At 32.8% G+C, this 72,089-nt stretch overlaps 1 long non-coding RNA gene and 1 other non-coding gene across 10 annotated transcripts; one reads left to right on the forward strand and one right to left on the reverse strand.

The window, feature by feature from the left end:
- Positions 1 to 2,449: 2,449 nt before the first annotated feature.
- Trnad-guc (transfer RNA aspartic acid (anticodon GUC)) lies at positions 2,450 to 2,521 on the reverse strand. Its single transcript has one exon. It is a non-coding gene; the product is annotated as a tRNA-Asp (tRNA).
- A 3,115-nt stretch (positions 2,522 to 5,636) lies between these two features.
- Positions 5,637 to 28,566, forward strand: LOC148608615 (uncharacterized). Of its 9 annotated transcripts, none has more exons than XR_015914955.1 (7): positions 5,637 to 6,251; positions 13,253 to 13,384; positions 13,692 to 13,854; positions 14,439 to 14,523; positions 21,844 to 21,938; positions 26,833 to 27,015; positions 28,448 to 28,566. It is a non-coding gene; the product is annotated as an uncharacterized LOC148608615 (long non-coding RNA). The 9 variants fall into 9 exon arrangements; XR_015914962.1 differs by having other exon boundaries at positions 5,642 to 6,251; positions 26,833 to 26,900; XR_015914959.1 differs by lacking the exon at positions 5,637 to 6,251 and adding exons at positions 8,736 to 10,568; positions 11,022 to 11,380 and having other exon boundaries at positions 26,833 to 28,566.
- The last annotated feature ends 43,523 nt before the right edge of the window (positions 28,567 to 72,089 follow it).

Below are 72,089 nucleotides of genomic sequence, written 5' to 3' on the forward strand. Positions count from 1 at the left end.
GTGAGTATGGAAGTTAAATGTTTTGAAGGAGTTCTGGTGGTATATTTTGCAGATATCCAGCCATGAAACGTTGTTTGTATGGAGTCTTGTGGAATATAGGAATCCAGTACATAGACGGTAAATCACAATCATCATTCTTGGTAGAGAGACCAACAGAGGATAGCAAAGATTTATGTTTTTCCACAATCTCTTCTTTTGAGAGCAGTACAGGTCTTATGTTCTACGTCTACCTCTGATAATAAACATTGGATGTAAAACATTTTGCATCAGCAATGTTGTGTTTGGCTTTGTCTGCTGGTACGAGAACATACTTGTCATGTATAGTGGACATTGTTTTTGCTACATCGGGGCCTTTGAAAACCGATGTAGACTTGGCACTCATTGACCTACTTAAAACTTTCATTCGTTTCAAAACTAAACACCTCACGACCTTTTACCACTCTGACAGAGAATCAATGTCTTATTGTTCTCGTTTTATCCATTTTCTTGCATAGCCCTCGACGGAATCCATAAGAACTTGAAAGTTATAATTCCAATTTTTGGAGCGTGGATCACGGTACTTGAGTTTTTACAAGAGCAGTCAGGTGATTTAGCCTTGAATCCTCAATTTTGACGTTTTACAATTTTTTGGCAAAATTTTGGATGCAATGGATGAAGTATAGGAATATGAAATAATTGGTATGGATTTGTCTTTGAAATATGGGGGAATTTTGTTGGTAACGTTTTTGTGATGGAAGATGTTAGCCAAATTAATTGCATCTCTACTTTTCTTGACAAACGGTAGTGGAAGAGATGATCGTTTTTCTTCATCTTGACTTTTCACACAAACTGGTTTAAAGAGTCTGTGGAAATCAATATCCAAAATGATGGCACCAAGTCTGTATAATGATGAGGTGGGGTCAGAGACAGGAGTATCAAGATTTGTTTTGCAAAGGGAGTATAGTAACGTGAGAGGTATAGAATAAAGTTTGGTTCTAATATGATGAGGTACAAGAGGTTTTTGTATAAAAGAAAGGATACCATCTATGGAGACATCATGTGACTTAGGAGACGTATAGTGACGATGGCCTTGACTCCTTTCCTGTCTTGGATTTTTGTCAAATAAATTCATCACATTTATGCTATTGTTTTACTGGCTTGAAATGTTTCCTATACTTTTGGTGTTATCATTGCGTCCGTAAGGTATTGCAATACCTAGTCTGCGTATCCAGTTCTCCTCTCTTTCTCTACGATAGTTTTTACTCAGAACGGGACTGTACGTAGGAAGGTAATTTTATTTTCTAAAATACGAATTTTCATAGAGAGGATTCAATGATCTTGTTCATTAAAGTGTTGATAAACTGTAGGGAATTTTGTAATAAGCTATTAAGAAGAGTTTTTGAAAAACAATTTTTCATTTTCAATCCACTTTTGAAGAGACTGAGAATTTATTAGTGTTTAACATATAATATGTGAGAGATTAATTGTGATATCTCATATTAGTGTGATATAATAATGTTTTTCATTTGTGAACATGGTGATAATTTATTTTAATAAAAAATAAAAAAAGAGCAGAGGACTGTAACTGAATGTTTCGACAAGGCATCCTTAGGTCGGTAGTTCGAATCCGCCTCGCGGGATATTTTTTGTTGATTTTTCCCCACATCCATCGCAATTACCAATCTGTATATATTGACTCTTTCTTTGAATGGTACGACATAGCAATGTAACATGTAATCCTTTTATATATTGTGCACAGATGTCTAGAAATCAATATTATATCAAAAACCCGTCAGGTTTCTTCACTTCATACTAATTAGATTGCTTACTCCGTAAACCTTAAAGAATATTTATTATGCATGTTAAATAGCCCTAAGACGTACACAAGTATTGATGCTCCCAGCTTTTAGTGGAGTCCGAGTTGCTCATTTACTTTTGGTACTTTGTATGTATGATTTTAGTAACTTTATATTCTTTGTTGTGTATGTCTGTTTTTCATGTCTGGTCTTTGTTCCTGGAATACATATTTTTGATTACCGCTATAACCTTGGTTCCCTTGATTACTCTGTCACCTTTGCCAGGTAGAAGGGAACTAGCTCTCATGGTAGAGCGCTCGCTTAGCATGCGCGAGGTACCGAGATCGATGCCTGGTTTCTCCAATTTCTTTTTTGTTCAGATAAAATGAACACATTTCTTTCCACTTTTGGCTCTAAAAATATTCTTTGAGATTTGTTTTTACCATTATCCTAAAACGCTAAACAAAATTCAAAGAAAGCAGGAATTTTTCAATATTCTTTCATCGGAACTTTATAACTTCTTGTTATATATTGCATTGTCGACAACATGGTCATTATGTAAACTATAAAACATATAGATAACCCTAAAAAAACAAACCATTTATTCAGCCATTACAACAGCATGGCTTTGCGGTAAGATTGGAATAATACAAAAAAACAAGAAAAAACAAATCCTTCCCGGCGGGGAATCGAACCCCGGTCTCCCGCATGACAGGCGGGGACACTGACCACTATACTACCGAGGACTTGAAATGTCTTCTCCATTTTAGTAATATAAACCTGCACAGTATCCATGGCGTTGTACGCATATAATTGTTCATCATGTTACACCTCCTGAAACGTGTAACATTCCCGTTTTAGCGTGTTTCGTGTGCGTGTTTCCTGTGCATCTTGTGCGTGTGCCTTTCGTGTGCGCACTTCGTGCTTCGTTCTTCGTGTATCGTGCAACATTCTGTGTGCAACGGTCCTGTATTCTGATTAAATGATAAAAGTAGCTCCTATGGTTTTACGGAATATCGTTGTAATTTCCTTTTTTATGCCAAATCAATGTTCCTTTTAAATTGAAAAGACAATATTTTATCTGGAATCAATAGTTATACGAATAATTTGGTTTTTAACATTCGAACATTATTTGTACATATAGTACAATAATGTTGCTATTTGAATGGCCTTGCGGAATGATCGGGGGAAAATTTCCCAGACAATAATTGTTCATGATTTCATAGCGATCATTCCCTAGTGGTAATAGTTTTGAGAATAAAAAATTGATTATATACTGTCCCAATTTAATGAAATTTCAATATTTTCATACTCCTAGACCAGTGAAAATGTTTTTGCAATGTACCATGTATAATAAAATGGATATATTTCATATCCACAATGTAATGATATTTTTTTAGACTAATAAAATGGTATTGCATAAGTTGAAGTAGCCTAATTATTTTTTTTAAATATTTTTACCGATACTTTATGACGTTTTGGTATTTGTATTCACCTGGAACAAGAAAAATGTGTTCCTTATGATCCATATACAACAAATATGGATATTTTTCACATAGAAATTACTTTTTTTTTCAAATTTAGAGCAATAAGATGATATCGCATCAGAAAAACAAATTATCTTTTATCTTAAAATTGACTATATTTTACCCCAAATTATAAAATTTCAATTTTTTTATACTCCCAGTCCAGTCGAAATGTTTTCACAATGTACCATGTATAACAAAAATGGACACTTTTCATATCAACAATGCTATGTTTTCCTTTTTTATATCAATAAGATGGTATCGCATTAGCTAAAATAGCTAAATTATTTCAAAAAGGGTATTTTTTACCAACACTTCATGAAATTTTGGTATTTTTATTCTACTGGAACAAGAAAAATGTGTTCCCAATGATCCATATAAAAGAAATATTTACATTTTCACATAAAATTACTTTTATTTCATATTTGGAGCAATAAGATGATATCACATAAGCAAAAATATTATTTTACCTTAAAATTGAGTATATTTTACCCCAATTTATTGAAATTTCAAAATTCTAATACTTTAAGACTAGTCAAAATGTTTTCGCAATGTACCATGTATAATAAAATGGATATTTTCCATATGAACAATGCAATATTTTCTTTTTTAGGTAATTAAAATTGTTTCGCATTAGTTGAAATAGATAATTTAAAAAAAGAGTACTTTTTGCCAATACTTTATGAAATTTTGTTATTTTTGGTCCCCTGAAATAAGAAAAATGTGATCCCAATAATCCATATTCAACAAATATAGACCCATAAAAATATTTCTATTTATTTCATATTCAAAGCAACATGATTGTATGTTAAAAATTTTATCAACTATTTTTTTTTAAGAATTTGGTTGTCAATTTATGAAAAAAATTTTCAACATGTTTATATTTCCAGACCAATTACAATGTTTTCGCAATATACGATTTATAACAAAATTAACGTGATTTTATATCAAACCAATTAGAAATTGTGTATTTCGAATGTGTTTAATATAGATAATCGGATAACTAACTTAACGAACGGACGATATGTGAAAAAGTAACAAAAATACATTCGAGTTGTCTTTCTTTTCACAGAAATGTTGTAAAAAAGTTCTACATCTGGATACGAACCTTCTTGACGCAACAAGTCCCAAATTTGCATTCAATTTATTCCTCTTTCGTTAGTTACTTCAAATAAGTTAGTTCGCAGATTGCGTAAATGTATAGTACAATGTAAAACACACAAATGATATGTGATTTGCATGCAATAGTAGGGTTCAAACTTTGGTGAATCATTAGAAAGGATGAAATCTTGATTGAGTTTGATATTTCGCAGACATCTGTGTACGTGGAACAGCTTTTTCAGAAGGGGAGGAGTAAATAAAAAGAAACATCAACTATTTAGGCTTGGATACTGCCTCAATTTTTAATTATATTTTTACAAACCTCACGAATGATTTGCAGCAGTTGGCTTTGGAATTGATTTTAAATGAAATTGGCCAATCGTGTTTAGTGACTTTTGTGCATCGTGTGCTTCGTGTGCGTGTTTTGTGGGATCGTGTTTCGTGTGCTTCATGTGCTTCATGTGCGTGTAATTGGAAACGTTACATGTTTCGGGAGTGTTAACGCACGATAAACGATGCACGAAATAGTTACAAATGTCAAGTAAATTTTAAAAACAAATTATTTCATTTAGCGATATATCAAGGAAACATTTTTTTAAACATAGATAATTTATATTACCATAGCATCCATGTACTAAAATGAATTATTTTAAGACAACAAAAAAACATTCTGTTGGCAAATACAAGAGTATGAGAATCAAAACATTGATACATGAATCGACCTTTTCGTATCGGCCATTGATTTGTTAATAACTTAAAGTATTAGCATACTTCATGTCAACTTGTTTCGATATATTAATGAATTAAACAGTACCATCAGAATAATTTTAAAGAAATATTTGTGTCTTTAAAATCAGAAATAATTTGAGCAAGAAGGTTTTGCATTTTTTTTTAGATCTGTCTACTTTGCACACGCAGCTAATGAAGAATACATTTTCTCTAAAACAATTATGACAATTTAATTCATCTGTGACATTATATATATATATATATATATATATATATATATACATATATATATATATATATATATATATATATATATATATATATATATATATATATATATATATATATATATATAAGCACAATAAGCCCGTAAACTGGCCTTGCTTACAAATGTCCATTAACTGGCCTTTTACGAAAATCGGTATTTTATTGTTATTTTACGCTATATATTGCCTAAATTAACTAGTTTAACATTATTTTGTGTTACTTAACGGTTTAGTATTTGACTGTATTAAATTTGCAATTTTTGAAAGACATAACTATTTTTGGCCAGTAAACTGGCTTCCTCGAGGCCAGCTTACTGCTAAAACCTATATACGATGCCAGCTTACGGCACCTATTTTTTGTTCATGCACAACAAGCCCGTAAGCTGGACTATGTACCCCATGACCTCAGAAAGTTAGTGGGATAAACTGGACTGAGATATAACATTCATTGACGTCATATATAAGGAATGTACGGATTAGCTAGACTTAATTTAAGTTGTTTATTTTAAATTAATCGTGTTGTTGGATCTGATCTCCATGCGCACGTGGTATGTACAGAAGAGAAAGGGGGTAAATCCCAAACCATGTGTTTGAAGTTTAAGATGTTATTATAATTGTGATAAGTCTTATTCGAAGGAAATATCCTGCAGTAAAGAAACGTCTGTTTATTATCATAAGGCGTGTGCCGATCACGTTGGTGCCGATATGGACTTGTAATAGATACATGTATCAGTAATGAACCAAGTGACGGGATCTTGAATTCAGTTTTATCCAGCAAGATTTAACATTTCACCAATATGGTGAAACAAGATTGGAATAGCAGAATGAAAGTTTATTGATAGTCATGCATCAAGGTAAGCAAAAAGGTCAAGATCTAGGACATTCATTGTATGCACAAAAAGTCATTTAAAATGAGATTGAACAAAATCAGATACTGTTTACAATACTTAAACAATAATGATCTCTACCTCTGGGACAGTGGGATTAGCAAACAGAAGGGGTACATTGTACACAGGGCTGTCACTTTAACTGTGGAATGTACTAGTAACATTATTGATCCAAGAAGAAACTGACAATTTAGAAATTATTGAAATAAAAGCATCATATGTAGAATGTGGTATGGAAAAAAATATAATAGGTTGGTACGAGCGTCTTGACATTGAAGCTTAGCCATAGCCATTTGATTTTCCACAGTAATTTGACATGATATTGGTGAAAAATGGACAAAAGTTTCAAAAATCCTCGCACGTTAAATAACCCTACTGTGGTATTCTCCCGGAGTAGGAACCATAGGGCTCCGCCACAGGAGGATAAATTGCCTGACCCTACCCACCTCTCCCTATTTCCAGTGGCAATCAAAATTTGTCGACCCCATTATCCTTGTCTCCCATCCCATGTTTCATTTCATCTTCATTTCATGTTCATTTTATCATCCACTTCATGTTCATCACCTGAATATAGCAGAAATATTGCTGCCTGGGTGTTAAACCCCAACAATCAATCAATCAATCAAAAATCGTAAGTATATACGGTGGTTTATCATACACGTACATGCATGTACATGTACGTGTATGATTTGTGGATCTCACACAACCAAACCTTACAGAAATTTTGTTAGCTGTTCGTCTATAACATATGAATGTTGGTACATTTGTAGCAATTGTGGATAGAGCCGGTCTGACTTCTGGATACATGTACTGTACAAAATGTACCTGACAGACAAACTTGTCTGGGTATGTCCTGCATTGCAAATGGCCCTGACAAAGACCATGAGGCCAACAATTGTAGCCCATATTCTTTATTTTTTTTACATTTTATTGATACATGTATTTTATTCATCTGTAATTCCATTTTACCTTTTAAAAGTGGCTTTTGTTTACTTATACAATATTCTTATTTACAATGTGCATTTAATTTGAGCCACTTCACAACATACATGTATATGTTATTTCGAACCTAAAGTAGGAGGTGCACAATGGGAATATATATGTAATAAAGATTCTGTGAAAATTCATACATATTCTATTCAGTGGTGTAGGAGGATTAATGGATGGGTCCCACCTTCTGTAACAGAAGGAAGGAAGGATAGGCAGAAGGATGGACACCCCTATCATTATGTACATAAACATGTACCCCCACTCTGCAATCCAGGACTTGTTATTGCTAGAACATGTTTAAAATTGGTCCTAGAACCTAGGATTTATAAATAACATTTAAGTAGCACTCCAGATAAGATTCAGTCAATTGTGATTCATTTGTTGGAAAGCCTACATATTTTTTTTTATTTTTGATACAATTGTATTGTTTATTTTAAAATGTTTAAAAGTAAACAGAAATTAATATGTGGCTCTTCATATCACCCTTGTCTTTAGGAAATAAAAATCATAAAGAATGTACTGTAGAATTCAAAATTAAGGGAGATTACTCTGTAAGCAGGTGCGGATCCAAGGACTGGCATGCTGGGCATACGCCCCCCACTAAATTGGTAAGAAAAAAAAAATTCACCACAAGTTTCACCCCACAATATTTTTTGCCTTGCTTTGCATTAAATTCAATTAATGCCCCCACTAAACTCAAATCCTGGATCTGCCCCTGGTAAGTGACACTAAAATACAATAGAAGCTGTTGGATTTTCAATGTGAATTATATCTAAGATCAAACAGATTGGAATGAATGCTTATATATTTTATCATAGACCTATTAAGTAACATAATAACAAAAAAAAATGTGTAGCCTTTTTGTAAGATGTACAATGTATCAGGTTCTACAGAATTTGCATGATTCTTACAAAGACTACTACTTTCTGGAACTTTTTATCTCATAATTTTTGTCTTTATAAGTTGACAGTTAATTACGCCTATTGACAGGTTGCATTATACATGTATTCAGTATTGTAGTTTTCATTGGATATGCACTTTGAAGATATGTGACAAACAACCGGTCAGGTCAGAAAAAAAACGCCTCATCTTTGTATGCCCTAAGCACACCAACTTTCTTTATTATAAATGCAGTGCTTTCATTAAGAGCCGGTACCCGGTACTTTTACCCGGCTACGGTAGCGTATGGTACCGACAGAATAAAATAAAAGCAAAAAAAATCTTGAGGAAAAATCTAGTTAATATATATCTAAGATCGTTCTGTCTGTAGCCCGTGTAGGCAATGTCTCCAAAATTGTTAATTATTGTTTATATTGGTGTCTTCGTCGAGGTCCGCGTCGAAATCTAATCGGTAAAGCGCTTTAACCTACGGGATATAAAGTAGTGTCCATTTGTAGAAAACATGTGGTGACTCAACCACCGATTATTTTGTGCTGAACAAAAAGCTTAACACAGGTAAAGATTCTATAAAACGTGTAAAAAATGTCGTTCGTATTTGGAATTGCCCCATACCCGTCATTTTTCCCGATATTTGTTGTGATTTGTGCAGGCGAGAGCAGGAATTATTAATGTTGACAACGAGTTAACGTCGTGAAACAAACTTGTACAAAATATAATTTAAGGGACGACCATCCGATTCAGCGGGGAGGGGGAGTTTTTGTAAAAATATTCTGGCAACCTTAAGTTTTAAAAGAACATGTCTGGTCTTTGCTCACAAAAATAGAAAAAATCCGAGATTCAACACTGCTATATATATAATATTAGAAAATAGATACATTGTAATGTTTAAAAAATTCTGTCCGTCTTGAAGTCAACCAGACTAAAAACTGCCAGCCTTGTTCTTTTTCAGAAGCAAATAATTTATTATCAGACTATGATTTTTAGACCAACATTTCATAATAAGACACAAGCAATTGCTCTACATGTCACAGTAATAATTATAGGCAATAAACAACAATGAAGTTTTATTATGAAAATGATTAGTCTAGAATTGTATCTGGTGGGAATCAAGGGGAGTTCCTGGATTTCAGGGTTATGAGACTAAATCAGTTATGATTCATCATATATCTTGATTTCAAATTTGTATGCTTTAATGAATCAAATATTGCAGACTTAATCCCATATTTTCAAGCCAAAATTTAAATCTCAGGAGCTTCCAGGCTTTGCCCTTCCCCAACTTCCGGACCCCTTACCAAGGCATTGCCCTTGACCCACTTAAGCGGCCCCCAGACCCCTTGCCGAATTTATTTGCTACCTTCTACTTTCTGTAAAGTACCTCCGGCTTGAAAAATTAATGAAACCCCTGACGGTTATATACATGTACATGTATCTCTATAGACTGAGATATATATGTACATGTACATGGATGAATTGTTTCTTTTACTTTTCAATAACATTTCTTAGAACTGTTAGACTATCAAACTGTCAGACCATCAACCTGTTGGACTAAAGAACTGTCAGACCATTGGTACAGCCCATATTATTTAAGTGTATTGGTTATTATTAACTAAAGATGTGAATTCAAAAAACGTTTTTTAGATAACATCTGTTATCTAAAGATAGAAGACTTTAATTTATGAATATGATTATGCATAACCAAGTTGTTTTATTTGAACAAAAATTTAAACAATTAAGGAAATAGATACTTCATGATTGTGGCACTGGATACAAAATGTATTTTAGCAGGGGCTGCTCTGGTTTCCAAAATTATGTTCCCAGAAAAATCACCAGCTACCATTTTTTGTCGCCATGTTGTCATGACATGTTAACATGTACCCAAGATTCACTCTTGATGCATGTATAAAGCAGGTCTTTTGTTCTAGTCTGTCACTTTCATATGCATAAAATAAAAACGTACTACTCCAGAAACTGGTACTTTACTTCTATCAAAGACTTTATATTACTATTCTCATATATTCAATGATTTTAAAACATGTTCACCTTTGTCATTTATGGGCTAATTTATCTAATACAATATAATTTATTTTTTTTTATTTTTAACAAATTTGATTCTTTTTCTCAAGTGATAAAATTTCTATCAAACTACATTTTGTACCATGGACCATTAACTGTGTCCCTGTTTAATTATCTTGATGTCTGAATAGCATTTCTTTAATTAGATTTTGGGAATCCCCATTCTATTTGTTTACCAATTTTTCCGCCAAAAAAGTCACATGGCAAAAGTGTAAACAAATGTCATCCATTTTCTTTTACCAATTCTTTCATTTCGAAGTATTTAGACACTTCCTGATGGGATAATCATTGTTAATTGGATTTAATTTATTCTGTTATTAGGTAAGTCTGTTTCTGAATGTATTACATTGTTAAACAGGGCTGTGAAACTTGTGTGTAGCCACATGCACATGGCCTTAATTGTGTTTACCTTTGACCAGATGAGAGTTTTTATTGGCTCAATAATATATTTACATTTGATTGACACCTCCCATGAATATATTCGCCTGGTCTAATTACCTTTAATTGCTTTCAGTCGTTAATAGATCATAGTCAATTAACTCTGACCAGGTGTCAACACAAAATTAGAGAGAATATCCGTTGCTGGTAAACTAGCTGTCAATTTTAATATACAAAACCTAGGCGCCAAGAAAATCGCCAACTGGCTATTTTTGTCGCCAGATAAAATAAAAAATCACAAATTGCGACATTGGCGAAGCCCAGCGCGACCCCTGTTTTAGTAATTCATTCATTTACATGTAAGCACTTGTAATCTTGTTTCTTTTTTATTTATAGTTGCAATGTACATGTATTGCTGAAGCTATAAAAGACATTTTGACATTTCCGACTTCTTTAGAATTACATAAATGGCATTGCCTATCCTGATATAGTACATTATGCCAGCATAGTAGTATCAAAATACAACTGTGCATCGACCTTTGAAATGCCAGAGTCTTAGAATATAACTTCAGCAATAAAGCCTAATGAAGGAAACACTCAAACGATATGCACAAGTTTTGAAATTCCTTGACACAACAGATTATGAAAGCAACGTATGAATATATACATGTATGTTGAAGCATAACAATGGGGGATAACTGAAGTCTTACGAGCAGTAGACAAGTGCATGTGCAAATGCAATTATACATGAACATGTAGGTAAACAGTTTGCCTGAACCCATATTATTGTACATTATTACATGCATGAATGTACATAAATAATACATTAATACTCCTTTGTGTACATGTACATCTGGTTTTCATTTTTAAGACAGGAAGAATAAAAATAACGAAGCTATGAAAAAATAGTTTTGATCGTTCTTTAACTCCTTAGACTAGTAAGGGCAATATACAAGGTACAAAGAAATTGTAGTATTTTCATTGATAATTTAAATAGGAGGCGAAAATGATATTCAGTTCTTTATGCAGAAATTTCATTGTAAGAAATACATGTATGTGGCTATGTTTGCTGGATGCAGGCTTTAATTTAAAACATGGAATTGTACATACAGTGTATCAGTACATGTACTGGTATATAATTTTAAGTTATCAATTGAATTATATGTATGGAATGTACATAAGAAATTACTGAAAAACTTAAAAAGGTTAGTATTGTCAGCTATAGGAAAATAAATACTACTGTTTTTCCTATACCTGAATGTAGGGTATGAAACTCATTCAAATTCTAGTCAGTCCTGAATACAATTTTACAATATATGGCTTTATAGATTTTTGTTAAAATTGGTCAGCCCTGTCAAAAAAGTCTCGGGCTGGGGACAGGCTACTATTTCTAACTCTGCTGAATGGTGTTTTTCAATTTTTCAACACATGCAATGCAACATCTTGATACTTGTAGCATGTTTTTGCATAGTAGCATGGATAACTTTCTGCGGACACTGCTTCATGGCGTAAACACACACTTTACACCTACATGACTTGATATGGAAGTTTTCAAAGTAGGTGCACATTGTTTATGTATATTTGAATGTAAGAATCACTCACTGAATGTATTTTTGCTCCTTTCAATTGATATTTTTTCTAGAAATAATGTTTTTATGCAGTTCTTGAGGATTTTGAGAAAAAACAGTTATTTCCCCATACATATGGTCACTTAATATCAGATTCATTCACGTACAACTTTTTTTTTTAAAGGTGCAAATTACTGTTACTATTTAATATGGGGTAGGCATCACCTAAATCAGCGAGCACCATGAGCTTTACCATGTATCGTCTGTGCGAGACTTGTAAAAATAATAAAGGACATTACAAAGGAAGTGGGGGGGGTCGACCCAGATGAAATTTTTGCCTCGCAAGTGCAATATTCTTATTTATATTTAAGCAGCAAGCAAAATCAATATTTCTATTTGAAAAACAAATAAAAATATACAGGTTAAGATTACATTTCAGTAAAAAAAAATCCTCTTTTCTGATAGTTTCAAGTCTTTTTCTAATTTGTTATACTTATTTAAAGAAGTGAATGTTATGTTTATAAAAACTTTGGGAAACATGTGGATGTAAGTGCGTGTATCTCTGCTGCTTAACCTGGAAGCCCTGGTAATATTTTCTTTCCACAAGTTTCTCTCAAATATAACCCTGATTCACCAGTAACGTCTTATATTTTTTTACTGAAATGTAATCTTAACCTATATATTTTTATTTGTTTGATTTATGGAAATGATGAATTTTCTCTGTAAGGACAGTCATTTTTTGTTACTTCAGGGACATGACTTTTCTTTTTCTTAAGTATATTGGGGAATCTTAAGGGAAATTTAGAAAGTACACGTAATAGCGGTAGAGCTCACACTGCTTCGTGGCACTCGCTATAAATATTGTAGTTTACGACAAATCTGGAATAACAATTTTTATCATACTTTAGTCATATTTCTTCTTGTAAACCTGAATTGTCTGTTACTCAGTCCGATTCCTAAATGTCATAGCATAAAACATATGAATTTCATGTTTTTTGGTAATATGGTGGCAAATTGTGAATTTTTCATGTAATAAATACAGTATTCTGTCTTTTATAGGTTTAAGCAATCGAGAATAGATGTCAATTGCCAGGTTTTAGAGGTTTGACTGAACAACTGTGCCCTGCTGTTGCACCACAGCTTTATGTATTTTGACACTTGATTTGAAAATAACCTTCTTGAAAGATTTATGTAAGCATTTTTATTTGTTAGCATATACCACAATATCATATTGTGTAGTTACAATGCTGATTTTATACTTTACCAGAAAAAAAATTGCATTTTAGTTAAAAATATGTGTTTTGCATTGAATAATTTCCTGTCAGAGGCCAATAGCAAGATGTGATTAAAATAAGCAAATTTTACAGTGTTATGTATTGGGGCTATGTTCCTATAGGAAATACACTACTTCATCAAACTAATGATGAAACAAGGGTGTATTTTGTTCAGCTTTCATTATTTATGTAATGAACAGCATTTAATATATTTTTTTTTGCAGGAGGAAAAAAAGCTGTCTTGCATGATGCGCACATTAATTCTAATATGCCCTGGCAAGGATCAAACCAAAGTATGAGAGCTCTGTAACTTCTTATTTGTGTAATAAAATGGATACACTTAGTGAAAAAAACACTTTTCCTGTTGCTTCATTCAGATAAGTGGAGGTAAAGACACTGTTTTTTTTTTTAGCTGAAAAGATCTTTTGAGTATGATATATCCTTTTGTTACTGGGAAAATGTAAGGCAATAATTTAATTTTAAATATAATATGTGTACCATATTTCTTAAGGCTGTAATTCTATACCTACTTATTTTGCCCAACTATACAATTTTGTCGGTGCACATACATGTACATTGTAACATACATGCACATTGCCTTGAGAAAAAGAAAACTAATAAAAATAAGAAAAATTGCATTGCTATTATGGTTATCATTTCATTATTTTTCTGGAAGTACATGTATATATTGTTGCATACATTGTACATATTGGTATCACCTTGTCTCTCTTTCTGTGAGAATATTTTTACTTAAAATTGTTCCGCTCCAAGGGGATGGATTTCAAATTTTATATGAGGATTTATATGTGTACATGTAAAATGTAAGTAAGAAACAAGTTGTTCTCCAATGTCACCTTCCTGTACGAGTTGGGGTATACCTAGCACAACACTGCATACAGCTTCATATTTCTTGAAGATATCTAAAATTTACATATGTACATGGTACATTTATATGTTAAATTTATTTACAGGCATCAAAGTTGAATGGATCTGTACTGCAGTCTGGCTTGTAAACATTAGCTACTAGATTATGCTCTTGATGTAATAAGGATTCAGGTATTTAAAACATGTTCTTATACTTCCTGCAAACAAATTTAGGGAATATATTGGAATCTCTTTGTCTGTCTGTCTGTCTGTCCAACTGGCCACAGTTCTTGTTAGCACAACTCCTAAACTGCTGAAGGGATTTTGATGAAACTTTAAAGGAAAGTTTGAATCTTTTGTAGATGAACATGAAGGAATATAGTTCCTGTTACGGACTCCCAAGGGAGGTAATCCAACTTAAGGGTTTTTATACTGAGCATTGCATGCAAGGCAAATGACAGACTTTCAGTCAAACTGGAATAGGTATCAGATAGGTCCAAAGAAGTTGATCAGGGTAGTGAATTCCAAGAGAAAGTGGTCTTTAAATTGGGTAAAAATTAAGATATATAAATATATATATATATTATTATTTACAGTATTTACGTGAAGGTACAGTACACTGAATTATTTTTTTAAAAAATGGACATCACTGTTTACCTATCCTATCTCCCCCTTTCAGCTGTTGTCCCTTTTTAGCTCACCTGGCCGAAGGCTTTATGAACTGTTGGCATCATTTAGCAGCCCTCTTTGTTAACAGTTTTTTACACTCTTCTCTTTTGACACTACTGGACCAATTAGAACAAAACTTGGTATTAATGTTTCTTGGGGTATTCTGCACCGAACTGTGTGTGGAGTTTTGATTCCTTAAATAACATGGCCACCATTACTAAAAATAGAAAATAGGGATAAGACAGTAGTTTGCACATATCTGCAATACCATTATGTTTGGCTAAATTCTGACAGCAGTTGAAAGTGTTTAGAATAGTGAGATCTATCTCTGGTCAAATTTTCATTTTAATCGTTAAGCCATGTTGAAATAATTACCCTTTTTTAATGCTTTGTCCCTATTTTTAATGTTATTTCTTTCAAAAATCTTTTCCTTTGAAACTACGGGACCAATAAGAACTAAAGTAAGTATGAATATTCATTAACTTGTTCTATGTAGATCTGATGTGGGGATTTTTGACCCATGGAAAATATGACCGCAGTTACTTAAGATAGGACAAAGAGGTCAGTCCAGTTTTTCTCTTACATGTATATATCCAAAATTGAAAGGTTTAGCCAAATTCTTTCATTACCAAAATGATCCCTATCATAAGGCCTACAAATGTCTTTTGGGATCAAGTTGTCAGACAATGCCTTGTTAGAGGTTACAGACCACCAATTCAACCAATGAGCATTTGGAATGTACTTAAAAATAGTCCTACACAGAAATTACCCCTGTTCCTCATAGTGCTGTGAAAAAAGTTCTCATCTTATTTAAAAAATTTAAACAGTTTCTGAAAGGAAAAACATTTCTGCACATTTTATAGGTGCATTTTGCTTCTTGTGATGTGAAGCCTAATCTCCATAATGATTTTTAAATATACCCCTATCTTGTGAAAACACTGGGATTTCCCATGCTATTTATAGACCCTTCACTTCCGGTGACCAGTACTGCACTGCAAGTCTGCTAACCCCACATGCCATTCTGAGGATTGTGAGCTGACATATGTAGAATCATGCTGATATATAGTCCTCTGCAGGTTAAAGTTAAGGTAAAGTCCAGAGAAGTCATTGAATATTGTGAAATTAGCATAGAAGCCTATGGGAAGTGGAATTAGTGGTTTTTAGCCTTAAGCTGAAGCCATGGCAAAATGAAAAGTTTCTTGAAATAGCTTTAAACTACTTGAAGATCTTGTTAACTTTGCCATGAGAGGAATACACTACAAAAATCCTTCAAAATATGCATTTTTTTAAGTTATAGATCCAAATTATGGAAAATTGGTCTTTTTGGCTGATTTTTATGTCCTATCTTGTAAAAAGTGTAGAAAATTTAGTAAAAATATCAAATATTAAACTTTGAGGGCTATATTTACCTAAATATGGTGGTAATAAGCACTTGAAATCAAGTTTTGTGTAGATTTGAGCACAAATTAGGTTAGAAATGAGGAAAAACTCACTTTCATTACTGCGGTTAAGGCCATATAAGCATTCCCCTATGGCAACATGGAAAATCCATTATTGAGTACTTTTTTTTGCTTTAGGTGCCCTTTACTGGTCATGTTTTAATTTGAAAACACTGTATTTACAAATTTAAAGCCAAATATATCACCTTTTGTGAAAATTTAAAGATTTAGGATTTTTGACGTGATCAAGAAAAAGGAGGAGGCATGTCAGAAATAAATTTTTAAAAATAGACCAATTTCTCAGAAAATGATTACTTTTAAATCTCCCTCTTTATTAATATTGTTAAAAAACAAGTTGTGATTGATTTTTTTTATTTGAAAAGTCAGAAAAAGTTCTTTGCAAATATTTAATGCATTTAAGTATGGTAGAATATTGTCACTTTTTTGCATGCGCAACTTGGTTACCCTATATTTAAAAAATCAAATATTTAAAAAAGTGCTTGTCACATTTCACTGAGACTTTGCAAATGCATTCAGTATGTGTGTAGGAAGATACCTGTATAGTTATTTATTTTTTCTAAGACAAAAAAGTGACTCTTTAGGTTACAGACCACCAATTCAACCAATGAGCATTTGGAACGTACGCAAAAATAGTCCTACACAGAAATTACCCCTGTTCCTCATAGTGCTGTGAAAAAAGTTCTCATCTTATTTAAAAAATTTAAACAGTTTCTGAAAGGAAAAACATTTCTGCACATTTTATAGGTGCATTTTGCTTCTTGTGATGTGAAGCCTAATCTCCATAATGATTTTTAAATATACCCCTATCTTGTGAAAACACTGGGATTTCCCATGCTATTTATAGACCCTTCACTTCCGGTGACCAGTACTGCACTGCAAGTCTGCTAACCCCACATGCCATTCTGAGGATTGTGAGCTGACACATGTAGAATCATGCTGATATATAGTCCTCTGCAGGTTAAAGTTAAGGTAAAGTCCAGAGAAGTCATTGAATATTGTGAAATTAGCATAGAAGCCTATGGGAAGTGGAATTAGTGGTTTTTAGCCTTAGAGTTATTGCCCTGGAAAGGCAAAAATAAGGTTTTTAGCAGTTTTTAGCCAGTATCTTGAAAACTATCGTAGAAAGAAACTTTCAATTAATGAAATGATCCTTATGAAAAGTTGTATCAAAGTGTACATGAGTTAAAATTGTTGGATGACTCCTTGTTCGAGTTATTGCCCTTGAAAGGCAAAGATTTAGCTAGGTGAGTAATTCAAATCATGGGAGCCTCTTGTTTTCTAAAGCTTGCTGATAATGAGTTGATTTTTTGTATTTGAGTCTACCATAATGAGTTACAGATCAAGATTAAGTTTTTGTTCCACTTCACTGATTTTTTCAGAAATTATGGTCCTTAGACTTTGCAAATTTTACAAAAATTAAAGTTTTTCAGACACTTGCAATTAATGGGCTGATTGTTGGTGTATTATTCGACTATGATGAGTTACAGATCAAGCATATTTTTTGTACCATACTGCTGATTTTTACCAAAATTACAAAATAACAGTTTTTTGCACTTTTTTTTCTAAACTCTTGCAGATATTGAGCTGATTTTTTGGTATTTGAGAATTCATTTTGCATTTTTGTACCCAGATTAGTTCGGATCAAGTTTTTGCTTCATTGAAATTTACTTTGAATTAAGGCCCTTTAAACTTTCCTTTAAGCTCACATGGACCAAGTTCCCAGTGAGCTCATGCTTTGACTTTGTGTCCGTTTTCTCTCATGTTCATATACATGAATTGGACCAGTTTTAACCTGACTTGGCAGAAACATTGTATGCAAAAGTCTCTACAAAAGATCCACTTATGGTTCCCCTTAATCAAAATGGTCCCCTTAGAGGCCATTTAAGCTTCTGATTGGCCAATTTTCAATGATCAACTTCTGAAATCACAAGTATCAATGTTTTGAAACATGATAGGGTTAATGACTTTGATGCCTTCAACAAATGATTCACCTTTTGTGGGGCTCTTGTAACTCATGGGGTGGCTGCAGCCACTCGAAATTGCCTTTGAAACCTTATGGGAAAACACATTTTGGCCTTTATCTTTGCTTTTGCAAAGCGGTCAAAAGTGACCAAACTTGGCAGAAATAATAAAATGGACAACTTTAACATTTGATTAAATTTTGATTCCACTTGATTAAACAAGATTGCGGCCGGAGGCCATTTAAGCTTCTGATTTTCTGAGTTTTCAATAATCACCTCCTCTGAAACTACAGGTGCCAATAATCTGAAACTGAGTAGGGTTAACTACCAATGTCTTCTGCATGATCCACCTTGTGTGTGGCTCAGGTGGCACAGTGGGTGGCTTTGGCTTATGAAACCCTATGTGGAAACACGTTTTGGCCTATATGTTTACTCTTCTGAAGGCAGTGGTGACCAAACTTGGCAGAAGTAATGAAAGGGACAACCCTAACAATCCATTTTAAAACACGTGCCAAAATTTTGAAACTTGATAGGGATAATGACCTCAATACACCTTACAAATAGTCTGTGTTTTGTATGGCTCTGGGGATGGCAGGAATGATGTAAGTATAGAAAACTCTCTTAATCTTTTATTTAAATGATCTAATGATATGACCACATGATTTCAAAGTTTTAAGGTGAGTGATTCTGGCACTCTAAAGCCTCTGGTTTTTTTTTCAAATACATTTTATTTGAGTTTCCAATATGTGAACACAAGGGTATGTGAGCATTTATAATACCCACCACTTGCAAAGAGGGAGTATTTTTGGGAATGGGGTTGTCTGTCTTATTTTGACTATTTTTGATCCAGAATACACACAAATAATGCACATACAATGCATATTTTTAGGTTCAGTGTGTTTTTGGCTCTACGTGTTGGGGGGGGGGAGTTGCCATTTAGCCCAGAAGTGGTTAGTGAGACCTAAGGAAGTTAGATGGACAGCATTTTCAGTCAGAAACAAAAAGTTCTGCACTTTGATTGATTCACAACCTGTATATTCTTCAAAGGAGAAGGGGTGAATACTTACCGTGATAACGGGTCTTATTGGCCTCAAATTCAACTGAAAATTAATCATAAAGTGTTCAGTAATTTCAGTTGTGAATTTTGAGACTTGAATCAATCACAAATGAGAAAACATAAAGACTTCTAATAATTCTTGAATTCAACGGAAAGACAAATTGCTTGAAGTTTACCAATACACTGTAATAAAATATTATATTGTACTTTTTGATCACTCTGTGGTCATATTTTTGGCAAGAAACAACTTCATATTTAGTAAATACATTCATTATTACATAAATTATCATATATATGTAAAAATATAAAGTTGTTTTTTAGGTTTTGACATAGTTTTCTGGATGTATATAATAATTCTTGAATTCAACGGAAAGACAAATTGCTTGAAGTTTACCAATAATAAAATATTATATTGTACTTTTTGGTCACTCTGTGGTCATATTTTTGGCAAGAAACAACTTCATATTTAGTAAATACATTCATTATTACATAAATTATCATATATATGTAAAAATATAAAGTTGTTTCTTAGGTTTTGACATAGTTTTCTGGATGTATATGTAAATATGTCTGAAAAAAAACAAATTTATTGTATAACAAAATTTAAAATTCTCAGCAGTTTTTTGCTAAATTATGTAAAAGTATGGCACCATTATGACTCCTTTACAATGAACTAATGCCATAAATGATTAGTTTTCTTATATTTTTATATTTTACTATGTTTTGAACAACTTATACAACAAAGTTGATATTTTTAGGCAATATTCATAGCTTAATGCCCTTTCACCTTTAGAATTTGGACCTTTTATTTAATTTGGTTTTCATTGGGGTTAAAAGGGATGAAGTTTAACTTTATTTTGATTTTTAAAAAAAATAGTTCTTTTGTAATTATCAACATACTAAATGTATCTGTAAATCCCACTTTTCACTGAATTTTTTAACAGTTAAATATCTGATTATAATTCTATATTCTATGATCACATTCAGCATTAAGAAAGTTGAAAGTTTTTCAAAGTTAAGCCCTAAGATGTACACAAACATGTTTGATATTGTATTTAATTTAAACTATTGACTGTACAAATACCTGCTCTCAATATTCAGTTTAACACCAGTAAATTGAATCAACTGGCGCACTGAGATAAATTAAATTATACCCCCACTTGAAAAGCAGGAGGTATATAGTGATGATGTGTCCATCCGTTTATCTGTTCCCAGTTCTAATCTGCAACTCCTCTGAAACTGCTGAATGAAATTTGATGAAACTTAACAGATTCTTTGATATTGTGAAAGTATTTTGATTTGTGTATTCCAATTTCTATGGAGCAGGGATGAAACATAAGTTTGTGGATTATCGAATTTGTGGTTTTGAAGTTTTATCAATGGGAACCTACTTTTCATTGGGGCCTCAAAATTTGGAATTGTTCAAAATAAAGCTTTTTATCCTTTTTGTACACATAAGTGTTTAAACCAGCTAGTTTGATAAGATTTAGGCCAAAACAGAAAAGCATCTCATCATTGTAGCACAAACAAAATTGCCTGAATGATGAAAAATCCATAAAATCTTAATAATTCAGCATATATTTGATGGTTTTTGTGAAAAATCAATTTGGTCACATTCGTGATCATTCTTTATCTTTATATATATTGTGTAGTTTATAAGATACAACATTTATGTCAATATTTGGATAAACACGGATATCAATCACCACTCCCTTTTTAGGCAAAAACCATAGAGAAATATGCACAAAAATGCAACAAAATTGAAGATTTCACTACTACGTGTTAATTTTGACTGCTATTAGGTCAAATACATTCATGATGTCATCAAAATCGGCTGAGATGTATTTACTTCAACCATTATCTAGTAAAGACCAAAACTAATCTTTCAAAAATGTTGAATACTGGGGCCAAAATAGGACCTTACCAAACCTATTCCTTTCATGGTTTGGCCTACCCACTAAGACCATGAAAAATGGTACCCCAGGAACAATTGTACTTTTACTGTACATGATTCCATACTGCATCTCCTATTTTGTTTTCCCATCTGATTGACTTTTGGGGTTTCCTGATGCAAAATATGTACTTAGTCATATGTAGACCAAAAGGGTACCCTCTGCAAATCGTCTACTTCTCTGAAAATGCTGAATGGACTTTGTTGAAATTTTCACAGATTCTTTATTACATTAGACCTTTGTGTACCTCCAATTTTATTACCATCTGAATGCTAAAATCACTTATGGGGTATCATATATGGTTTCTGGGGAGGGAAATAACTTGTGAGGGTATCACCATGTAGGCTTTGCTCACAGTTTCCTTAACTTAACAGGTCAAAATTTTATTGCTAAAATAATCTTTTTTCTTTCAGCAGATCATTTGAAGCCTCCTGATGTACCAGTTATATGGTCTGTAATCTAGCAGTCATGACTCTAGTAGAAAAAGCTTTTTGACATAATAGAATATGTAAGTCAAAGTATTAGCAATATTTTTACGGTTATAGTACTGCTGTAAGTTCTGAAGTTAATGAGATTTTGTCTGTGATTATATATTTTCTATATTTTCATCTTCAGTAATACCAACAAGTTATTACTACTACTTCTAATAGTTGTGATTACACCCAGTCACAGTTTTATAACACCACTAAAAAAATTGATATGGTATAATGGAATCACCCTGTCATCCTAGTCATTGGTGTCTCTTCACTTTGGTCTTTTTATGATAACACAAGTAAAACTAATTCAATTCTTTGAAAGCATTGTTCCTAGGGACAGACATGGTGGAGGACTCCATAGTTTTGGGTGGTTTTTTGCCCCAACTCCTTTGAAAATATGTAACTAAAAAGAGGAAAAAAAGGTGAAATCATTTGAATTGATAGAAAAAATTTATTTTAATTCTATTTTTTAAGGAATTAAGTGTCAATTTGTTCCTCTTAAATTTTTTTTTCAGATTTCTTTAGAAGCATATTAGGGGTATACTGAAAAAATATTATCTTGCCTTGGGAAAATGAGCTAACTCCCTTTTAAAAGCGTTTAATTTCACACCATTATCTAGGCTTCTTGTGGAAGAAATAGTTTCCTTTTGAAAATAGTGTCTTGTTTGTGCAATCTAGATAGTATTGTTGGTCATTGTTATAAAAAAAACATATACCTCGGTGACCCTTAATTGCTACCCTATGTAAAAACTAAGTCATTTTTAGCTCACCTGGCTGAAGGCCATGTAAGCTATTCCCATCACTGGGTGTCCATCGTCGTCCATCGTCGTTGTTAACAATTTTACAAAACTCTTCTCCTCTGAAACTACTTGACCAAATGGAACTTAACTTGGTATGAATGTTTCTTGGGGTATCCTGCATAGAACTGTTGTGGGGATTTTTGATCCATCGAAAAACATGGCCGCTGTTACTAACAATAGAACATAGGGGTCAGACAGTAGTTTTTTGCATATATCTCCTTACCGGGATAAAAGTGTTCAGCATGATGAGATCTATCTGTGGTCAAATATTCATTTTCATCTATTAAGCCATATTGGAGTTATTGCCCTTTTTCAAATTTTTTTGCTATTTTTAATGTTATTTCTTTCAAAAATATTCTCCTCTGACACTATTTCACTTTTTTCACTTACTACTTAAACTTGGTATAAGTGTTCCTGCATAGACTTGAAGTGGTGTTTTTTGATCCGTTGAAAAAAACATTGTCACTGTTACTGAAAATAGAACATAGGGGTCAAACAGTAGTTTATCGCATATATCCAAAACCATTCAGTTCAGCCAAATTCTTTCATAGCTGAAATGATCCTTATTTTTAGGACTACAAAAGTCTTCAGGCATAAAATTTGTCAGACGGCTTCTTAGAAGAGTTATTGCCCTTCATAGGAAAATGACAGGGTTTTTTTTACAGTTTTCAGCCAGTGTCTTGAAAACTATGATATATTTAGACTTTCATTTACTGAAATGATGCTTATGATAAGTCCTATCAAAGTTATCTTGAGTCAAAATTGTTGGACAACTTCTTGTTTAATTTATTGCCCTTGAAAGGGAAAATTCAACAGGTGAGCAATTCAGGCTCCTGGGAGCCTCTTGTTTTAGTACAGCACTACTTCAAATCTTATCTAATTAAGTACTTAATGTTACTACTCGAAATCCAGTCTACATTTTTTATAAAGTTTATACAATGGTGCATTTATTGGTTTTAGCATTTCTTTTCCTTTTTCGATTAATTTGAATCAGTGCTTTTACAATAAATATACTGTATAAGCTTTCTTAAAGGTTCACCATTTTAAGTACTAGTTGTCACTTAGTTATCTGACAAGTAAACCTATTTATCATACTAGAATACTTTAATTATCTGACTAGTTAACTTACAAGAAATAAATTGTCTTGGTCATATAATCACCCCGTCCTCTTAGTTATGTTAACTTGGGTTAAACTTGTCTGGTCTTTTTTGAAATTTCAACACACTGTTCCTAGGGACATGGTGGAAAGCCATATTGTTTTTTTGTGGTTTTTACCCCATCACTTTTAAAAAGAGGGAAGATGAGTGTTATAATTGGAATAAAAAAGAATGTTCTAAATCTGATTTTTATGTTTCAAAAGTCAATGTGTTTCTTTTAAAATTTTGTTTTAAAAATATTTACAGGGTAGTCTTTGGAGTAAAGGGGATACAAAATTGGGTCATGCAAAATTTTTTGTTCAATTTTTGGTCAGATTTAAAAAAAAATATATTTTGTATTGGATCCCTGCATGTGTTTTTTCATCAGATTTCTGTTTCTCTTAAGGTTTTCAAGTCATTAAAGGTCAAAGAGGCCACACCCTAAAAAATGTGCTTTAATTTCAACGATATTTGATGTATATAGTTAGTATTGTCTCCTTAGTTGAATGGTAATGATGCAAATGTTGCATATCATGATTTAACTTCATTCTATGTTTTTTTGCAGCAAATGCATAGCGGCCTAATGGCCCCACCCACCCTTGACCAAATGGGATAACAAGGCATAGAGCAACCCCATCCTAAATTTTGTTGAGGGATTCTAAAATTTCCTACATTTCAGATACTCTTTTTCTGCAATATTTTGGTTAAACATGGTAACAAAGCGTGAAACCTTTATTTATTTGCTTAATTAGGCTGGGTTTACTATGTGAGTGGCCCTTTGCAAGTCCGGGTGTCAAAAGAATAGGCCTGCAGCAGCGCTAAGCTTGTCATAAAAGGTGATTAAATAGTGCTCAGAAACCTAGCCGTGGGCTAGGCGCTCTGCTCACAGAGCAACTGGGTTGTGTGCCCCAGGAGGTGGAATGGGGTACCCCTGGTATGTTACATGTTGGGGTTGTCAGGAAAACCTGGCCGCAAACCATAGTGGTGCACCATGTTGGGAAAGATGCCACAGTCCTCACACTTTAGAGAACCCTGCTGTGGTGTTCGATAGGAGTGGGAACCTTTGTGCTCCGCCACAGGAGGCTAAACTGCCCTACCCTACCCATCTCTCCCTTTTAACTTGTGACAATCAAAATTTATCGACTTATTATCCTTGTGTCTCATCCTTTTTCATTTCATCATCATTTCATGTTCATTTTATCATCCCTTTCATGTTCATCGCATGAATATAGCTGAAATATTGCTGTTTGGGCATTAAACCCCAACAATCAATCAATCAATCAAGTAGGTGAGTGATTCAGGCTTGTCAAGGGCCTTTTGTTCTTTTAAATTGTTTCTTATTTTTTGTTTAATATATTCCTCATATGTCACGAAAGTTTTGCGACATTTGAGGAATCTAATAAAAAAAAATTAAGATACAATTTTTAAGGTATTACTTGTTTGCGTCATTTTTAAGATTTTCGATTAGATCACTTGATTATGAAGCACTAAATTTGCTACATTTAAGTTAATCATATCTGGTATGTAGTTGGATTAGCATTACTACATCACAATTCAGTTTCATTTTTTGCATATGCGTTTGCAGTCATGTTTTATTGACTTTATTGATTTTGAAACTTCAGATTTAAATGTTAAGTTTTCTTTTTAGGTCAGTTTAGTATGAACCACTTGTGGTAGATCACTGAATCAAAATTATATATAAGTTTATGCATATGCCCCGGCATTCACGATCTAGAGACTTTGAAATTTTAAACTCTTGTAAGGTTGTAATTTGCTGTAGTTTTGCCTCTAATTGGTAGAAAGTAGATCTTGGGATTTTTTTTATTATTAATCAATTTTGTGATTTTGTTCAGTAGAAGGTAATTTATTGTTAAGGACTTTTAACTCAGTTCATTTGTCATGTTTACTCCATTGCTGGGGCTTATGAATTAATTACAGAAAATGATAATAATTTTTTCTGAAATTTATGTATATAATTCGGCTTGTAAGTATCTTTAGGCCAGAGAAGTTTTATATAGTTTGCACTTGTGAATTCTTTTTAATCTGCTCAAATGTGTATATTGACATGCACATGAAAATTTATTGTGGTCTAGTGCCTAATAGGGGGGTATCAGAAATGTTATTTGCTAGTGTTTGGGGGGGGAGGGGGTAAGTTGATGTTTATTTTCAAGAATTCTGTAAATCTACATGAAAGAGTAATCAAGGGAACCAAGGTTATAGCAGTAAATCAAAAGAATGTAATCCAGAATCAAAGGCCAGACATGGAAAACAGACATACATCCTCAAAAGCATCCTCAGCTTTTCTAGAAACACCAGCCGAGTTGCTCATAAAAAGTCAAGTCCGGGGTAGCTGAAAGAGGAAAGGAAAAATTTGACACGTTGAACAAATAAGTTTTCATGGCGCAGATGGATACACAGTAGCGATCCATGAGTTCATGATGACGATTATAAAACTTCTGTTGTGATGACTTCAATCTTGTAGCAACAAAATACTGTTCCAGAAGCCTATTTGTTAGAGTTCTAGTGCAATACAAAAAGTCTGCGTAGTTTCGGCAAGTTCTGGCATTATGTATTAGTTGTGATATAAACACTTCATACGCAGGAGCTGAAGGAACTTGCCACAGATGAAAGGAAAGTTGACAATTCTGAATGAAAAGTTATCACGTTTATCGTAGTTTGGTGAATAGTTTTTAAGTGTAGGTCAAGATATGAGGCTGACTTTGCAGTGGCATTAGTATCCTTTATCTCAAGTTCTGTGGGGTAGATGTGATTTATCAAATTCCCGAAATTAGGATTGTTTATAGATAATACGTCATCTATATAGTGGAAACTGAGATTAAAAGATCTAGCCAAACGATGTATAATGTTTTTAAGTCGGGATTTTAACTGAGTATGGGAAATAGAAGTATACAGTGTTAAAAAAGCATAGGTTTTAATGCTATTAAAGTCTTGAACTGATTGTCTCCAAAAGATCTTTTCAAATTTTTCAGGTTCCACAGTAATACCACTATGGGAGTAATAAGTGTTGTGGTAGGACTGCAGACCCTCTTTGACAGTTGTGAGTATAGAAGTTAAAAGTATTGAAAGAGGTTTGGTGGTACATTTTGCAGATCCAGCTATGAAACGTTGTTTGTATGGATTCGTGTGGAGTTTAGGAATCCAGTACATAAATGGTAAATCACAATCATTGTCCTTGGTAGAGAGACCAAAAGAAATGTACTCTGATTTTCCATTGAAACTGCACTTTACTTTTGCTAGGGCTGCTAGGTGTGAAATATAAACCAGTGAGCAAAACATTGCTCAGCTTTGAGATTTTCTGGACTAACTATACACTAGGAACATTAAAACAACCACAAAATTATCTGTGAACAAGGTTTAGACTGAAATCTGACAATTTAGTTCATTTTTATGAACCCAATTAATTCAATATGTCAAGATCAGGGGTTTTCACAGCCTTGTCTTAGGGTCTATAAAAACACAGAGTTGTGTTTTTTAATTGTTTTGAAATTTTTGTATTTGCTAGAGAAAAAACATTTATAATGTGAAAGAAGACCTCATAGTTTCATTCCATTGACATTAATACATCTAGTCTATACATGTATATTCATGTACCTTATGAGGTCTCAGAAATACTTTATTTAGAGTAAGTCATACAAGGTAAGGTTTCAAAACAGACAAATTTTGTAGAAACACACACAAAATATAGCTGACTGTTGGCTTATGTATCTTATAAGCTTAGAACCTTACATTATTTCACATTTTTTCAGCTTTTTGTTCAAAGCCAAAATAAAGGCTAGCATAAGATAAAGGTCAAAATCGCACTTCAGCAAGCTATGTAAAGGTCTGGTTTAAAATGATCTGAAGTGACACTGTTAGCTTTGAAACCATTTCATATTATTTCTAATGTACATTTTAATATATATAGGCCACTTCAAGTTTTAAGTTGATCCTTTTAAGTCACTGTCAGAATCACAAAATGAGTTTTCATACCTACCGCTTTACGTGGTCTTAAAAAACACAATGTTTTGCCTCAAACCAACTCTAGCTCTTGTAAATTAAAATACACGTGATGATGCAACTGATGTAAAACAAGTTACCAAAAATATTGCATTTAAAAAAAAACGGACTTTTTAAAGGGCTCTTATTTATTTTGACCACAAGACATGTGAGTCATGGAATGAACCACTGATGGTTCCCCATCTCCAGGTCATATGAATTTATTCCAGAAAATTTGTTACTTTTTCTAATATTTATATATAAAATCAGGCTTGTAGGTATCTTAAGGCCAGAGAAGCTTTATTTAGTTTGTGGTGGTGGAGTTTTAAAAATCTGCTCAAATGTGTATATTGAAATACACTTGAAAATTTATTGTGGTCTCTTGCCTACAATACAATATCATATCTGTTTCATCCATATGCTCTGCAAGTACTATCAAGTATTGAACAAAAATGACCATTCACAACAGGCAAGACATACATGTATCTCTGTGATAACAGTGTTTATTTTTTTTGTAAAACAAGGATATTTTTGTTTTACATTAGGAAATGTATGAATATTTGTCATAATTTGTTTTTATATAATTCCTAGAAGTATTTTAACTTTTAGTTAAATGGTATGGTTTACAACAGCCATAGGGATCACAGCAAGCTGGAACCAGTGGAATGTATTAAAAAGACAGAACAAACTGTACCATTATAGAAATAAAAAAATATAAAATTCTAAAATATGTATATTTTTTTAACAAGTCACCCATGAAGACTTACAAGGTTAGGAATGCAAGTCCACTTGAGCCACAGGCTATCCTGTTAGTGTGTCTGCTATCTTGTCTATAATTACTCATACATGTATCTTACTAATAATGTGATGTTAGAATTTTAGTGTGCAAGATACATGAAGGTTAATAATAGAGCTATATTTAAATACGGCCAAGTATTAATCTGTTTATCACATATTTTCATACAAGTTTTGAATTATTTACTGATTTGTATTTCCAAACAAAAATCATGAAAGGCTAGTGGATAGAATTGGTGGTCTATTCTGTTAATTCTTAATGTTTCTGTTGCAAATGACTTTCATTGGTGCTTATAGCAGTACTACTTTCTGTTATGTCTATTGTTGCTTCAATGTTCTTACTGCCTGCCTGGGAAAAAGTTTGTTTTGTGCAGGTGTGTTTACCTGGTTATGTATTCCATTGACATACAATTCACAAATCTAGCGTTCTTGGTCAGTAATGTTATTCATTAGAGTGGGGACTACATTTCAATCACCATCTCCATCAGTCCATCCATCCGTTACACCCTTTGTAACAGATGTCTCTGCTCCTACTGGAGGGACTGCTTAGATATTTGGTATACTGCTTTCTCTTGATAACCTGTACCATGTTTTCCCTTTTCAGGTTCGTTGCTCATCTATTTCCTGTGTACTGGTCGACTTAGTATATTTTTAGTAGCTGCATGATGGTAGGCTTCGTAACAGATTACTCGGCTTCTACTGGAGGGGGTGCATAGATATTTGGTATATTGCATTCTCGTGATGACTTGAATTGGGTTTCCCTTTTCCCAGCTTTTAATGAAATGAGTCATTGGGGGTATTCTTAGTAAGACATAGCGTGAAACCTCTGGACATTTAACCCCATATTTCCTATATTTCTTAAACAACAAGGCAAATGTAAAGGATATATAATTTTCGAGACCAGCTTACTGTAGTTTGCGGATTTCTGACACATTAGCTGGCATTGGAAGGCCAGTTTATGGTACGAATGTTCTTCACATATACATTGTTACAAGTGACTTGAATATTGCATATGGACACAGCCCCTGCCAACAGATAGTGATAGTTTATTTTTACAAAAAATAGGGATACTACAAGGCAGTTCTTATGCTGATTGTTATCAAATTAGTTGATATTTTTATTTATTTAAATGTATGTTTACATATGACTTCTGGAAACGGGATGTAAAATATTCCTTTGTTACATGGCACAGAAAATTTAAAAATAACTATTTTATTAACAGGTTTTTCACGGAAAATATGTGCTTAAATCTACAAAAAGTTCTGTTTTCTCTGATAACATGACATGTAACACCTTACTTCCTATATTTCCTCAACAACAAGGTAAATATAAAGGATATATAATTTTGGAGGCCAGCTTACGGTAGTTTGCGGATTTCTGTACATTAGCTGGCATCGGAAGGCCAGTTTATGGTACGAATTTTCTTCACATATACACTTGAATATTGAATATGGACACAGGTACTACTATGCAGTTCTTATGCTGATGTTTATCGAATTGGTTGATGTTTTTATTGATTTGAATGTTTGATTACATATTATCACCGAAAACCGGATGTAAAATATTCCTTTGTTATGTGGCAAAGAAAATTTAAAACCGAACTACTTTATTAAAAAGTTTTTCACGGAAAATATGAGCTTAACTCTACGAAAACTTCTCTTTTCTCTGATAACATGACATGTAACACCTTATTTCCTATATTTCTTAAACAACAAGGTAAATATAAAGGATATATAATTTTGGAGGCCAGCTCACTGTAGTTTGCGGATTTCTGTACATTAGCTGGCATCGGAAGGCCAGTTATGGTACGAATGTTCTTCACATATACATTGTAACAAGTAACTTGAATATTGCATATGGACACAGTCCCTGCCAAACAATAGTGAAAATAATTTACTTTTACAAAAATTAGGGATACTACAAGGCAGCTTTTATAATATTTTTTTTTATTTCAATGTATGTTTACATATGATCTCAGGAAACCGGATGTAAAAATATTCCTTTGTTACGGGGCAAAGAAAATTAAAAAATAACTATATTATTAAAACGTTTTTCTTACGGAAAATATGAGCTTAGTTCTCAGAAAACTTCTCTCTTTTCTCTGATAACATGACATTTAACACCATATTTCCTATATTTCTTAAGCAACAAGGTAAATATATAGGATATATAATTTTGGATGCCAGCTTACTGCAGTTTGCGGATTTCTGTACATTAGCTGGCATCGGAAGGCCAGTTTATGGTACGAATGTTCTTCACATATATATTTTAACAAGTAACTTGAATATTGCATATGAACATAGCACCTGCCAACAGATAGTGAAATAATTGAATTTACAAAAAATAGGGGTACTACAAGGCAGTTCTTATGCTGATTGTCATCAAATTAGTTGATATATTTTTTTCTTATTTAAATGTTTGTTTACATATGATCTCAGGAAACCGGATGTAAAATATTCCTTTGTTACGTGGCAAAGAAAATTTAAAAATAACTATATTATTTAAACGTTTTTCACGGAAAATACGAGCTTAACTCTAAGAAAACTTCTCTTTTCTCTGATAACATGACATTTAACACCTTATTTCCTATATTTCTTAAACAACAAGGTAAATATAAAGGATATATAATTTTGGAGGCCAGCTTACTGTAGTTTGCGGATTTCTGTACATTAGCTGGCATCGGAAGGCCAGTTTATGGTACGAATGTTCTTCACATATATATTTTAACAAGTAACTTGAATATTGCATATGAACACAGCACCTGCCAACAGATAGTGAAAATAATTTATTTTTACAAAAATTAGGGATACTACAAGGCAGTTCTTATAATATTTTTTTTATTATTTAAATGTATGTTTACATATGACCTCTGGAAACCGGATGTAAAATATTCCTTTGTTACGGGGCAAAGAAAATTTAAAAATAACTATATTATTAAAAAGTTTTTCACAGAAAATATGAGCTTAACTCTACGAAAACTTCTCTTTTCTCTGATAACATGACATTTAACACCTTATTTCCTATATTTCTTAAACAACAAGGTAAATGTAAAGGATATATAATTTTGGAGGCCAGCTTACTGTAGTTTGCGGATTTCTGTACATTAGCTGGCATCGGAAGGCCAGTTTATGGTACGAATGTTCTTCACATATATATTGTAATAAGTAACTTGAATATTGCATATGAACATAGCATCTGCCAACAGATAGTGAAATAATTGATTTTTGCAAAAATGAGGGGTACTACAAGGCAGTTCTTGTGCTGATTGTCATCAAATTAGTTGATATATTTTTTCTTATTTAAATGTTTGTTTACATATGATCTCAGGAAACCGGATGTAAAATATTCCTTTGTTACGTGGCAAAGAAAATTTAAAAATAACTATATTATTAAAACGTTTTTCACGGAAAATACGAGCTTAACTCTAAGAAAACTTCTCTTTTCTCTGATAACATGACATTTAACACCTTATTTCTTATATTTCTTAAACAACAAGGTAAATATAAAGGATATGTAATTTTTGAGGTCAGCTTACTGTAGTTTGCGGATTTCTGTACATTAGCTGGCATCGGAAGGCCAGTTTATGGTACGAATGTTCTTCACATATATATTTTAACAAGTAACTTGAATATTGCATATGAACACAGCACCTGCCAACAGATAGTGAAAATAATTTATTTTTACAAAAATTAGGGACACTACAAGGCAGTTCTTATAATATTTTTTTTTATTATTTAAATGTATGTTTACATATGACCTCTGGAAACCGGATGTAAAATATTCCTTTGTTACGAGGCAAAGAAAATTTAAAAATAACTCTATTATTAAAAAGTGTTTCACAGAAAATATGAGCTTAACTCTACGAAAACTTCTCTTTTCTCTGATAACATGACATGTAACACCTTATTTCCTATATTTCTTAAACAACAAGGTAAATACAAAGGATATATAATTTTGGAGGCCAGCTTACTGCAGTTTGCAGATGTCTGTACATTAGCTGGCATCGGAAGGCCAGTTTATGGTACGAATGTTCTTCACATATACATTGTAACAAGTAAATTGAATATTGCATATGGACACAGCCTCTGCCAAACGATAGCGAAAATGATTGATTTTTGCAAAAATGAGGGGTACTACAATGCAGTTCTTATGGAGTTTGTTTTTAAATTTGTTGATATTTGTTTTTATTTAAATGTTTGTTTACATAGGATCTCAGGAAACCGGATGTAAAATATTCCTTTGCTATGTGGCAAAGAAAATTTGCAACTGAACTACGTTATTAAAATGTTTTTAACGGAAAATATGGGGTGAAATCTAGAAAAGCCTCTGTTTTCTCTGATAACATGACATTAAACCTCTTATCTCCTATATTTCTTAAACAACAAGGTAAATATAAAGGATATATAATTTTTGAGGCCAGCTTACGGTAGTTTGCGGATTTCTGTACATAAGCTGGCATCGGAAGGCCAGTTTATGGTACGAATGTTGTTCACATAGACACTTGAATATTGAATATGGACACAGCCTCTACCAAAAGGTAGTGAATATAAGTTTTACAAAAAATAGGGGTACTACTATGCAGTTTTTATGGTGATTGTTATCAAATTGTTTGATGTTTTTATTGATTTAAATGTATGATTACATATGATCACCGGAAAGCGGATGTAAAATATTCCTTTATTATGTGGCAAAGAAAATTTGAAACTGAACTACTTCATTAAAATGTTTTTCACTGAAAATATGTGCTGATATCTAGAAAGGCCTCTGTTTTCTCCGATGACATGACATTTAACATCTTATCTCCTATATTTCTCTAATAACAGCTTACTGTTTACAGCCCCTGCCAAAAGATAATGAAAACAATTTATTTGTTACAAAAATTAGCGGTACTACTATGCAGTTCGTATGGTGATTGTTGTCAAATTAGTTGATATTTTTTATTTATTTAAATATATGTTTAAATACGATTTCAGGAATCCGAATAAAAAATATTCCTGTGTTACATGGCAAAGAAAATTTAAAAATGAACTACTTAATTAAAAAGTTTTTCACGGAAAATATGTGCTTAAATCTACAAAAACTTTTCTCTGATAACATGACATTTAACGTCTTACTTTCTATATTTCTTAAACAACAATATAAATGATTTTCTATGTCAGCTTACGGTAGTTTGCGGATTTCTGTACATTAGCTTTTTTTATTATTTAAATGTATGATTACATATGATGTAAAATATTCATTTGTTACGCGGCAAAGAAAATTAAAAGTAAACTATTTTATTAAAAATTTTTGTGACGGAAAAGAAAATATTTGCTGAAAACTACCAAAACTTCTCTTTTCTCTGATAACATGACCTTAATATCCTATATTTCTTAAACAAGAAGGTAGATTTAAGGATGTATATAATTTTCGAGGCCAGCTTTCTGTAGTTTGCGGAATTTGTACATAATCTGGCATCGAAAGGCCAGTTTATGGTACGAATGTTGTTTACATATGTATTGTAAAAATAACTTAAATATAGAGTATGGATACATAGATAGTAAATACAATTCATTTTTACAATGATCAGGGGTATTTTGATTCAGTCTGCATGGTGATTGTTATTAAATTAGTATATATTTTTATTGACTTTATATATTTACATGTGATCATCGGAAATCAAAATAAGTATTCCAGTGTTACGAGGCAAAAAGAATTTTAAAAAATTCTATTTTATTAAATATGTACAGTTTCTATGCTCTAGTTTCTCCGATAACATAACATTTAACCTCTTATTTTCTATATTTCTTAAAAGTTTAATATATAATTTTCGAGGCCTTATGATAGGACTTATCATAAAAATCATTTCAGTAAATGAAAGTCTAAATCTATCATAGTTTTCAAGATATTGGGTGAAAACTGTAAAAAAAACCTGTAATTTTCCCCTGTCAAGGGCAATAACTCTTATAAGAAGGCGTCTGACAAATTTTATGCCTGAAGACATCTGTAGTCCTAAAAATAAGGATCATTTCAGCTATTGAAAGAATTTGACTAAACTGAACGGTTTTGGAGATATATGCGAAAAACTACTGTTTGATCCCTATGTTCCGTTTTTAGTAACAGTGGCCATTTTTTTCGACTGATAAAAAAACCCCACTAAATACCGAGTTTGTTTAAATTGGTAAAATAGTGTCAGATGAGAAGATTTTTGAAAGAAATAACATTAAAAATGGCAAAAAAAATTTGAAAAGGGGCAATTACTCCAACATGGCTTAATGGATGAAAATGAAAATTTGACCGCAGATAGATCTCATCATGCTGAACACTTTTACTCCTTGTAGAATGGGCTAAACCTAACTGTTTTGAAGATATATGCAAAAAACTATTTTCTGACCCCTATGTTCTATTTTTAGTAACGACGGCCATGCTTTTCGACGGATCAAAAATCCCCAGATCTGTTCTATGCATGATACTCCAATGAACATTCATACCAAGTTTGGTTCCCATTGGTCAAGTAGTGTCAGAGCTAAAGATTTTTGAAAGAAATAACATAAAAAATAAAAAAGTTTGTACATAATCTGGCATTTGAATAATTACTTATAACAAATAAATTGAATATAAAATTGGCGAAAGGTAGAGAATATAATTTATTTTTACAGTAATTAGGAGAATTTGATACAGTTCGAAAGGTAGAGAATATTATTTATTTCTTCAGTTATAGGGGTACTTGATACAGTTCGAAAGGTAGAGAACATTATTTATTTATACAGTTATAGGGGTACTTGATACAATACGTTTGGTTTTTGTTTTTGAATTTGTTGACATAATTATTGATAAATCGCATATTTACATATACAAAATCGGAAATTCGATGTTTAGATTTCCTGTATTGCTTAGCGATGAATATTTTCAAAAAAAATGTTTTGTTAAATAGTAGTACATGATTTATATGTGCTAAAATCTAAGAGAAAACTTCTCCTTTTGTCTGACACACCATGAATTTCCCATGATAATTTAACAAAAAGGTAGAAATAAAAGTTATGTAAGTTATCAGGCCTTCTTATTGTAGTTTGTTTGCATGTTAATTAGCATCGGATGGCCAGTTCATTTATAGTACAAATGTTTACATGTAACAAATAATTTACATCCACTGACCTCGAAGTTTGTACATGAGCAGCAGATATGGAAATTCCGAATATTTTTGGCAAGTGATAGTCTTCCATCAAACCTCATCCAAGTCCCAAGATGGACCTTGGTCCCATCCATCGACACCAACATTGGTACATAGGTAGTTAGGGGGCCCCCTTATATAAAAAATTCTTAACGACAGAGAAAGATATGGAAATTCCCAATATATTAGGAATTAATAGTCTTCAAGTAAGCCTTAAATCTCATCCCAGTTTCAAGATGGTCCCAGTCACCCTGGTCCCAGTCACCGTCCTCGAACTTGGTACATAAGTAGTAAGGGGTGCCCCTTTTAAAAATTTTCTGTACGGCAGAAGATATAGAAATTCCCACAATGTTGGGAATTGATAGTTCTTAAGAAGGCCTAAAATCTCATCCCAGTCCTAAGATGGCCCACCTCGAATTTGGTACATAAGTGGTGAGATTGGCCTCCTTTTTGTAATGTTCTTCAAATAGGCCTAAGATATCCTTCTCTAAAAAAGGGACTATTGGACCTTGGTCCCAGACACCCACTTCGGATTTGGTTCATCAGTGGTACAGTACCTGAACCGATCCGTGCAACAAAAATTGCGATCGGTCAGAGATCACCGATCAGTTTCCGGTCAGTCATCGAGCCGTTAAATCGATCCATTAAAGTGGTGATTGCATCATATGACCACAGTGCTAGCGCGGTCAATGTAATTTACAGTTTTTTTTGTTGTTGTTGTTTTTGTAATTTTTGTCCATTTTACATATATTTACATTATGTTATAGATTTAATCATCAATTTATACTATTATTTTACATTTCTTTCATTCTAAACAGATCTTACGTCATTTTACATAACAAAACTGCGATCAGATCAATCTCCGTCAAATCGTTCCGCCATTCGGTTTAAGGACTGTAAGGGGGAATCGCTGTTTAATTTTTTTTCCTCAACAACAGAAAAAGATATGGATATTCCAAATATTTAGGGAATTGTTAGTCTTCAAGTAGGCCAAATCTTATCTCTGTCCCAAGATTGATTAATTGACCTTGGTCCCAGACACCCACCTTGAAGTTGGAACATCAGTATTGAGGTGGGTCCTTGTTTAAAATTTTGTTGCCAACGACAGAAAAAGGTATGGAATTTTCCAATATTTTGGGAATTGATAGTCCTTAAGTAACCTTAAATCTCATCCCAGTCAAAAGATGGACTAATGGACCTTGGTTGCAGTAACCCACCTCAAAATTGGTACATTAGTTGTTAGGGAGAAGGCTTTTTAAGAGGAAGATATTAAAATTTCCAATATTTCGGGAATTGATAGTCCTTAAGTAGTCCCATCCACAAACACCAAAATTGGTACATCAGTGGAAAGGGGGTCCCGTTTTTAAAATTTTAATAACGACAGAGTAAGATATGGAAATTCCTAATATTTTTGGAATTGAGAGTCCTTAAGTAGGACTAAAATCTAACCCCAGTCCCAAGATGCACTCATGGACCTTGGTCCCAGTCACCTAACTCGAAGTTGGTGCATAAGTAGTAAGGAGCCCCCATTTTAAAATTTTCTCGGTGACAGAGGTTATTGAAAAACCCAAAATTTAAGGAATTGATGGTCCTCAAGTAGACCTTAAATCTCACTCAAGTCAAAAAATGGACTAATGGATCATGGTCCCTGTCACCCACCTCTAAATTGGTACATAAGTGGTAAGGGGGAAGCTTTTTTAAAATTTTCTCAACTATAAGGGAAGGTATGGACATTCCCCTTATTTTGGGAATTGATAGTCCTTAAATAGGCCTAAAATCCTATCCCAATCCCAAGGCAGACTAAAATATGTTGATCACAGTCACTGGCCTCTAATTGTGTACATAAGCGGTAAGGAAGGGCCCCTTCTTAATATTTTTCTCAATGATAGAAGATATGGAAACTTCCCAATATTTTGGGAATGGATAGTCCTCAAAATAACTTAAAATTCTTATCATAGTCCAAAGATGGACTTAAACTCCTTCGTTCTATCCGTCGACCTTGAATTTGGTAGATTAGCGGCCTAAAATCTCATCCCATTCCTAAGATGGACTAATGGACCTTGGTCCCAGCCACTGACCTCGTAGTTGGTACCTAAGCGGTAAGGGGGTGGCCTTTAATACCCGTAATTTTGGAATTGAAAGTCCTCAAATAGGCCTAAAATTTCATTCTACTCCCAAGATGGACTAATGCACCGTGGTCCCAGTCTCCGACCTCGAACTTGGTACAAAAGCGGTAGTGAGGACCTGTTTTTAAGGTTTTCTCAACGGCAGAGGAAGATATAGAAATTTCTAATATATTAGGAATTGATACCCCTCAAGTAGGCCTACAATCTAATCCCAGTCCCAAAATGGACTAATGGACCTTGGTTTTTAAGGTTTTCTCAACGACAGAGAAAGATATGGAAATTCCCAATATCTTAGAAATTGATAGTCAAGTAGGTCTAAAGTCCTATCCTAATCCCAAGGTGGACTAATGGACATTGATCCCAGTCACTGACCTCAAATTTGGTACACAAGCAGTAAGGAATGGCCCCCTTTTAATATTCTTCTCAACAACAGAGGTGGATATAGAAAATTTCCCAATATTTTGAGAATTAATAGTACTCAAGAAGGCCCAAAATTCTCATCATAGTCCCAAGATGGAATGATAGTCCTTGGTCCCATCAACCGTCCTTGAATTTGGTAGACAAGTGGTTAGTGGGAGGCTTTTTCTCAGTTTTATGTGTGGTATAGCTGTATTTTATATACAAATATAATGTTGTTCATACAGCAATATTGCAATTGCACGTCATACAACTGTTACCTCTTCAACATTTATCTTAAAATGATATAAATAAATCATTACTATACTTTCCTAAAACTGCTGCATTCTTACATGTATGCCTGCTGTTTCCTGAAAACAAAAAAGTTGTGAGATAATTCCCGCTAATGGCATTCTCTTAAGATGCTGCTGATGTTAATCATGTCATGTAAACTAGTCACTATAAAGTACTATGATAAAATAAACACAGCACATGGATAGTAACAAGATAACTGACAACGTCAATCTTCATTCAGACTTCAAGCAAGGATCTGCAAAAATGAAGAGTTATACAATATGTCACAAATAAACTATTGTTAAATGTACTGCATATTCTTTATTGAAGGCTACTTAATTATGCTCAGAGCTTTGAAATTATTTCAAACATAACCAACTGTTCTGCGTACATGCTAATGTTTACAGCCAATTAAAAAACTAAAAACTAATTTATACCTCCTGAAATGTGCAATGTTCCCAATCCCACGCACACGAAGCACATGAAACACTATCCCGGGAAACACAAAACACGATCACATGAAACACACACACAAAGCACACGATACACGAAAGCCACACGAAACACTTTGCACGAAGCACAATAAACAAATGATCGTGTCCACCGGAAGTATTCTTCTCAGTAATAGGTATATTTCGAAATCTTACTTGCAAAATGAAAGTAATAATAATTTATTATACAGTGTAGTGTTCGTCGTATTTTGTTGATTGATAAAATCTTACATGAACTTTTACATTAATGTGAATTATGCTTTTGTAAATACATTCGATATACACAATTTTTAAATGTCTATAAATGTTTTGATATAAAATCACTTTAATTTCCGTTATACATCATACATTGTGAAAACATTGTCATTGGTCTGGAAGAATGAAAATGTTGATTTTTTATTTATTAAATTGAAGGAAAATTCTAAAAAAAAATATGTTGATGAAGTGTTTTTACCATACAATCATGTTGCTTTGAATATGAAATAAATAAAACTATGTTTAAGTGTAAAAAAATGTCCATATTTGTTGTATATGGATCGTTGGGAACATATTTTTCTTGTTCCAGGAGAACAAAAATGCCAAAATTTCATGAAAGAGTAATCAAAGGAACCAAGGTTACAGCAGTAATCAAAAGAACGCAATCCAGGGACAAAGACCAGACATGGGAAACAGACATATAAAACAAAGATAACAACGACCATTAAACTTTCTTTAGTGATGACTTCAATCTTGTAGCAACAAAACCCTGTTTCAGAAGCCTATTTGTTAGAGTTCTATCGGGATACAAAAATTCTCAGTTTCGGCATTCTCTGAAATAACGTATGAGTTGTGATATGAACACTCGATACGAAGGTGTTAAAGGGATGTTGTCTCAGATGAAAGGAAAGTTGACAATTCTAAATGAAAAGTCATCATGTTTGTCGTAAAGTTTGGTCAATAGTTTTCCTTTACCATCGATTTCTAAGTGTAAGTCAAGATATGAGGTTGACCTTACGGTGTCTGTAGTATCCTTTATCTCAAGTTCTTTGGGGTAGATGCGATGTATCAAATCCCCGAAATTAGGATTGTTTAAAGATAATACATCATCTATATAGCGGAAACAGAGATTAAAGGATCTAGCCAAACGATATTCTTTCTTTCGGATGAAATCAGCTATTAAGTCAGCCTCATAAGAAGTAATGGTAAAAAGAACTCTTTTTTAAAAATAGTTTTCTCATACATGATACATTGCAAAAACATTTTGATTAGTCTCTGAGTATAAAAATATTGAAATTTCATAAAATTTGGGTAAAATATACTCAATTTTAAGATAATAGAGTATATTTTGCTTATGTGATACCATGTTATTGCTCTAAATATGAAAAAAAAATAATAATATGAAAAATGTCCATATTTGTTGTATATTGATCATTGGGAACACATTTTCCTTGTTCCAGGAGAACTAAAATACAAAAATTTCATGAAGTAATGGTAAAAAGTACTCATTTTTTTAATTTAGCTATTTTAACTAATGCAAATCATTTTATTTATCTAAAAAAGAAAATATGGCATTGTTGATATGAAAAATGTCCATTTTATTATACAATGTACATTGAGAAAACATTTGCATTAGTCTCTGAGTATGAAAATATTGAAATTTCATAAAATTAGGGTAATATATACTCATTTTTTAGACAATATGGTGTTTTTGACTGATGCAATACCATCATATTACTCTGGATATTAAAACAATGTAATTTTCATCAGAAATATGTCTATATCTGTTGTATAAGAATCATTTTCTTTGTTCGTGGAGAAGAAAAATACCAAAATTTCATAAAGTATTGGTAAAAAGTACTCTATTACGAAATAATTTAGCTATGTAAACTAATGCAATACCATCTTATTTGTCTAAAAAAAAGAAAATATTGCATTTTTAATATGAAAAGTGTCTCTTTTCATTATACATGATACATTGTGAAAACATTTTGACGGGTCTTGGAATCAGAAAATATTAAAATTTCATAAAATTGGGGTAAAATATACTCAATTTTTAGAAAATGCAGTACTTCTGACTTATGCAATACCATCTAATTGCTCTGAATATAAAAACAAAGTATCTTTTATGTAAAAAATGTCCATATTTGGTGTATATAGATCATTGTGAACACATTTTCCTTGTTCGAGGAGAATAAAAACACCAAAATTTCATAGAATATTTGTAAAAAGCACTCTTTTTTTTTTTTTTTTTAAATAATTTATCTATTTTAGATACTGCGATACCATCTTAGTTATCTAAAAAAAAATATTGCATTGAAAATATGAAAAGTGTTCATTTTTATTATACACAGTACACTGCGAAAACATTTTGACTAAACTGAGAGTATGAAAATATTGAAATTTCATAAAATTGGGGTAAAATATACTCAATTTTTTTTTAGATAATAGAGTATTTTTTTTTTTGCTTATAACAAAACATCTTATTGCTCTAAATATGAAAAGAATGTAATTTTTATGTGAAAAATGTCCATATTTGATGTATACAGATTATTGGGAATACATTTTCCTTGTTCCAAGAAAATTAGATTATCAAAATTTCATAAGATATTGGTAAAAAAGAACTCTTTTTTATATAATTTAGCTCTTATTAACTAATGCAATACCACCTTACTTGTCTAAAAAGGAACATACTGCATTGTTGATATGAAAAATGTCAATTTGTATTATACATGGTACATTGTGAGGACATTTTTACTGGTATCCGAGTATGAAAATATTGAAATTTCATAAAATAAGGGTAAGATATACTCAATCTTTAGATACTGAGTATTTTGACTTATGCAATACCATCTTATCGCTCTAAAAAGAAAAAAAGTAATTTTTATATGAAAAATGTCCATATTTGGTGTATATAGATCATTGTGAACACATCTTCCTTGTTCCAAAAGAATTAAAATATCAAAGTTTCATAGGATATTTGTAAAAAGCACTCTTTTTTAAAATAATTTATCTATTTTAGATACTGCAATACCATCTTATTTTTCTAAACAATAGGCTCCCAGGAGTCTGAATCGCTCACCTGCAACCCGTCATTTTCCCCTGTCAAGGGCAATAACTCTTATAAGAAGGTGTCTGACAAATTTTATGCCTGAAGACTTTTGTAATCCTAAAAATAAGGATCATTTCAGCTATGAAAGAATTTGGCTAAACTGAACGGTTTTGGATATATGCGATAAACTACTGTCTGACCCCTATGTTGACCATGTTTTTTCAACAGATCAAAAAAACACACTTCAATGCTATACAGGATACCCAAGAGAACACTTATAACTAGTTTGCTTCAATTGGTAAAATAGTGTCAGAGGAAAAGATTTTTGAAAGAAATAACATTAAAAATAGCAAAAAACTTTGAAAAAGGGTAGTAACTCCAGCATGGCTTAATAGATAAAAATGAAAATTTAACCACGGATAGATCTCATCATGATGAACACTTTTACTCCATTCAGAATGGGGTAAACCTAAACTGTTTTGAAGATATATGCGAAAAACTATTGCCTGACCGCTATATTCTATTTTTAGTAACAGCGGCCATGTTTTTTGAGGGATCAAAAATCCACACATCAGTTCTATGCAGAATACCAAGGTTGGTTCAAATTGGCCAAGTAGTGTCAGAGAAGAAGACTTTTGAAAGAAATAACATAAAAACTAGCAAAACACGTCCAAAAAGGGCAATAACTCCAACATGGCTTCATAGATTAAAATGAAAATAAAAGCAGATAGATCTCATCATGCTAAACATTTTTACCTTGTCAGAATTTGCGAAAAAGTACTGTCCATCCCCTACGTTCTATTTTTATTAACAATGGCCATGTTTTTCTACGGATCAAAAATCCCCAACTCAGTTCTATTCAGGATACACCAAAGAACATTCATACCAAGTTTGGTTCCAACTGGTTAAGTAGTTTCAGAGGAGAAGAGTTTTGAAAAAATATTAACAACGACGGACAATGACGGGTAATAGCTCACATGGCCTTCGGCAAAACATTTTGACTAAACCAAGAGTATGAAAATATTAAAATTTTATCAAATTGGGATAATATACACTCAATTTTTATTCTCAAGAGACTAACTATTACTATTTAGGGAATGATCGCCATGAAATCATAAACAGATATAGTTCGGAAAACATTTTAATAAATCTTGTAAAAATCAACAAACCAAAGTTCAAGCTATTGAACCAAAACAGAATGTCTATGAATGACAGAGACAATGAAGACATTGACAATGGCAACAAAGCTTCAAACCATTATACAACCACAAAATTTTTGCACTTGATTAAAACCATTTATTATACCATCATAAGTGTGATATGGTTAACAGCACATTTCTTACGGTTGACACTCAATTTATTTGATTTCATATTCTAATTTGATATTCAGTTCTCCAAATTAGTCAACTGTGAACTAACAAACCATCAAGAACATTAATATCACCCAAGAATAGCTCTACATTAATCAACAATGAAATGCTTTGCAGGACATAGCTTGATACGAACACAGAGGTCAAATCTGGAACAGCTAGGGAAAATATGGACACACTTATTCAAACTTGATACAACTTTGAACTTAGATTACTATTAGATATTAAACACAGGATAAGTATATGACCAGAATCTTAGTTCTTACTTTTTGGCCTTTATTCTTAATGGCTTTCAGTTAAAACCTCAAAGGGCACCTTGTAGTTTCGGGCACCTTTGTGCTCCCATATTCACACTTTGCTCTACTTACAACCCAAAATACTATTCCAAGTCTTCCTTTCATCATATGGCAACTTGTAGTAAAATTTGTATCAGATCCATTCACTTTTTCTCAAGTAATTGTCTGGACATAAGGAAAATGCTTGTTCCAGACATCTTTTTGGCCTCTAATTCAAAAATACTTCAAGTCTTAATACACAAAATCAATCCAAGTCTTCTTTTGGTGATGAAGCACCTTGTAATACAGTCATATTCAAAGAGATCACTTTATTAATACATGTAATAGTCAAATTATTGTCTGGACTTCAGGAAAATGCATGCTTCTGGCCCCATTTTGGCCCCTAACTTCTAAAATGTTCATATCTTAACTCCCAAAATCAATACCAGTCTGAGTATTATCATGTAGAATATTGTGGAATACTGTCATAGTCATTCATATTCTTTAACTGGAGTTATACATTTAAATTTGATAAAATGCTTGTTTTTGGCCTTTTTCAGGTTCATAATTCTAAACTGGTTAGAACCATAAGCCACAAAATCAATATCAACCTTCCTTTTGCAGTTTGTAGCCTTGTTAATAAATCTTGTAAAAATCAACAAACCAAAGTTCAAGTTATTGAGCCAAAACAGAATGTCCATGGATGACCGAGACAATGAAGACATTGACAATGGCAACAAAGCATCATACCATTATACAACCACAAAATTTTTGCACTTGATTAAAACCATTTATTATACCATAAGTGATATCTGCAGTCCATTTTTCAGAATTTTGTCAAAAACATCAGATAAAATATTCAGGATATTAAACTCACAGATACACATTGGTCAGCAGACAGTGGTTCCGCTCCACACTAGCTTTATTTCACCAATTAATCAGGGAATATTTCTCCTTGCTGAAAAAAAAGTTTTAGATGCATGAATCCAGTAACAATCAGGTACTTTTTGATAAAAAAAATTTTTGATCTTTATATAATGTAAGCACTTGTCTTAAGAAATTTAATCAACTTCAGTCAGGTCTCCAACTTATAAAGTTTGTGATGGTGAACAAATATAGTTTAAATTTCTTTACACTACATACTGGTAGTTCTCCTTTAGGACTTAAGCATTCATAAATACTGTTAACAACAGTATACCATTCTGACTATGGTTGTATTTCTACATAGAATCACATATTTTGATGTCATTACATTAGTATCACATGTCACTTTACTCATGGTTGTTGTAGTACAGAATTCAAAACAGAGCAGTATTCAATATGTTGCATCCAGTTTTAGGCCAATAAAAAATCACACATCAATTCATTATCAATTTTACTATTCAAAGATGCTTGTCTTAAAATAACATTCCCATTTCCAAGATGTAGCCAAGATTAAGAAAGCAGGGAAAAACTGAAGCTTGCAAGTGCGATAGGGTTAACAGCACATTTCTTATGGTTGACACTCAATTTATTCGATTTCATATTCTAATTTGATATTCAGTTCTCCAGTTTAGTCAACTGTAAACTAACAAACCATCGAGAACATTAATATCGCCCACGAATAGTTCTACTTTAATCAACAATGAAATGCTTTGCAGGACACAGCTTGATGCGAACACAGAGGTCAAATCTGGAACAGCTAGGGAAAATATGGACACACTTATTCAAACTTGATACAACTTTGAACTTAAGATTACTATTAGATATTTAACACAGGATAAGTATATGACCAGAATCTTAGTTCCTACTTTTTGGCCCTTATTCTTAATCGGTTTCAGTTAAAACCTCAAAGGGCACCTTGTAGTTTCGGGCACCTTTGTGCTCCCATATTCTTACTTTGCTCTATTAACAACCCAAAATACTATTCCCGGTCTTCCTTTCAACATATGGCAACTTTTAGTAAAATTTATATCAGATCCATTCACTTTTTCTCAAGTAATTGTCCGGACATAAGGAAAATCCTTGTTCCAGACATCTTTTTGGTCTATAATTCAAAAATACTTCAAGTCTTAATACACAAAATCAATCCAAGTCTTCTTTTGGTGATAAAGCAACTTGTAATACAGTCATATTCAAAGAGATCACTTTATTAATACATGTAATAGTCAAATTATTGTCTGGACTTCAGGAAAATGCATGCTTCTGGCCCCCTTTTGGCCCCTAACTTCTAAAATGTTCATATCTCAACTCCCAAAATCAATAACAGTCTGAGTATTGTCATGTAGAATATTGTGGAATACTGTCATAGTCATTCATATTCTTTAACTGGAGTTATACATTTAAATTTGAAAAAATGCTTGTTTTTGGCCTTTTTCAGGTTCATAATTCTAAACTGGTTAGAACCATAAGCCACAAAATCAATATCAACCTTCCTTTTGCAGTTTGTAGCCTTGTTAATAAATCTTGTAAAAATCAACAAACCAAAGTTCAAGTTATTGAGCCAAAACAGAATGTCTATAGATGACCGAAACAATGAAGACATTGACAATGGCAACAAAGCATCATACCATTATACAACCACAAAATTTTTGCACTTGATAAAAACCATTTATTATACCATAAGTGATATCTGCAGTCCATTTTTCAGAATTTTGTCAAAAACATCAGATAAAATATTCAGGATATTAAACTCACAGATACACATTGGTCAGCAGACAGTGGTTCCGCTCCACACTGTGGCTTTATTTCACCAATCAATCATCAAATACTTCTCCTTGCAGAAAAAAAGTTTTAGTTGCATGAATCCAGTAACAATCAGGTACTATTTGATAAAAAAAAATATTTGATCTTTATATAATGTAAGCACTTGTCTTAAGAAATTTAATCAACTTCAGTCAGGTCTCCAACTTATAAAGTTTGTGATGGTGAACAGATATAGTTTAAATTTCTTTACACTACATACTGGTAGTTCTCCTTTAGGACTTAAGCATTCATAAATACTGTTAACAACAGTATACCATTCTGACTATGGTTGTATTTCTACATAGAATCACATATTTTGATGTCATTACATTAGTATCACAAGTCACTTTACTCATGGTTGTTGTAGTACAGAATTCAAAACAGAGCAGTATTCAATATGTTGCATCCAGTTTTCTCCAGTTTAGTCAACTGTGAAATAACAAACCATCAAGAACACTAATATCGCCCAGGAATAGCTCTTCTTTAATCAACAATGAAATGCTTTGCAGGACACAGCTTGATACGAACACAGAGGTCAAATCTGGAACAGCTAGGAAAAATATGGACACACTTATTCAAACTTGATACAACTTTGAACTGAAGATTACTATTAGATATTTAACACAGGATAAGTATATGACCAGAATCTTAGTTCCTACTCTTTGGTCCTTATTCTTAATCGGTTTCAGTAAAACCTCAAAGGGCACTTTGTAGTTTCGGGCACCTTTGTGCTCCCATATTCTTACTTTGCTCTATTAACAACCCAAAATACTATTCCCGGTCTTCCTTTCAACAAATGGCAACTTTTAGTAAAATTTATATCAGATCCATTCACTTTTTCTCAAGTAATTGTCCGGACATAAGGAAAATGCTTGTTCCAGACATCTTTTTGGTCTATAATACAAAAATACTTCAAGTCTTAATCCACAAAATCAATCCAAGTCTTCTTTTGGTGATGAAACACCTTGTTATACAGTCATATTCAAAGAGATCACTTTATTAATACATGTGATAGTCAAATTATTGTCTGGACTTCAGGAAAATGCATGCTTCTGGCCCCCTTTTGGCCCCTAACTTCTAAAATGTTCATATCTCAACTCCCAAAATCAATAACAGTTTGAGTATTGTCAAGTAGAATATTGTGGAATACTGTCATAGTCATTCATATTCTTTAACTGGAGTTATACATATAAATTTGATAAAATGCTTGTTTTTTGGCCTTTTTCAGGTTCATAATTCTAAACTGGTTAGAACCATAAGCCACAAAATCAATATCAACCTTCCTTTTGCAGTTTGTAGCCTTGTTAATAAATCTTGTAAAAATCAACAAACCAAAGTTCAAGTTATTGAGCCAAAACAGAACGTCTATAGATGACCGAGACAATGAAGACATTGACAATGGCAACAAAGCATCATACCATTATACAACCACAAAATATTTGCACTTGATTAAAACCATTTATTATACAATAAGTGATATCTGCAGTCCATTTTTCAGAAATTTGTCAAAAACATCAGATAAAATATTCAGGATATTAAACTCACAGATACACATTGGTCAGCAGACACTGGTTCCGCTCCACACTGTGGCTTTATTTCACCAATTAATCAGGGAATACTTCTCTTTGCTGAAAAAAAGTTTTAGTTGCATGAATCCAGTAACAATCAGGTACTATTTGTTAAAAAAAATATTTGATCTTTATATAATGCAAGCACTTGTCTTAAGAAATTTAATCAACTTCAGTCAGGTCTCCAACTTATAAAGTTTGTAATGGTGAACAGATAAAGTTGAAATTTCTTTACACTACATACTGGTAGTTCTCCTTTAGGACTTAAGCATTCATAAATACTGTTAACAACAGAATACCATTCTGACTATGGTTGTACTTCTACATAGAATCACATATTTTGATGTCATTACATTAGTATCACATGTCACTTTACTCATGGTTGTTGTAGTACACAATTCAAAACAGAGCAGTATTCAATATGTTGCATCCAGTTTTAGGCCAATAAAAAATCACACATCAATTCATTATCAATTTTACTATTCAAAGATCCTTGTCTTAAAATAACATTCCCATTTCCAAGATGTAGCCAAGATTAAGAAAGCAGGGAAAAACTGAAGCTTGCAAGTGTGATAGGGTTAACAGCACATTTCTTATGGTTGACACTCAATTTATTCGATTTCATATTCTAATTTGATATTCAGTTCTCCAGTTTAGTCAACTGTGAAATAACAAACCATCAAGAACATTAATATCGCCCACGAATAGTTCTACTTTAATCAACAATGAAATGCTTTGCAGGACACAGCTTGATACGAACACAGAGGTCAAATCTGGAACAGCTAGGGAAAATATGGACACACTTATTCAAACTTGATACAACTTTGAACTTAAGATTACTATAAGATATTTAACACAGGATAAGTATATGACCAGAATCTTAGTTCCTACTTTTCGGCCTTTTTCTTAATCGGTTTCAGTTAAAACCTCAAAGGGCACCTTGTAGTTTCGGGCACCTTTCTGCTCCCATATTCTTACTTTGCTCTATTAACAACCCAAAATACTATTCCCGGTCTTCCTTTCATCATATGGCAACTTGTAGTAAACTTTATATCAGATCCATTCACTTTTTCTCAAGTAATTGTCCGGACATAAGGAAAATGCTTGTTCCAGACATCTTTTTGGCCTCTAATTCAAAAATACTTCAAGTCTTAATCCATAAAATCAATCCAAGTCTTCTTTTGGTGATGAAACACCTTGTAATACAGTCATATTCAAAGAGATCACTTTATTAATACATGTAATAGTCAAATTATTGTCTGGACTTCAGGAAAATGCATGTTTCTGGCCCCATTTTGGCCCCTAACTTCTAAAATGTTCATATCTCAACTCCCAAAATCAATAACAGTTTGAGTATTGTCAAGTAGAATATTGTGGAATACTGTCATAGTCATTCATATTCTTTAACTGGAGTTATACATATAAATTTGATAAAATGCTTGTTTTTTGGCCTTTTTCAGGTTCATAATTCTAAACTGGTTAGAACCATAAGCCACAAAATCAATATCAACCTTCCTTTTGCAGTTTGTAGCCTTGTTAATAAATCTTGTAAAAATCAACAAACCAAAGTTCAAGTTATTGAGCCAAAACAGAACGTCTATAGATGACCGAGACAATGAAGACATTGACAATGGCAACAAAGCATCATACCATTATACAACCACAAAATATTTGCACTTGATTAAAACCATTTATTATACCATAAGTGATATCTGCAGTCCATTTTTCAGAAATTTGTCAAAAACATCAGATAAAATATTCAGGATATTAAACTCACAGATACACATTGGTCAGCAGACACTGGTTCCGCTCCACACTGTGGCTTTATTTCACCAATTAATCAGGGAATACTTCTCTTTGCTGAAAAAAAGTTTTAGTTGCATGAATCCAGTAACAATCAGGTACTATTTGTTAAAAAAAATATTTGATCTTTATATAATGCAAGCACTTGTCTTAAGAAATTTAATCAACTTCAGTCAGGTCTCCAACTTATAAAGTTTGTAATGGTGAACAGATAAAGTTGAAATTTCTTTACACTACATACTGGTAGTTCTCCTTTAGGACTTAAGCATTCATAAATACTGTTAACAACAGAATACCATTCTGACTATGGTTGTACTTCTACATAGAATCACATATTTTGATGTCATTACATTAGTATCACATGTCACTTTACTCATGGTTGTTGTAGTACACAATTCAAAACAGAGCAGTATTCAATATGTTGCATCCAGTTTTAGGCCAATAAAAAATCACACATCAATTCATTATCAATTTTACTATTCAAAGATCCTTGTCTTAAAATAACATTCCCATTTCCAAGATGTAGCCAAGATTAAGAAAGCAGGGAAAAACTGAAGCTTGCAAGTGTGATAGGGTTAACAGCACATTTCTTATGGTTGACACTCAATTTATTCGATTTCATATTCTAATTTGATATTCAGTTCTCCAGTTTAGTCAACTGTGAAATAACAAACCATCAAGAACATTAATATCGCCCACGAATAGTTCTACTTTAATCAACAATGAAATGCTTTGCAGGACACAGCTTGATACGAACACAGAGGTCAAATCTGGAACAGCTAGGGAAAATATGGACACACTTATTCAAACTTGATACAACTTTGAACTTAAGATTACTATAAGATATTTAACACAGGATAAGTATATGACCAGAATCTTAGTTCCTACTTTTCGGCCTTTTTCTTAATCGGTTTCAGTTAAAACCTCAAAGGGCACCTTGTAGTTTCGGGCACCTTTCTGCTCCCATATTCTTACTTTGCTCTATTAACAACCCAAAATACTATTCCCGGTCTTCCTTTCATCATATGGCAACTTGTAGTAAACTTTATATCAGATCCATTCACTTTTTCTCAAGTAATTGTCCGGACATAAGGAAAATGCTTGTTCCAGACATCTTTTTGGCCTCTAATTCAAAAATACTTCAAGTCTTAATCCATAAAATCAATCCAAGTCTTCTTTTGGTGATGAAACACCTTGTAATACAGTCATATTCAAAGAGATCACTTTATTAATACATGTAATAGTCAAATTATTGTCTGGACTTCAGGAAAATGCATGTTTCTGGCCCCATTTTGGCCCCTAACTTCTAAAATGTTCATATCTCAACTCCCAAAATCAATAACAGTTTGAGTATTGTCAAGTAGAATATTGTGGAATACTGTCATAGTCATTCATATTCTTTAACTGGAGTTATACATATAAATTTGATAAAATGCTTGTTTTTTGGCCTTTTTCAGGTTCATAATTCTAAACTGGTTAGAACCATAAGCCACAAAATCAATATCAACCTTCCTTTTGCAGTTTGTAGCCTTGTTAATAAATCTTGTAAAAATCAACAAACCAAAGTTCAAGTTATTGAGCCAAAACAGAACGTCTATAGATGACCGAGACAATGAAGACATTGACAATGGCAACAAAGCATCATACCATTATACAACCACAAAATATTTGCACTTGATTAAAACCATTTATTATACCATAAGTGATATCTGCAGTCCATTTTTCAGAAATTTGTCAAAAACATCAGATAAAATATTCAGGATATTAAACTCACAGATACACATTGGTCAGCAGACAGTGGTTCCGCTCCACACTGTGGCTTTATTTCACCAATTAATCAGGGAATACTTCTCTTTGCTGAAAAAAAGTTTTAGTTGCATGAATCCAGTAACAATCAGGTACTATTTGTTAAAAAAAAATATTTGATCTTTATATAATGCAAGCACTTGTCTTAAGAAATTTAATCAACTTCAGTCAGGTCTCCAACTTATAAAGTTTGTAATGGTGAACAGATAAAGTTGAAATTTCTTTACACTACATACTGGTAGTTCTCCTTTAGGACTTAAGCATTCATAAATACTGTTAACAACAGAATACCATTCTGACTATGGTTGTACTTCTACATAGAATCACATATTTTGATGTCATTACATTAGTATCACATGTCACTTTACTCATGGTTGTTGTAGTACACAATTCAAAACAGAGCAGTATTCAATATGTTGCATCCAGTTTTAGGCCAATAAAAAATCACACATCAATTCATTATCAATTTTACTATTCAAAGATCCTTGTCTTAAAATAACATTCCCATTTCCAAGATGTAGCCAAGATTAAGAAAGCAGGGAAAAACTGAAGCTTGCAAGTGTGATAGGGTTAACAGCACATTTCTTATGGTTGACACTCAATTTATTCGATTTCATATTCTAATTTGATATTCAGTTCTCCAGTTTAGTCAACTGTGAAATAACAAACCATCAAGAACATTAATATCGCCCACGAATAGTTCTACTTTAATCAACAATGAAATGCTTTGCAGGACACAGCTTGATACGAACACAGAGGTCAAATCTGGAACAGCTAGGGAAAATATGGACACACTTATTCAAACTTGATACAACTTTGAACTTAAGATTACTATAAGATATTTAACACAGGATAAGTATATGACCAGAATCTTAGTTCCTACTTTTCGGCCTTTTTCTTAATCGGTTTCAGTTAAAACCTCAAAGGGCACCTTGTAGTTTCGGGCACCTTTCTGCTCCCATATTCTTACTTTGCTCTATTAACAACCCAAAATACTATTCCCGGTCTTCCTTTCATCATATGGCAACTTGTAGTAAACTTTATATCAGATCCATTCACTTTTTCTCAAGTAATTGTCCGGACATAAGGAAAATGCTTGTTCCAGACATCTTTTTGGCCTCTAATTCAAAAATACTTCAAGTCTTAATCCATAAAATCAATCCAAGTCTTCTTTTGGTGATGAAACACCTTGTAATACAGTCATATTCAAAGAGATCACTTTATTAATACATGTAATAGTCAAATTATTGTCTGGACTTCAGGAAAATGCATGTTTCTGGCCCCATTTTGGCCCCTAACTTCTAAAATGTTCATATCTCAACTCCCAAAATCAATAACAGTTTGAGTATTGTCAAGTAGAATATTGTGGAATACTGTCATAGTCATTCATATTCTTTAACTGGAGTTATACATATAAATTTGATAAAATGCTTGTTTTTTGGCCTTTTTCAGGTTCATAATTCTAAACTGGTTAGAACCATAAGCCACAAAATCAATATCAACCTTCCTTTTGCAGTTTGTAGCCTTGTTAATAAATCTTGTAAAAATCAACAAACCAAAGTTCAAGTTATTGAGCCAAAACAGAACGTCTATAGATGACCGAGACAATGAAGACATTGACAATGGCAACAAAGCATCATACCATTATACAACCACAAAATATTTGCACTTGATTAAAACCATTTATTATACCATAAGTGATATCTGCAGTCCATTTTTCAGAAATTTGTCAAAAACATCAGATAAAATATTCAGGATATTAAACTCACAGATACACATTGGTCAGCAGACAGTGGTTCCGCTCCACACTGTGGCTTTATTTCACCAATTAATCAGGGAATACTTCTCTTTGCTGAAAAAAAGTTTTAGTTGCATGAATCCAGTAACAATCAGGTACTATTTGTTAAAAAAAAATATTTGATCTTTATATAATGCAAGCACTTGTCTTAAGAAATTTAATCAACTTCAGTCAGGTCTCCAACTTATAAAGTTTGTAATGGTGAACAGATAAAGTTGAAATTTCTTTACACTACATACTGGTAGTTCTCCTTTAGGACTTAAGCATTCATAAATACTGTTAACAACAGAATACCATTCTGACTATGGTTGTACTTCTACATAGAATCACATATTTTGATGTCATTACATTAGTATCACATGTCACTTTACTCATGGTTGTTGTAGTACAGAATTCAAAACAGAGCAGTATTCAATATGTTGCATCCAGTTTTAGGCCAATAAAAAATCACACATCAATTCATTATCAATTTTACTATTCAAAGATCCTTGTCTTAAAATAACATTCCCATTTCCAAGATGTAGCCAAGATTAAGAAAGCAGGGAAAAACTGAAGCTTGCAAGTGTGATAGGGTTAACAGCACATTTCTTATGGTTGACACTCAATTTATTCGATTTCATATTCTAATTTGATATTCAGTTCTCCAGTTTAGTCAACTGTGAAATAACAAACCATCAAGAACATTAATATCGCCCACGAATAGTTCTACTTTAATCAACAATGAAATGCTTTGCAGGACACAGCTTGATACGAACACAGAGGTCAAATCTGGAACAGCTAGGGAAAATATGGACACACTTATTCAAACTTGATACAACTTTGAACTTAAGATTACTATAAGATATTTAACACAGGATAAGTATATGACCAGAATCTTAGTTCCTACTTTTCGGCCTTTTTCTTAATCGGTTTCAGTTAAAACCTCAAAGGGCACTTTGTAGTTTCGGGCACCTTTCTGCTCCCATATTCTTACTTTGCTCTATTAACAACCCAAAATACTATTCCCGGTCTTCCTTTCATCATATGGCAACTTGTAGTAAAATTTATATCAGATCCATTCACTTTTTCTCAAGTAATTGTCCGGACATAAGGAAAATGCTTGTTCCAGACATCTTTTTGGCCTCTAATTCAAAAATACTTCAAGTCTTAATCCATAAAATCAATCCAAGTCTTCTTTTGGTGATGAAACACCTTGTAATACAGTCATATTCAAAGAGATCACTTTATTAATACATGTAATAGTCAAATTATTGTCTGGACTTCAGGAAAATGCATGTTTCTGGCCCCATTTTGGCCCCTAACTTCTAAAATGTTCATATCTCAACTCCCAAAATCAATAACAGTTTGAGTATTGTCAAGTAGAATATTGTGGAATACTGTCATAGTCATTCATATTCTTTAACTGGAGTTATACATATAAATTTGATAAAATGCTTGTTTTTTGGCCTTTTTCAGGTTCATAATTCTAAACTGGTTAGAACCATAAGCCACAAAATCAATATCAACCTTCCTTTTGCAGTTTGTAGCCTTGTTAATAAATCTTGTAAAAATCAACAAACCAAAGTTCAAGTTATTGAGCCAAAACAGAACGTCTATAGATGACCGAGACAATGAAGACATTGACAATGGCAACAAAGCATCATACCATTATACAACCACAAAATATTTGCACTTGATTAAAACCATTTATTATACAATAAGTGATATCTGCAGTCCATTTTTCAGAAATTTGTCAAAAACATCAGATAAAATATTCAGGATATTAAACTCACAGATACACATTGGTCAGCAGACAGTGGTTCCGCTCCACACTGTGGCCTATTTCACCAATTAATCAGGGAATACTTCTCTTTGCTGAAAGAAAGTTTTAGTTGCATGAATCCAGTAACAATCAGGCACTATTTGTTAAAAAAAAATATTTGATCTTTATATAATGCAAGCACTTGTCTTAAGAAATTTAATCAACTTCAGTCAGGTCTCCAACTTATAAAGTTTGTAATGGTGAACAGATAAAGTTGAAATTTCTTTACACTACATACTGGTAGTTCTCCTTTAGGACTTAAGCATTCATAAATACTGTTAACAACAGAATACCATTCTGACTATGGTTGTACTTCTACATAGAATCACATATTTTGATGTCATTACATTAGTATCACATGTCACTTTACTCATGGTTGTTGTAGTACAGAATTCAAAACAGAGCAGTATTCAATATGTTGCATCCAGTTTTAGGCCAATAAAAAATCACACATCAATTCATTATCAATTTTACTATTCAAAGATCCTTGTCTTAAAATAACATTCCCATTTCCAAGATGTAGCCAAGATTAAGAAAGCAGGGAAAAACTGAAGCTTGCAAGTGTGATAGGGTTAACAGCACATTTCTTATGGTTGACACTCAATTTATTCGATTTCATATTCTAATTTGATATTCAGTTCTCCAGTTTAGTCAACTGTGAAATAACAAACCATCAAGAACATTAATATCGCCCACGAATAGTTCTACTTTAATCAACAATGAAATGCTTTGCAGGACACAGCTCGATACGAACACAGAGGTCAAATCTGGAACAGCTAGGGAAAATATGGACACATTTATTCAAACTTGATACAACTTTGAACTTAAGATTACTATAAGATATTTAACACAGGATAAGTATATGACCAGAATCTTAGTTCCTACTTTTCGGCCTTTTTCTTAATCGGTTTCAGTTAAAACCTCAAAGGGCACCTTGTAGTTTCGGGCACCTTTCTGCTCCCATATTCTTACTTTGCTCTATTAACAACCCAAAATACTATTCCCGGTCTTCCTTTCATCATATGGCAACTTGTAGTAAAATTTATATCAGATCCATTCACTTTTTCTCAAGTAATTGTCCGGACATAAGGAAAATGCTTGTTCCAGACATCTTTTTGGCCTCTAATTCAAAAATACTTCAAGTCTTAATCCATAAAATCAATCCAAGTCTTCTTTTGGTGATGAAACACCTTGTAATACAGTCATATTCAAAGAGATCACTTTATTAATACATGTAATAGTCAAATTATTGTCTGGACTTCAGGAAAATGCATGTTTCTGGCCCCATTTTGGCCCCTAACTTCTAAAATGTTCATATCTCAACTCCCAAAATCAATAACAGTTTGAGTATTGTCAAGTAGAATATTGTGGAATACTGTCATAGTCATTCATATTCTTTAACTGGAGTTATACATATAAATTTGATAAAATGCTTGTTTTTTGGCCTTTTTCAGGTTCATAATTCTAAACTGGTTAGAACCATAAGCCACAAAATCAATATCAACCTTCCTTTTGCAGTTTGTAGCCTTGTTAATAAATCTTGTAAAAATCAACAAACCAAAGTTCAAGTTATTGAGCCAAAACAGAACGTCTATAGATGACCGAGACAATGAAGACATTGACAATGGCAACAAAGCATCATACCATTATACAACCACAAAATATTTGCACTTGATTAAAACCATTTATTATACAATAAGTGATATCTGCAGTCCATTTTTCAGAAATTTGTCAAAAACATCAGATAAAATATTCAGGATATTAAACTCACAGATACACATTGGTCAGCAGACACTGGTTCCGCTCCACACTGTGGCTTTATTTCACCAATTAATCAGGGAATACTTCTCTTTGCTGAAAAAAAGTTTTAGTTGCATGAATCCAGTAACAATCAGGTACTATTTGTTAAAAAAAATATTTGATCTTTATATAATGCAAGCACTTGTCTTAAGAAATTTAATCAACTTCAGTCAGGTCTCCAACTTATAAAGTTTGTAATGGTGAACAGATAAAGTTGAAATTTCTTTACACTACATACTGGTAGTTCTCCTTTAGGACTTAAGCATTCATAAATACTGTTAACAACAGAATACCATTCTGACTATGGTTGTACTTCTACATAGAATCACATATTTTGATGTCATTACATTAGTATCACATGTCACTTTACTCATGGTTGTTGTAGTACACAATTCAAAACAGAGCAGTATTCAATATGTTGCATCCAGTTTTAGGCCAATAAAAAATCACACATCAATTCATTATCAATTTTACTATTCAAAGATCCTTGTCTTAAAATAACATTCCCATTTCCAAGATGTAGCTAAGATTAAGAAAGCAGTGAAAAACTGAAGCTTGCAAGTGTGATAGGGTTAACAGCACATTTCTTATGGTTGACACTCAATTTATTCGATTTCATATTCTAATTTGATATTCAGTTCTCCAGTTTAGTCAACTGTGAAATAACAAACCATCAAGAACATTAATATCGCCCACGAATAGTTCTACTTTAATCAACAATGAAATGCTTTGCAGGACATAGCTTGATACGAACACAGAGGTCAAATCTGGAACAGCTAGGGAAAATATGGACACACTTATTCAAACTTGATACAACTTTGAACTTAAGATTACTATAAGATATTTAACACAGGGTAAGTAAATGACCAGAATCTCAGTTCCTACTTTTCGGCCTTTTTCTTAATCGGTTTCAGTTAAAACCTCAAAGGGCACCTTGTAGTTTCGGGCACCTTTCTGCTCCCATATTCTTACTTTGCTCTATTAACAACCCAAAATACTATTCCCGGTCTTCCTTTCATCATATGGCAACTTGTAGTAAAATTTATATCAGATCCATTCACTTTTTCTCAAGTAATTGTCCGGACATAAGGAAAATGCTTGTTCCAGACATCTTTTTGGCCTCTAATTCAAAAATACTTCAAGTCTTAATCCATAAAATCAATCCAAGTCTTCTTTTGGTGATGAAACACCTTGTAATACAGTCATATTCAAAGAGATCACTTTATTAATACATGTAATAGTCAAATTATTGTCTGGACTTCAGGAAAATGCATGTTTCTGGCCCCATTTTGGCCCCTAAATTCTAAAATGTTCATATCTTAACTCCCAAAATCAATACCAGTCTGAGTATTGTCATGTAGAATATTGTGGAATACTGTCATAGTCATTCATATTCTTTAACTGGAGTTATACATTTAAATTTGATAAAATGCTTGTTTTTGGCCTTTTTCAGGTTCATAATTCTAAACTGGTTAGAACCATAAGCCACAAAATCAATATCAACCTTCCTTTTGCAGTTTGTAGCCTTGTTAGTAAATCTTGTAAAAATCAACAAACCAAAGTTCAAGTTATTGAGCCAAAACAGAATGTCTATGGATGACCCAGACAATGAAGACATTGACAATGGCAACAAAGCATCATACCATTATACAACCACAAAAGTTTTGCACTTGATTAAAACCATTTATTATACCATAAGTGATATCTGCAGTCCATTTTTCAGAAATTTGTCAAAAACATCAGATAAAATATTCAGGATATTAAACTCACAGATACACATTGGTCAGCAGACACTGGTTATGCTCCACACTGTGGCTTTATTTCACCAATTAATCAGGGAATACTTCTCTTTGCTGAAAAAAAGTTTTAGTTGCATGAATCCAGCAACAATCGGGTACTATTTGTTAAAAAAAAATATTTGATCTTTATATAATGCAAGCACTTGTCTTAAAAAATTTAATCAACTTCAGTCAGGTCTCCAACTTATAAAGTTTGTAATGGTGAACAGATAAAGTTGAAATTTCTTTACACTACATACTGGTAGTTCTCCTTTAGGACTTAAGCATTCATAAATACTGTTGACAACAGAATACCATTCTGACTATGGTTGTACTTCTACATAGAATCACATATTTTGATGTCATTACATTAGTATCACATGTCACTTTACTCATGGTTGTTGTAGTACACAATTCAAAACAGAGCAGTATTCAATATGTTGCATCCAGTTTTAGGCCAATAAAAAATCACACATCAATTCATTATCAATTTTACTATTCAAAGATCCTTGTCTTAAAATAACATTCCCATTTCCAAGATGTAGCCAAGATTAAGAAAGCAGGGAAAAACTGAAGCTTGCAAGTGTGATAGGGTTAACAGCACATTTCTTATGGTTGACACTCAATTTATTCGATTTCATATTCTAATTTGATATTCAGTTCTCCAGTTTAGTCAACTGTGAAATAACAAACCATCAAGAACATTAATATCGCCCATGAATAGTTTTACTTTAATCAACAATGAAATGCTTTGCAGGACATAGCTTGATACGAACACAGAGGTCAAATCTGGAACAGCTAGGGAAAATATGGACACACTTGTTCAAACTTGATACAACTTTGAACTTAAGATTACTATTAGATATTTAACACAGGATAAGTATATGACCAGAATCTCAGTTCCTACTTTTTGGCCCTTATTCTTAATCGGTTTCAGTTAAAACCTCAAAGGGCACCTTGTAGTTTCGGGCACCTTTGTGCTCCCATATTCTTACTTTGCTCTATTAACAACCCAAATACTATTCCCGGTCTTCCTTTCATCATATGGCAACTTGTAGTAAAATTTATATCAGATCCATTCACTTTTTCTCAAGTAATTGTCCAGACATAAGGAAAATGCTTGTTCCAGACATCTTTTTGGCCTCTAATTCAAAAATACTTCAAGTCTTAATCCACAAAATCAATCCAAGTCTTCTTTTGGTGATGAAGCACCTTGTAATACAGTCATATTCAAAGAGATCACTTTATTAATACATGTAATAGTCAAATTATTGTCTGGACTTCAGGAAAATGCATGTTTCTGGCCCACTTTTGGCCCCTAACTTCTAAAGTGTTCATATCTTAACTCCCAAAATCAATACCAGTCTGAGTATTGTCATGTAGAATATTGTGGAATACTGTCATAGTCATTCATATTCTTTAACTGGAGTTATACATTTAAATTTGATAAAATGCTTGTTTTTGGCCTTTTTCAGGTTCATAATTCTAAACTGGTTAGAACCATAAGCCACAAAATCAATATCAACCTTCCTTTTGCAGTTTGTAGCCTTGTTAGTAAATCTTGTAAAAATCAACAAACCAAAGTTCAAGTTATTGAGCCAAAACAGAATGTCTATGGATGACCCAGACAATGAAGACATTGACAATGGCAACAAAGCATCATACCATTATACAACCACAAAATTTTTGCACTTGATTAAAACCATTTATTATACCATAAGTGATATCTGCAGTCCATTTTTCAGAAATTTGTCAAAAACATCAGATAAAATATTCAGGATATTAAACTCACAGATACACATTGGTCAGCAGACACTGGTTATGCTCCACACTGTGGCTTTATTTCACCAATTAATCAGGGAATACTTCTCTTTGCTGAAAAAAAGTTTTAGTTGCATGAATCCAGCAACAATCGGGTACTATTTGTTAAAAAAAAATATTTGATCTTTATATAATGCAAGCACTTGTCTTAAGAAATTTAATCAACTTCAGTCAGGTCTCCAACTTATAAAGTTTGTAATGGTGAACAGATAAAGTTGAAATTTCTTTACACTACATACTGGTAGTTCTCCTTTAGGACTTAAGCATTCATAAATACTGTTGACAACAGAATACCATTCTGACTATGGTTGTACTTCTACATAGAATCACATATTTTGATGTCATTACATTAGTATCACATGTCACTTTACTCATGGTTGTTGTAGTACAGAATTCAAAACAGAGCAGTATTCAATATGTTGCATCCAGTTTTAGGCCAATAAAAAATCACACATCAATTCATTATCAATTTTACTATTCAAAGATGCTTGTCTTAAAATAACATTCCCATTTCCAAGATGTAGCCAAGATTAAGAAAGCAGGGAAAAACTGAAGCTTGCAAGTGTGATAGGGTTAACAGCACATTTCTTATGGTTGACACTCAATTTATTCGATTTCATATTCTAATTTGATATTCAGTTCTCCAGTTTAGTCAACTGTGAAATAACAAACCATCAAGAACATTAATATCGCCCATGAATAGTTTTACTTTAATCAACAATGAAATGCTTTGCAGGACATAGCTTGATACGAACACAGAGGTCAAATCTGGAACAGCTAGGGAAAATATGGACACACTTGTTCAAACTTGATACAACTTTGAACTTAAGATTACTATTAGATATTTAACACAGGATAAGTATATGACCAGAATCTCAGTTCCTACTTTTTGGCCCTTATTCTTAATCGGTTTCAGTTAAAACCTCAAAGGGCACTTTGTAGTTTCGGGCACCTTTGTGCTCCCATATTCTTACTTTGCTCTATTAACAACCCAAATACTATTCCCGGTCTTCCTTTCATCATATGGCAACTTGTAGTAAAATTTATATCAGATCCATTCACTTTTTCTCAAGTAATTGTCCAGACATAAGGAAAATGCTTGTTCCAGACATCTTTTTGGCCTCTAATTCAAAAATACTTCAAGTCTTAATCCACAAAATCAATCCAAGTCTTCTTTTGGTGATGAAGCACCTTGTAATACAGTCATATTCAAAGAGATCACTTTATTAATACATGTAATAGTCAAATTATTGTCTGGACTTCAGGAAAATGCATGTTTCTGGCCCACTTTTGGCCCCTAACTTCTAAAGTGTTCATATCTTAACTCCCAAAATCAATACCAGTCTGAGTATTGTCATGTAGAATATTGTGGAATACTGTCATAGTCATTCATATTCTTTAACTGGAGTTATACATTTAAATTTGATAAAATGCTTGTTTTTGGCCTTTTTCAGGTTCATAATTCTAAACTGGTTAGAACCATAAGCCACAAAATCAATATCAACCTTCCTTTTGCAGTTTGTAGCCTTGTTAGTAAATCTTGTAAAAATCAACAAACCAAAGTTCAAGTTATTGAGCCAAAACAGAATGTCTATGGATGACTGAGACAATGAAGACATTGACAATGGCAACAAAGCATCATACCATTATACAACCACAAAATTTTTGAACTTGATTAAAACCATTTATTATACCATAAGTGATATCTGCAATCCACTTTTCAGAATTTTGTCAAAAACATCAGATAAAATATTCAGGATATTAAACTCACAGATACACATTGGTCAGCAGACATTGGTTCCGCTCCACACTGTGGCTTTATTTCACCAATTAATCAGGGAATACTTATCCTTGCTGAAAAAAAGTTTTAGTTGCATGAATCCAGTAACAATCAGGTACTATTTGTTAAAACAAATATTTGATCTTTATATAATGCAAGCACTTGTCTTAAGAAATTTAATCAACTTCAGTCAGGTCTCCAACTTATAAAGTTTGTAATGGTGAACAGATAAAGTTGAAATTTCTTTACACTACATACTGGTAGTTCTCCTTTAGGACTTAAGCATTCATAAATACTGTTGACAACAGAATACCATTCTGACTATGGTTGTACTTCTACATAGAATCACATATTTTGATGTCATTACATTAGTATCACATGTCACTTTACTCATGGTTGTTGTAGTACAGAATTCAAAACAGAGCAGTATTCAATATGTTGCATCCAGTTTTAGGCCAATAAAAAATCACACATCAATTCATTATCAATTTTACTATTCAAAGATGCTTGTCTTAAAATAACATTCCCATTTCCAAGATGTAGCCAAGATTAAGAAAGCAGGGAAAAACTGAAGCTTGCAAGTGTGATAGGGTTAACAGCACATTTCTTATGGTTGACACTCAATTTATTCGATTTCATATTCTAATTTGATATTCAGTTCTCCAGTTTAGTCAACTGTGAAATAACAAACCATCAAGAACATTAATATCGCCCATGAATAGTTTTACTTTAATCAACAATGAAATGCTTTGCAGGACATAGCTTGATACGAACACAGAGGTCAAATCTGGAACAGCTAGGGAAAATATGGACACACTTGTTCAAACTTGATACAACTTTGAACTTAAGATTACTATTAGATATTTAACACAGGATAAGTATATGACCAGAATCTCAGTTCCTACTTTTTGGCCCTTATTCTTAATCGGTTTCAGTTAAAACCTCAAAGGGCACTTTGTAGTTTCGGGCACCTTTGTGCTCCCATATTCTTACTTTGCTCTATTAACAACCCAAATACTATTCCCGGTCTTCCTTTCATCATATGGCAACTTGTAGTAAAATTTATATCAGATCCATTCACTTTTTCTCAAGTAATTGTCCAGACATAAGGAAAATGCTTGTTCCAGACATCTTTTTGGCCTCTAATTCAAAAATACTTCAAGTCTTAATCCACAAAATCAATCCAAGTCTTCTTTTGGTGATGAAGCACCTTGTAATACAGTCATATTCAAAGAGATCACTTTATTAATACATGTAATAGTCAAATTATTGTCTGGACTTCAGGAAAATGCATGTTTCTGGCCCACTTTTGGCCCCTAACTTCTAAAGTGTTCATATCTTAACTCCCAAAATCAATACCAGTCTGAGTATTGTCATGTAGAATATTGTGGAATACTGTCATAGTCATTCATATTCTTTAACTGGAGTTATACATTTAAATTTGATAAAATGCTTGTTTTTGGCCTTTTTCAGGTTCATAATTCTAAACTGGTTAGAACCATAAGCCACAAAATCAATATCAACCTTCCTTTTGCAGTTTGTAGCCTTGTTAGTAAATCTTGTAAAAATCAACAAACCAAAGTTCAAGTTATTGAGCCAAAACAGAATGTCTATGGATGACTGAGACAATGAAGACATTGACAATGGCAACAAAGCATCATACCATTATACAACCACAAAATTTTTGAACTTGATTAAAACCATTTATTATACCATAAGTGATATCTGCAATCCACTTTTCAGAATTTTGTCAAAAACATCAGATAAAATATTCAGGATATTAAACTCACAGATACACATTGGTCAGCAGACATTGGTTCCGCTCCACACTGTGGCTTTATTTCACCAATTAATCAGGGAATACTTATCCTTGCTGAAAAAAAGTTTTAGTTGCATGAATCCAGTAACAATCAGGTACTATTTGTTAAAACAAATATTTGATCTTTATATAATGCAAGCACTTGTCTTAAGAAATTTAATCAACTTCAGTCAGGTCTCCAACTTATAAAGTTGGTAATGATGAACAGATAAAGTTTAAATTTCTTTACACTACATACTGGTAGTTCTCCTTTAGGACTTAAGCATTCATAAATACTGTTAACAACAGTATACCATTCTGACTATGGTTGTACTTCTACATAGAATCACATATTTTGATGTCATTACATTAGTATCACATGTCACTTTACTCATGGTTGTTGTAGTACACAATTCAAAACAGAGCAGTATTCAATATGTTGCATCCAGTTTTAGGCCAATAAAAAATCACACATCAATTCATTATCAATTTTACTATTCAAAGATGCTTGTCTTAAAATAACATTCCCATTTCCAAGATGTAGCCAAGATTAAGAAAGCAGGGAAAAACTGAAGCTTGCAAGTGTGATAGGGTTAACAGCACATTTCTTATGGTTGACACTCAATTTATTCGATTTCATATTCTAATTTGATATTCAGTTCTCCAGTTTAGTCAACTGTGAACTAACAAACCATCAAGAACATTAATATCGCCCAGGAATAGTTCTACTTTAATCAACAATGAAATGCTTTGCAGGACATAGCTTGATACGAACACAGAGGTCAAATCTGGAACAGCTAGGGAAAATATGGACACACTTGTTCAAACTTGATACAACTTTGAACTTAAGATTACGATTAGATATTTAACACAGGATAAGTATATGACCAGAATCTTATTTCCTACTTTTTGGCCCTTATTCTTAATCGGTTTCAGTTAAAACCTCAAAGGGTACCTTGTAGTTTCGGGCACCTTTGTGCTCCCATATTCTTACTTTGCTCTACTAACAATCCAAATACTATTCCCGGTCTTCCTTTCATCATATGGCAACTTGTAGTAAAATTTATATCAGATCCATTCACTTTTTCTCAAGTAATTGTCCGGACATACGGAAAATGCGTGTTCCAGACATCTTTTTGGCCTCTAATTCAAAAATACTTCAAGTCTTAATCCACAAAATCAATCCAAGTCTTCTTTTGGTGATGAAGCACCTTGTAATAGTCATATTCAAAGAGATCACTTTATTAATACATGTAATAGTCAAATTATTGTCTGGACTTCAGGAAAATGCATGTTTCTGGCCCCATTTTGGCCCCTAACTTCTAAAATGTTCATATCTTAACTCCCAAAATCAATACCAGTCTGAGTATTGTCATGTAGAATATTGTGGAATACTGTCATAGTCATTCATATTCTTTAACTGGAGTTATACATTTAAATTTGATAAAATGCTTGTTTTTGGCCTTTTTCAGGTTCATAATTCTAAACTGGTTAGAACCATAAGCCACAAAATCAATATCAACCTTCCTTTTGCAGTTTGTAGCCTTGTTAGTAAATCTTGTAAAAATCAACAAACCAAAGTTCAAGTTATTGAGCCAAAACAGAATGTCTATGGATGACCCAGACAATGAAGACATTGACAATGGCAACAAAGCATCATACCATTATACAACCACAAAATTTTTGCACTTGATTAAAACCATTTATTATACCATAAGTGATATCTGCAGTCCATTTTTCAGAAATTTGTCAAAAACATCAGATAAAATATTCAGGATATTAAACTCACAGATACACATTGGTCAGCAGACACTGGTTATGCTCCACACTGTGGCTTTATTTCACCAATTAATCAGGGAATACTTCTCTTTGCTGAAAAAAAGTTTTAGTTGCATGAATCCAGCAACAATCGGGTACTATTTGTTAAAAAAAAATATTTGATCTTTATATAATGCAAGCACTTGTCTTAAGAAATTTAATCAACTTCAGTCAGGTCTCCAACTTATAAAGTTTGTAATGGTGAACAGATAAAGTTGAAATTTCTTTACACTACATACTGGTAGTTCTCCTTTAGGACTTAAGCATTCATACATACTGTTAACAACAGTATACCATTCTGACTATGGTTGTACTTCTACATAGAATCACATATTTTGATGTCATTACATTAGTATCACATGTCACTTTACTCATGGTTGTTGTAGTACAGAATTCAAAACAGAGCAGTATTCAATATGTTGCATCCAGTTTTAGGCCAATAAAAAATCACACATCAATTCATTATCAATTTTACTATTCAAAGATGCTTGTCTTAAAATAACATTCCCATTTCCAAGATGTAGCCAAGATTAAGAAAGCAGGGAAAAACTGAAGCTTGCAAGTGTGATAGGGTTAACAGCACATTTCTTATGGTTGACACTCAATTTATTCGATTTCATATTCTAATTTGATATTCAGTTCTCCAGTTTAGTCAACTGTGAACTAACAAACCATCAAGAACATTAATATCGCCCATGAATAGTTCTACTTTAATCAACAATGAAATGCTTTGCAGGACATAGCTTGATACGAACACAGAGGTCAAATCTGGAACAGCTAGGGAAAATATGGACACACTTGTTCAAACTTGATACAACTTTGAACTTAAGATTACTATTAGATATTTAACACAGGATAAGTATATGACCAGAATCTCAGTTCCTACTTTTTGGCCTTTATTCTTAATCGGTTTCAGTTAAAACCTCAAAGGGCACCTTGTAGTTTCGGGCACCTTTGTGCTCCCATATTCTGACTTTGCTCTACTAACAACCCAATTACTATTCCCAGTCTTCCTTTCATCATATGGCAACTTGTAGTAAAGTTTATATCAGATCCATTCACTTTTCCTCAAGTAATTGTCCGGACATAAGGAAAATGCTTGTTCCAGACATCTTTTTGGCCTCTAATTCAAAAATACTTTCAAGTCTTAATCCACAAAATCAATCCAAGTTTTCTTTTGGTGATGAAGCACCTTGTAATACAGTCATATTCAAAGAGATCACTTTATTAATACATGTAATAGTCAAATTATTGTCTGGACTTCAGGAAAATGCATGTTTCTGGCCCCCTTTTGGCCCCTAACTTCTAAAATGTTCATATCTTAACTCCCAAAATCAATACCAGTCTGAGTATTGTCATGTAGAATATTGTGGAATACTGTCATAGTCATTCATATTCTTTAACTGGAGTTATACATTTAAATTTGATAAAATGCTTGTTTTTGGCCTTTTTCAGGTTCATAATTCAAAACCGGTTAGAACCATTAGCCACAGAATCAATATCAACCTTCCTTTTGCAGTTTGTAGCCTTGTTAGTAAATCTTGTAAAAATCAACAAACCAAAGTTCAAGTTATTGAGCCAAAACAGAATGTCTATGGATGACCCAGACAATGAAGACATTGACAATGGCAACAAAGCATCATACCATTATACAACCACAAAATTTTTGCACTTGATTAAAACCATTTATTATACCATAAGTGATATCTGCAGTCCATTTTTCAGAATTTTGTCAAAAACATCAGATAAAATATTCAGGATATTAAACTCACAGATACACATTGGTCAGCAGACACTGGTTCCGCTCCACACTGTGGCTTTATTTCACCAATTAATCAGGGAATACTTCTCCTTGCTGAAAAAAAGTTTTAGTTGCATGAATCCAGTAACAATCAGGTACTATTTGTTAAAACAAATATTTGATCTTTACATAATGCAAGCACTTGTCTTAAGAAATTTAATCAACTTCAGTCAGGTCTCCAACTTATAAAGTTTGTAATGGTGAACAGATATAGTTTAAATTTCTTTACACTACAAACTGGTAGTTCTCCTTTAGGACTTAAGCATTCATAAATACTGTTAACAACAGTATACCATTCTGACTATCGTTGTACTTCTACATAGAATCACATATTTTGATGTCATTACATTAGTATCACATGTCACTTTACTCATGGTTGTTGTAGTACAGAATTCAAAACAGAGCAGTATTCAATATGTTGCATCCAGTTTTAGGCCAATAAAAAATCACACAACAATTCATTATCAATTTTACTATTCAAAGATGCTTGTCTTAAAATAACATTCCCATTTCCAAGATGTAGCCAAGATTAAGAAAGCAGGGAAAAACTGAAGCTTGCAAGTGTGATAGGGTTAACAGCACATTTCTTATGGTTGACACTCAATTTATTCGATTTCATATTCTAATTTGATATTCAGTTCTCCAGTTTAGTCAACTGTGAACTAACAAACCATCAAGAACATTAATATTGCCCAGGAATAGTTCTACTTTAATCAACAATGAAATGCTTTGCAGGACATAGCTTGATACGAACACAGAGGTCAAATCTGGAACAGCTAGGGAAAATATGGACACACTTATTCAAACTTGATACAACTTTGAACTTAAGATTACTATTAGATATTTAACACAGGGTAAGTATATGACCAGAATCTCAGTTCCTACTTTTTGGCCTTTATTCTTAATCGGTTTCAGTTAAAACCTCAAAGGGCACCTTGTAGTTTCGGGCACCTTTGTGTTCCCATATTCTGACTTTGCTCTACTAACAACCCAAATACTATTCCCGGTCTTCCTTTCATCATATGGCAACTTGTAGTAAAGTTTATATCAGATCCATTCACTTTTCCTCAAGTAATTGTCCGGACATAAGGAAAATGCTTGTTCCAGACATCTTTTTGGCCTCTAATTCAAAAATACTTTCAAGTCTTAATCCACAAAATCAATCCAAGTTTTCTTTTGGTGATGAAGCACCTTGTAATACAGTCATATTCAAAGAGATCACTTTATTAATACATGTAATAGTCAAATTATTGTCTGGACTTCAGGAAAATGCATGTTTCTGGCCCCCTTTTGGCCCCTAACTTCTAAAATGTTCATATCTTAACTCCCAAAATCAATACCAGTCTGAGTATTGTCATGTAGAATATTGTGGAATACTGTCATAGTCATTCATATTCTTTAACTGGAGTTATACATTTAAATTTGATAAAATGCTTGTTTTTGGCCTTTTTCAGGTTCATAATTCAAAACCGGTTAGAACCATTAGCCACAGAATCAATATCAACCTTCCTTTTGCAGTTTGTAGCCTTGTTAGTAAATCTTGTAAAAATCAACAAACCAAAGTTCAAGTTATTGAGCCAAAACAGAATGTCTATGGATGACCCAGACAATGAAGACATTGACAATGGCAACAAAGCATCATACCATTATACAACCACAAAATTTTTGCACTTGATTAAAACCATTTATTATACCATAAGTGATATCTGCAGTCCATTTTTCAGAATTTTGTCAAAAACATCAGATAAAATATTCAGGATATTAAACTCACAGATACACATTGGTCAGCAGACACTGGTTCCGCTCCACACTGTGGCTTTATTTCACCAATTAATCAGGGAATACTTCTCCTTGCTGAAAAAAAGTTTTAGTTGCATGAATCCAGTAACAATCAGGTACTATTTGTTAAAACAAATATTTGATCTTTATATAATGCAAGCACTTGTCTTAAGAAATTTAATCAACTTCAGTCAGGTCTCCAACTTATACAGTTTGTAATGGTAAACAGATATAGTTTAAATTTCTTTACACTACATACTGGTAGTTCTCCTTTAGGACTTAAGCATTCATACATACTGTTAACAACAGTATACCATTCTGACTATGGTTGTACTTCTACATAGAATCACATATTTTGATGTCATTACATTAGTATCACATGTCACTTTACTCATGGTTGTTGTAGTACAGAATTCAAAACAGAGCAGTATTCAATATGTTGCATCCAGTTTTAGGCCAATAAAAAATCACACAACAATTCATTATCAATTTTACTATTCAAAGATGCTTGTCTTAAAATAACATTCCCATTTCCAAGATGTAGCCAAGATTAAGAAAGCAGGGAAAAACTGAAGCTTGCAAGTGTGATAGGGTTAACAGCACATTTCTTATGGTTGACACTCAATTTATTCGATTTCATATTCTAATTTGATATTCAGTTCTCCAGTTTAGTCAACTGTGAACTAACAAACCATCAAGAACATTAATATTGCCCAGGAATAGTTCTACTTTAATCAACAATGAAATGCTTTGCAGGACATAGCTTGATACGAACACAGAGGTCAAATCTGGAACAGCTAGGGAAAATATGGACACACTTATTCAAACTTGATACAACTTTGAACTTAAGATTACTATTAGATATTTAACACAGGGTAAGTATATGACCAGAATCTCAGTTCCTACTTTTTGGCCTTTATTCTTAATCGGTTTCAGTTAAAACCTCAAAGGGCACCTTGTAGTTTCGGGCACCTTTGTGTTCCCATATTCTGACTTTGCTCTACTAACAACCCAAATACTATTCCCGGTCTTCCTTTCATCATATGGCAACTTGTAGTAAAGTTTATATCAGATCCATTCACTTTTCCTCAAGTAATTGTCCGGACATAAGGAAAATGCTTGTTCCAGACATCTTTTTGGCCTCTAATTCAAAAATACTTTCAAGTCTTAATCCACAAAATCAATCCAAGTCTTCTTTTGGTGATGAAGCACCTTGTAATACAGTCATATTCAAAGAGATCACTTTATTAATACATGTAATAGTCAAATTATTGTCTGGACTTCAGGAAAATGCATGTTTCTGGCCCCCTTTTGGCCCCTAACTTCTAAAATGTTCATATCTTAACTCCCAAAATCAATACCAGTCTGAGTATTGTCATGTAGAATATTGTGGAATACTGTCATAGTCATTCATATTCTTTAACTGGAGTTATACATTTAAATTTGATAAAATGCTTGTTTTTGGCCTTTTTCAGGTTCATAATTCAAAACCGGTTAGAACCATTAGCCACAGAATCAATATCAACCTTCCTTGTGCAGTTTGTAGCCTTGTTAGTAAATCTTGTAAAAATCAACAAACCAAAGTTCAAGTTATTGAGCCAAAACAGAATGTCTATGGATGACCCAGACAATGAAGACATTGACAATGGCAACAAAGCATCATACCATTATACAATCACAAAATTTTTGCACTTGATTAAAACCATTTATTATACCATAAGTGATATCTGCAGTCCATTTTTCAGAATTTTGTCAAAAACATCAGATAAAATATTCAGGATATTAAACTCACAGATACACATTGGTCAGCAGACACTGGTTCCGCTCCACACTGTGGCTTTATTTCACCAATTAATCAGGGAATACTTCTCCTTGCTGAAAAAAGTTTTAGTTGCATGAATCCAGTAACAATCAGGTACTATTTGTTAAAACAAATATTTGATCTTTACATAATGCAAGCACTTGTCTTAAGAAATTTAATCAACTTCAGTCAGGTCTCCAACTTATAAAGTTTGTAATGGTGAACAGATATAGTTTAAATTTCTTTACACTACAAACTGGTAGTTCTCCTTTAGGACTTAAGCATTCATAAATACTGTTAACAACAGTATACCATTCTGACTATGGTTGTACTTCTACATAGAATCACATATTTTGATGTCATTACATTAGTATCACATGTCACTTTACTCATGGTTGTTGTAGTACGGAATTCAAAACAGAGCAGTATTCAATATGTTGCATCCAGTTTTAGGCCAATAAAAAATCACACAACAATTCATTATCAATTTTACTATTCAAAGATGCTTGTCTTAAAATAACATTCCCATTTCCAAGATGTAGCCAAGATTAAGAAAGCAGGGAAAAACTGAAGCTTGCAAGTGTGATAGGGTTAACAGCACATTTCTTATGGTTGACACTCAATTTATTCGATTTCATATTCTAATTTGA

This window comes from Perna viridis, chromosome 9 (genome assembly GCF_037379345.1).
Source record: "Perna viridis isolate PV_CMFRI_1.1 ecotype Kerala chromosome 9, ASM3737934v1, whole genome shotgun sequence".
Classification (NCBI taxonomy): Eukaryota; Metazoa; Mollusca; class Bivalvia; order Mytilida; family Mytilidae; genus Perna; species Perna viridis.